We start from the raw sequence: 71,183 nt of genomic DNA on the forward strand, positions 1-71,183 counted from the left end.
CCTTGCGCTTGTCGCCATGTGCACTTAACCCGCTGCGCTACCGCCTGACTCCCCTGTTCCCAGCTGTTCTAAAATCCTCCAACGCAGGCAGGGAGAGACAGCATAATGGTTATACACAGGCTCTCATGCCAGAGGCTCCCAGGTCCCAGACCAATCCTCCACACCACCATAAGCCAGAGCTGAGCAGTGCTCTGGTAAATAGTACTAATAATAAATAAATAAAATAGTACAATGTGAAAGAAATAATAATAAAGCACCCTCAAAAATACAAATGCATCTAAGACTGTGGGAGAAATACAGCGGTTACCTGTGGGGGTGGGAAAAACAAACAAAATAAAATATTTTGATCCTACATGGCTAGTCCAGCAGGAAAAAATAATCATTAAAAAATGCAAATACACAGACTCCTGGAGGTCAAAATTCTACAGGTGACTCAAAGGGGAATCAAGGCTAAGACAAGTACTGACTTGTAGTAGAATATAAAGAAAAATGGGGGAGGGGGGCATAATGTTTTTCTTACCTGCCTCCCTTGAATGCAGATGTCTTAGTGAGGACTCAGAATTCCCAGTCCCTCACCAGACTGCTCATAGCTGCTTTCTGAGCTCATCCTGCTGACAAGCACATATCCACGGACAGTGGAAGTCCCCTGTGCTGGACTGCTGTCTGGCTACTCTGAGCGCCAGGCCACCAGGCCACAAACACATCGACGGTCAGCTGCGAACGTGCCCAGGAGCCCTGGTTCTCCATGGGCCAAGACTTGAGTCACAAAAGGGAATAACTTCCTCCATGGAAACCTGATTTTAACACTGGGACACCAAGTGTCATCTTAGAAAGCTTCCTTCAAGGAGCTGCCTGTGAAGCCGGCCCGCGGAAGCAGAGACAGGAAGGCTGAGATTAGAGCTGACTTTACAGTTCCTTTTGATGTTTCCCGCCCCAGTTCGGGGGAAACTGGCTGGCCGCTAAGAGAGCTGATCAAAGGGGCCTCTGCAGGTTCCAGTGAGCAGAGTTGGTGAGTCAGGACACTTCTGCTGGTGAATAGCAGCACTTCTTACACGGAATAAAGTTAATCTTTAAGTCAAACTCGGAAGTGGCAGTCCTTTCATAAAACACACACAGGCAAAGGAGCTTTCTATTCTGTCTTGGGTCTCTGAGGGAAAACAATTCTTAATTATCTTTGTACAGAGCCATTTGTTGATTTTAGCTCTGTGACTCATTTTAGAGCTCTGGGTCTTATCAGTATACAACTCCTGTGGATTATGATGGCCAGAGGAGGGATGAGAAGATCCTGTCACAAATCCTCACTCAATTCAGTCAGTCAGGCTACACCTTGGTCCCAGAATAGCCCCTCATCTCTACACATGAAAACATAAAAGATGCAGTTGCTTTCTTTTATGTATTTGGCAGGAGGGAAACTGAGAGGGCAAGAGATGATAGAGGGGACAGAGAAGGGTCTGGGTGGTGGTGCCCCTGGCTGAGCGGACAAGTTCCCAGTGCAAGAACCTGGGTTCAAGCCCTGTCCCACCTGCAGGGAGGGAGAGATGAAGCAGGTCTTCAGGTGTCTCCCTTTCTGTCTTCCTCTGCCCTGTCAATTCCGCTGTCTTTATCCAATAAATAAAATAAAATAGAGGGACAAAGAGACATCTGCAGAACTACTTCACTGCTAGTGAAGCTTCCCCTATAGGTGAGTGCTTGAACCCAGGTCCTTGAGCCTTATAAAATGTGTGCTCAGAAGTCAGGCGGTTGCGCAGTGGATTAAGCGCACGTGGCGCAAAGCGTTGTAAGGATCCCAGTTCACACCCCCCGGGCTCCCCACCTGCAGGGGAGTCGCTTCACAGGCGGTGAAGCAGGTCTGCAGGTGTCTGTCTTTCTCTCCCCCTCTCTGTCTTCCCCTCCTCTCTCCATTTCTCTCTGTTCTATCCAACAATGACGACATCAATAACAACAGCAATAATAACTACAACAATAAAACAAGGGCAACAAAAGGGGAAATAAACATTTAAAAATAAAATAAAATAAAATGCATGCTCAACCAAGTGCACCACCACCTGGCCCCAAAGAAACAGTGTATATAAAGAAGAAACAGAAAGAAGCAGGAAGGGCAGAGGGAAGATAGAATAATGGTTATACAGAGACTTTCCTGCCTGAGGCTCCAAGATCCCAGGTTCAATACCCTGGACCATCATAAGCCAGAGCCTAGCAGTGCTCCGGTAACAGAAATAAATAAATAAATAGATAGGAAGGAAGGAAGAAGCAGTGTAGATCAATTATAACCACTAATGTTAAGTCAAGACGATTATTGGAGTCAAAATAAAAAGCAGTTTGCTCAACAATTTGTTTGGCTTTGTATGTTAACTCTCTTTTCAATCACCAGGTTCCAGATGCCATCAGGATGCCGGCCAGGCTTCCCTGGACTGAAGACCCCCACCAATATGTCCTGGAGCTCAGCTTCCCCAGAGACCCACCCTACTAGGGAAAGAGAGAGACAGACTGGGAGTATGGACCGACCAGTCAATGCCCATGTTCAGCGGGGAAGCAATTACAGAAGCCAGACCTTCTACCTTCTGCAACCCTCAATGACCCTGGGTCCATGCTCCCAGAGGGATAGAGAATGGGAAAGCTATCAGGGGAGGGGGTGGGAGATGGAGATGGGTGGTGGGAATTGTGTGGAGTTGTACCCCTCCTACCTTATGGTTTTGTTAATTAATCCTTTCTTAAAGAAAAATAAATAAATAAATAAAAAGCAGAAACTTACTTTAAAAAAACAGTAGCAGGGAGTCGGGCGGTAGTGCAGCAGGTTAAGCACATGTGGCGCAAAGTGCAAAGACTGGTATAAGGATCCCAGTTCAAGCCCCAGCTCCCCACCTGCAGGGGAGTCGCTTCACAGGTGGTGAAGCAGGTCTGCAGGTGTCTGTCTTTCTCTCCCCCTCTGTCTTCCCCTCCTCTCTCCATTTCTCTCTGTCCTATCCAACAACAACAATACCAATAATAACTACAACAACAAAACAACAAGGACAACAAAAGGGAATAAATAAATAATAGTAGCAAAAAAATAAAAACAGAATAGAATGAAAAAACAGGGTGGTGGCACACCTGGTTGAGTGCACATGTTACAATGCACAAGGACCCGGGTTTGAGACCCTGGTCCCCACTGTAGAGAGACAGTTCTATGAGTGGTAAAGCAGTGTTGCAGGTGTCTCTCTCCCTCTATTACCCCTTTCCTTCTCAATTTCCGGCTGTCTTTATGCAATAAATAAATAAATAAAGTTAGTAAATAATAGTAATAAAAAGTAGCAGCCCCTAGGCCTCAGGTTCACAGAACTGAGACACAGAAAGAGAAACGAAACCTATTAATAATAGGTTAAGTGACAGAAACTAACAAGCAGATTTCTTGGCTTTGGAAGGCTCATTCTTTCAGGGTCTGGGGAAGCAGGAGGGTGTGTCCGGTGCTGCAGACCCCCTGGAAGATGTAACCATGTGGAGGTGGGAGCGTGATGGCAGTATAATAGGTCGAGGGACTCCCAAAATAAAGCTCATCTGGCCATCTGACAAGGCAACCACCACATGCTCTCTGAATCAACGGAGGGCTTCCGAGGAGCTTCGTGTCAGACCACGCATGCAGAATGTGTTCGCAGTCACCTGGTGAGAGTAAGCTCTGTTAGGGCCGCTGAGCTCAGACAAGTTGAGCTTTGTTAAGTCTCAGATTCCTCAGTTCCAAAATGAGAATACCATCTCCTCAGGGCTGTGTGTGCTTAACTGGACACTCACAGTGTTCCTGAAGTGCGGCGATAGTGTGTGCTGATATAAAATTAAGCATTTAATGAGGAGTCCATCTCCTCCTTTGGAAATCAATCTAACGTATTTCAATATTGGACTAAGAGGTGCCAGAAAATACGACAATTGGAAGGACTATGGATGTGAGAATTGAAAATAGGTGACGTTTCAGGTTATGAAGATTTGCTGTGCACACAGACGGGGAAAAAGTCAACAGATGTAATAATACCGGCCTTTCAGAATCATTTTGAGCAGGACAAATTTGAGACAAAAAAATCATTGGAAATAATTTCACAACAGGGGTGGAGGAGATAGCATAATGGTGATACAAATAGGCTTTCATTCCTGAGGCTCTGAGGAGGTCCCAGGTTCAATCCCCTGCACCATCATAAACCAGAGCTGAGCAGTGCACTAGTACCAATAAATAAATAAATAGTTCAAAACAAAGAACTTTGAAACAAGTGATCAGAACAAAGCACTTTAAAATGAGTGGCCCAATAAGGTAGCAAAATTTAAAGGAATATTTTAAAAGTTAAAGAACTGAGGGGCCAGGTGGTGGTGTACCTGGTTGAGTGCACACATCACAATGCACAGGGATACAGGTTCAAGCCCTTGGTCTCCACCTGCAGGGGGAAAGCTTTGTGAGTGGTGAAGCAGTATGGCAGGTGTCTGTCTCTCTCCCTTTCTAATCTCCCCCTTCTCTCAATGTCTGGCTGTCTCCAACAAATAAAGATCATTTAAGAGAGAGGAAATGAAATTGAGAATGGGGGGGAGACATGCCCGCAGCCCTGCTTCATTATTTGAGAAGCACCCCCTGCAGGTGGAGACGGGGTCTTGAACCCTTGTGCATGGCAATGGGTGCACTCAGCTGGCACCAGTCAGCTCTCACAAATTTTTTTAGCAAAACTTATGTCTCAGCAAAAGGAATACAAAAGCAAAAAAAAAATAAAAATAAATCTTAGGTCTGGAAAGAGAACAAAGTGTGAGATCCCACTTTCTTTGCTATGTATTTATTAACATGAAAAAGAACCGAGCATCACTCTGTCCTCTGTGATGCTGGGGATTGAACTCGGGACCTCATGCCTAAGCGGCCAATACTTTATCCACTAGCCACCTCCCAGGCGACCCCACTACTTCTGAAGTGAAATAGCTCATGTAAATTATTTCGGATAGTGTTTCCAAACTTGTCTCTAAGCATTAAATCCACTGAGAGATCTTTTTTAAAATGCCTAACTCCAAAGTGATTCATGTGTGTTTGAAGCTTTCCAGGTGAATCCGGGGAAGTAAGTTTGAGATGTCCTGATTCAGAGTCCTAAAGTAACTATAGTAGAATTCTACTTGCTCCATCAAAAACATAGACGAAACAAGATGTCTTCAAAGACCCAAGACCAGCAGCAAAGGAAATAAAAACAAGGGAATTCGGCGGTAGCGCAGCGGGTTAAACGCACGTGGTGTGAAACGCAAGGACCAGCATAAGGATCCTGGTTCGAGGCCCCAACTCCCCACCTGCAAGGGAGTCGCTTCAGCAGGTCTGCAGGTGTCTCTTTCTCGTCCCCTCTGTCTTCCCCATCACTCTCCATTTATCTGTCCTCTCTAACGATAACAACAACAAAAGGGGCAACAAAAAGGAAAATTAAGAGACACTCTATAGCACGTGAGATTTTTATACAACACGGTTCAGATGAAGGACTCGTAAACAAAATATATAAAGAATTCTTAGAAAACTTAGCAGCAGAGTCGGGCGGCAGCACAGCGGGTTAAGCGCACGTGGCGCAAAGCGCAAGGACCAGTGTAAGGATCCTGGTTCGAGCCGCTGGCTCCCCACCTGCAGGGGAGTCGCTTCACAGGTGGTGAAGCAGGTCTGTAGGTGTCTGTCTTTCCCTCCTCTCTCCATTTCTCTCTGTCCTATCCAACAATGATGACATCAATAATAACTACAATAAAACAACAAGGACAACAAAAGGGAATAAATAAATAAATATAAAATTTAAAAAAAAAAAAAGGAAAAAGAAAACTTAGCAGCAACAAAAAAGGGGAGAGGGGTGCAAGGGAATGGTCAACAGCTTCAGAGAAATGCAGATGAAGACGACAGGGTACTTCACACGGGTCGCACACCAGAAGGGACAGTAATAACTGGAGGGTGTGATGGGGAAAGGGACACTTCTGCTCGCTGGTGGGTGTGAAGTGGGCCAAGGCTTGTGGAAAGTCTGGAGATTCCCCAGAACACTAGAAATGAACCTACCTTATGACTCAGAAATTTCTTTCCTGGGAATTTACCCAAAGAAACTAAAATACCTCTTGGAAGAGATTTATGTGCAACTATGTTCATTTATAGCAGCACAATTTGTAATAGCCAAAACTTGGAAGCAACCCAGATGTCCAGTGACAGATGAGTGGTTTAAAAAAAAAAAAAATTGTGGTCCGGGAGGTGGCGCAGTGGTAAAGCTTTGGACTATCAAGCATGAGTGACATCTGGTTCTTTCTCCTCCTATCTTTCTCATAAATAAAAATCTAAAAAAAAAAAAAAAAAAAAAATTGCGGTCTATGAACAGAAATACTCAGTTGTTAAAAATGATGGAGTCATCTCCTTGCTGTCAACTGCGATGGGACTTGAAGACATCATGTTGAGTGAGATAAGCCAAAAAGAGAAGGCCAAGTATTGAGTGATCTCACTTACAGCCAGGACTTCACAAATAAGGACAGGGAGTGAGAACACAAAAGTAAGCTTGGGTCAGGCACGGCAGGCTGCATGAAAGGGCTCTGGGGTCAGGCACGGCAGGCTGCATGAAAGGGCTCTGGGGTCAGGCACGGCAGGTTGCATGAAAGGGCTCTGGGGTCAGGCACGGCAGGCTGCATGAAAGGGCTCTGGGGAAGGCACACAGGTGGGAAGGGCTGAAGGGACGCTGGGGGTCCTGGCGCATGGTGAAGTGGAAAGACCTCGCTTGTACAGAGTTCTGCAGAGACCTTCACGGGGAGATGAGACATCATGCCCGGGTGTCAGTGACCGCACTGGGCACCACTAACCTCCTCACCCACCCACAGGAGTGATTAATACAAACAATGAATTGGAGGCCTGGAAACTTACTGGCAATCAGGCAGAAACTAGAGGCTTTCCCTTTTTTTTTTTTTTTAACTTGATTTATTAGATAGCCAGAAATTAAGAAGGGAAGGGGAAGGGCTGGGCAGTGGTGCACCTGGTTGAGTTACAGTGCGCAGGACTCGTGTTCCGAACCCCTGGCCCCCACCCGCAGGGGGGAAAAGTTTTGTGAGTGGTGAAGCAGGGCTGCGGTGTCTCACTGTCTCTGTCCCTCTCTATCTCCCCTTCTCACTTGATTTGACTGTCCCTCTCCCCTAGGTAGATAGTTAAAAGAGAAAGAAATTCTCGTGCCTGAGGCTCCAAAGTCCCAGGTTCCTGCACCACCATAAGCCAGAGCTGAGAAGGGTTCTGGTATCGGAAAAAAACAGAAAGTAAATGAATTACTTAAAATTCCTTTTATTTCCAGTCTAGGGTGATTCTAACTGCCTGAGCAGGTAATCTTTATTTTCATTTTTATTGTAGGTGCTTATTTTGCCGTCTATATACTTGTTGTGTTCCCTTTTGACGGCATCTATCTGTGACCTTAACAAAGTCCCCATCCGAGAGGCCGCTCCAGGCCCCACACCCAGACCAGGGCATCATAGGGCACCGTGCCGCCTCCTTTTTTTTTTTTTTTTTGGTTGTTTTACCAACTTTTTTTAAAATGTTTTTTTGAATTACTTTTATTTATTGGATAGAGACAGCCAGAAATTGAGAGGGGTGAGGGGAGACAGAGGGAGAGAGACAGACAGACACCGCGCGTGAGGCCCGACCCTGGGTCCTTCTGCTCTTCCGATTTCTCTTTCACTGACAAAGTTTTAATTTAGTTCTTTCTACAACAGACTTTCAAAACGAAATTTCCAAGTTAAGAAACACACCTGGAAGAATTTTTCTATGTTCTTCAAATAAGAATAATAGTAAAGCTACGGTGTTCCCCCCAACTTAGGTAATTTAGAGACAGGCAGGGCAGGGCAGGGCAGGGCAGACTAGCACTGTGCCCACAAAGAGACTGCGGAGTGTGTCTGACATGTGACACACCTGCTCAAGCACAGAAATAACCACAGAGCGCCACCAGTGCCCTTCTGACCGCTCTTGCTTCATACAAGTCGTCAATTCCCCCAACATGCCACACCTGCCTAGCACCACTGTCCCCCCCCCCAAACTGTGACACCTTAGGAAATAAACTTCACATGGGGCCGGATTGTGGCACACCTGGTTAAGCGCACGTTACTATGCGCTAGGATGTAGGCTCCGGCCCCCCGGTCCCCGCCTGCAGGGAGAAAGCTTCACGACTGGTAAAGCAGGGCTGCAGGTGTCTCTCTTCCTCTCTGTTACTACCTTCCCTCTTGATTTCTGGCTGTCTCTATTTAATAAATAAAAAAGGGGCGGAGGGTAGATAGCATAATGGTTATGCAAACAGACTCTCATGCCTGAGGCTCCAAAGTCCCAGGTTCAATCCCCCGCACGACCATAAGCCAGAGCTCAACAGTGCTCTGGTTAAAAAATTAAAAATATAAATAAATATTTAAAATCTCCCTTTAAAAAAAGATAATAAAAAAGGGAAAGAAGTGGTTCGGGAGGTGGCACAATGGATAGGGCATTGAACTCTCGAACGTGAGGTCCCGAGTTCAATCCCCGGCAGCACATGGACCAGAGTTATGCCTGGCTCTTTCTCTCTCCTCCTATCTTTCTCACTAATAAACAAATAAAATAAAAAAAAATTAACAGAATCCCATTGCTTGACCACCTTAGAAAACACTTAAGATACTTAGTGTCATTTTTATACAATCAACACTCTATTTGAATGTATAGACCTTACCTAACTATGCCAGTAAACCAAGGTTACTTCCAAAGATAGTTAAGAAAAGATTGCTTGGGTTGTCACTTCTGAAAAGTTAAACCATGGCCAGACACTCCCAGACCCCACAGCACTATCTAGGTCTTAAAATGCACAGGCCCAATCATCAAGGACTTAACTGGTTAGCCCAACACTAAGAAACTGTCAGTTTACCATACGGGCTCAGATTTAAGGTCCTGCTCTTCTGTCTATCAAGAGTAAATAATCGAGGGCCAGGCGGTGGCGCACCTGGTTGAGCGCACACATTACAGCGCACAAGGACCCAGGCTCAAGCCCCTGGTCCCCACCTGCAGGGCGAATCTTCACAAATGGTGAAGCAGGGCTGCAGGGGTCTCTCTCCCTCTATCCTCTCTCTCTCCCCCCCCTCGCAATTTCTCTGTGCCCATCCAATAATAATTAAATTTTAAAAAGAGTAAATAATCACACACACGACTCTTCTCTGTGCTTCTCCAAAGGGCTGGTGACACCCACTTAACTCACTCTACACTTTATTCCCAACTTCCTGGGTGCTGGATGCTATACTCCTACACAGTTACAGAAATGCCTTCGATGAAATACTCTGTGCTACTGTACTTTTTTAAAGAAAATATTTTATTATGTCATGAAAAAAAAGGCAATCAACTAGATTCATATGTGCTTGGAAAAAAAATGAAAAAATGTATTCAGTTGGACATATGTGGGCATCGTGTTCCACACAGGAATGAGAAGATGCTGTCGGTTCTCTAAGTATTGCACAGTCTGAAAAAAAAAAAAAAAACAACAAAAGGGGAGGGAGGGGGAATCACATGATCTTGGGAACCATCTCACATTTTGAATAATCTACCAAGAAACGTTTTTAAAAGAAAACCTTTGTTTCTACAGTAGCTTTTGAGTTTATAGTTCTTGGAATGACTGTATTCCATTGAAGACATCTCAGTAACAGGAGGCTTCATTTTAGCAATCCCATGTGCAAATATTAATAAAAAAATACATGTATAAATCACACAATTCATCTCGTGCCTCGACCCGGCAACCAGAACATTTTTGCGACCCATTTTGCTTGGAAGAGGGTCAGGCTGTGAGCTTTGCCTGAAGCTCCATCTCGGCAGCCCGTTTGAGGGCCACGTCCACTAGGAGCTGAAACCCACTGAAATCCTGGTTGAGGTCGGGCGGAGTAGGAGGCGGAGTGTTGAAGAGGCCGCTCTGCGTGTTCGTGCCCGGTCCAGACCTACACGTGTCCTCTGGGTACCCGAGGCAGGTGTCTGTAAAACTGCTGGGTGCCGCTCGCTGGGCATCCGCGCTGTGGCCCACAGCCACACCGCCGGGCTGGCAGAGAGAGTAGGGGCCATCCTGCAGCGCGGTCACAGTGGTGTGACAGATCACTGACGGGCGGGCCAACACGGAGCCCGGGGACGGCGGCTTGGGGGACAGCGGTGTCCCCAAGGCTGGGTTTGGTCCGGCTGCGCAGGGGTGAAACGGGCTCTCGTCTAGAGGCGGCATGAAGCTCTTGCCCACTGCTGACTCCACGGAGCCGGCTTCAGAGGTCTTGGCCCCGCGACGGGAAATGGTGAACTGATTGGGATCCTTGCCGTCCTTCCTCAGCATGTCAGGGAGGAGCCTCCGGCGGGCGTTGATGAACCAGTTGCAGACCTGGAATCACCGAGCACACTGTTCAGCACCCGCACGGAAGGCGTGGAAGGGCAGTTTCAGAATGCCCCAGTCACACCGAGGGGGCTGCTTGCTGCCATAAGCTTCCCCTTCTCATACAAATTCCCTGTTGTGTCTCATCACCCTTCAGTCTTTTTCACAAGAAAAAGTCATATGAAATTCTCAGATGTCTGAAGATAACTTGAGGGAGGGAGATTTGCTTTTCATTTCTTCCCCGTTAAACTAGCGCCTACTATCCTAGTGTTAAAGTTAATCAACGACAGGAAGGCCTTTCCTGTGTAAGAAGGGCCGCTCCTCCCAGTTACTGATTTTTCCCCAGTTCAAATGACTGCGTCAACAGACAGAGCATGAATTACCTCACTCAAGTCTGTCCTTGTTTATCAAACCAGTTTCCTGGGCAAAAGGACTTAACCTCCCCGTATTATGTTGTAGAAAGACAGGCATTAAAGGAAAAGCTGCTTGACAGATGGCTGTCAAAGACTCTGTTACTCCAAATAGCCAGTCTTCCGATATTAGCACTACAACGTTTACAAGAGAAAGGAAGGGGTAGGCAGCATGACGGTTACGCAGAGAGACTTTCATGTTTGAGGCTCCAAGGTCCCAGGTTCAGTCTTCAATCCCCAGAGCCACCATGAAACAGAGCTGAGCAGCGCTCTGGCAAAAAAGAAAGAAAACCGCCCCCCCCCCCCGCGTCCTCCCAGCTTACCTGTAGTGTAGACAGGTGTGTCTGCTGGGACAGCGACGCTTTCTCTTGCTCGGAGGGGTAGGCGTTATACCGGTGTTCATACAGCCAGTCTCGGAGAATCTGGACGGACTCCTTGGGGAGGTTGCCCCTTCGCCTTCTCTTGCCTGAGGCGGCGGCAGAAGAGGAAAGGTCCAAGGGGGCGTCCATGCTGTCATCATCCTCCGTCTCACTGCCAGAAGCCGCCACAACGCCTAGGTGAGGACAAAGGCCGACCGACCGTCAACGGCTGCTATCCTATCAGCAGAGCACCTGCGTGCGGCCAGGCACCTCTCCCGGGCCTCTTCAGCGTGACCCCACTTTCTCAACTGCTAAGAAAGAGTCCAGGAAAAGACCACTCTTTGCTGTCCTGAAACACATGTAAAATGCCCATTTGTCTAGAAACATGCTAGGGCAGGGGCAGGTAGCATAATGGTTATACAAAGAGACTCACGCCTGAGGCTCCAAAGCCCCAGGGTCGATCCCCAGCATCACCATAAGCCAGAGCTGAGCAGTGCTCTGGAAATAAATAAAATCAATGACAGGTTTTTTTGTTTGTTTGTTTGTTTGTTTTAATGAAAGAAAAGTGTGCCCATCCGTCAGCAACTGCCCTGTAAAGCTCTTAACTCTCCAATAAAATTTTTTTTTTAAAGAAAAGAAACACATGCCAGATTCCCAGCCAGCAGATGCCCTTTCTCACCCACTGCCCTGGGAGAGTTAACTTCTCACATTCCTTCTGAATGATGTTCAGCAAAGTCTAGCTGCGCAGGGCTTTAAGGCACAGAGCCGCCCAGACCAGGAGCCAGCCTTCCTCAACCAAGGCTGGGAGGTGCAGCCCCGATGGAATGCCACCACCCCCCTCCTGCAGGTCAGCGCGCCAGTGGCCTAGTGAGCCCTCAACAGTCTAGTCAGGGCCCCAAGAATCAAATGCTTATCAGGCTTTTCTGCCGATTCCATGGTCCTCTTGATTCACACTACGTTTACTCAAAAAAAAAAAAAAAAAAAAAAAATCAAGGCCTGCTTCTTAATGTATAGGTCTGGTGGCTTTTTGTTTGACAAAAATCAACCTCTGAGTTTTCAGTGTCACCATACAAAAATACCTTCCTTCTATCAGTACTTCCATCAGGTCAAAGGATGTCTTGTACCAAATAAGCTTGCAAGTTTCCCAAAAGATTAACCGCCAGTTTAAAAAAGGAGTTTAGCTCATTATAATTTGACAAAAAAAAAAAAAAAGCAACTGAATATGCACCTCCCAATGAAGCCTTTGTTTTGTAAGTATCTTAATCCTACCAAAAATTCTAAGAATTTACAAGCTACAGAGAATACTTAAATCAGAATCAAACTGAAAATTTTTTAAGATCAGACCAAGCCCTTATAGATATTTAAACATAATTTTGAACTCTGAAAACTTAAATGACTAAGGCTATTATCACTCTTCCTTTCAAAACTACAATAGACAACTGTGAACAAGCAAACAGTCTGTTCAACAGCTTAGAATTAAAAAGAAGCAATGAGTCACACATTACACCACACTGTGAGATAGCAGTACTGCTGTATTATGGAAGTTAATTCAAAGAGAATGTATTCCTAGTTTTGTTGACAGCCTTTAATTCAGCAGTTTGTGCAGACAGGAAATAAACTAGAATTGATCCTCACTGTGATAAGCCGTCCAAAGTTATTTTAAAGAAATTTCCTTAAGACCCAATTCTTTTATAAGCATGTTCACACAATGAAACTCAGAAAGCTATTCATTCAAAGTTCTGCAGATGAAATACAACACCGGTTAACTGAATCTTTACTTGGTGAAGCAGTTATAGCTTCAGACTGCAGGGGGCAGAAGGTGCTGGAGGGAGTGTCGGCTAATAAAGGCAGACTCTTCCAAACGAGAATGATCTTGCAAATTCACTTTAGCCCACAGCGGAACAAACAGTCACCAATAAACCACAAAAGAAGAATCCTGCATTTTAACTGTCAGGTATTTGATGTTTCTCTTCCCGGAAAATTTTATTAAACTGCTTTCCCAAAAAAAAAAAAAAAAAAAAAAAAAGAGCAAGTTTAAAACTGAAACAACTTTCACTGTGGAGACAACAAACTTTTTAAAAAATGAAGTAGTTGGAATTTGGGGTGAGGCTATCCATACTGTCCACGCTTCACTTGGTGACCATTTCTTGATTTGTTTATTCCAACAGACCTTCTACAACAGAAAACTTAAAGTTATGTAGACAAGGTCCCGTTTTTCTGTTTGTCTGAAAAGTCATTCTTCTCAAGACGACTTATTATCCCCCTCTCTTTTTTAATCTAGAAAAGTGTGAGAATTTGTTCACTGAACAGTGAATTCCTGACTGTAAGTTGACAACAGCAGAGTTAGAAACAAAAAAAAAAAAAAAAAAGGAAGGGGAAAAAGAGAGAGAGAGAGAGAGAGAAACACAGACAAAACCCGGAAGCCTGCCCTTTGATCTGCTTGCTTTGACAAGAAGCCTGATTGCTCAGCACACACAGCACGGCTGGGGTGAAGGCAGCTGCGGGCGGGCGGGAAGCCGGGCACCGGCCCCGGGCGGCCGGCCGATGCCCCCGCACCGCCTCTGGCCGCAGTCGGGGCCGCAGCAGGGCAAACTCTCCCTCCGGACGGCGGCTCGACTCGGAGAAACAAAGTGGCTGTCCCACGTCCCTCACCTCCTACTGTAACCCGGCTCTCTGAGAAGTCTCCGGGTCACGGCCGGTTTCCAAAGGCTCCGCCGGACTCTGCGGCCGGGGGCGGGCGGGAGGCGGGCATGGAGCTCCCCACCGCAGCCACTTACAAGGCGATGGAGCCGCCGCCCTGCGGGCCCCCGGCTCAGCAGCCACCCCGCCCACCCCCGCCCCTCTTCGGCTTAGGAGCTGGGGAGGTGGAGAAGGCATGGGAGGGAGGCCCCAGAAAGCTGGTCAGACTTTAAACAACCCCCCCCCTCCCTCCCCAAGAGGCTGGAAAAAGGTCTCGGGAAAGAGCTGAAAAGCCCGCGAGGGGCAGGGGCAGGAGTCACACTGCCACCCCCACCCCACCCCCCAGCACGGATTCCTACAGCCCAACCTCGGCCACAACAGGAGCCGAGATCGCTCTGGGGGGTTTTCTTACAGGATCATCATTCAACGTTTAAAGAAGAAGAAGAAGAAAGAAGAAGAAAACAGTCCAAAGCTTGTCTGGCAAGCCCGGAGACGTTGTGACCATCCATCCGCAGAAAGCAAACCCAGCCCGGCCACCGCAGGGTGCGCCCGAGGAAGGAGCTTTTTGTTTTCAAGAAACTTTGGATGTCCCAGACTTTTCTGAAAGAGACAAAGGTCCACCTCCCCACACACTCGAGAGAGACAGACAGACAGACACACACACACACACACACACACACACACACACACACACACTTTCCTGGGACCTGGCCCGCCCCCAGGAGCTCCGCATTGGGTGGAGAAGGAGTGGGACCCAGGGGCGGGGGGAGCCCAGGAGAAGAAGGGGCTTTTGTTCTTGGCCCCTACAACCGCGCCAGCCCAGGGCTGCAGGAGATTCGGGCTTTGGGCTGCAGACACAGCATAATGGTTCTGCAAACCACTTTTCTGCCTGAGGCCCCCTGGGACTCCCGGTTCAATCCCCAGCACCACTACCAGCCAGAGTTGAGCAGGGAATAGTTAACAGTAATGACGGTGGTAGTAATAATGACGACGATAATAATAATAATAATAATAATAATGAGTAGGAGGAGGAAGTGAAGGAAGCCGTAAGGCAGACAGCATAACAATTGTACAAAAGACTTTCCTGCCTGGGGCTCTGAAGTCCTAGGTTCAATCCCCAGCATCACCATCTAGCCAGAGCTCAACAGGGGCCTGGGGGGGGGGGGGTATGATAATAAATAAGTAATAAAACTGCAAAAAGACTCTTCTGCCTGAGGCTGAGGCCCCAGGTTCAATCCCCAGCACCACCATCAGCCTATCTCCTTCGTTAAGTAAAAAAAAAGTTTCGAGTTTCAAGAAGCGTTCTAAGGGGGCCTTCCCAGCCCCCGCCAGACACACACACAAGATTTGCCAGGAAAACCTAAAAAGGGAAAGAAAATCTCTGTAGTCTCCGCTTCCCCAGAAGAAAAAAAAAAAAAAGAAAAACAGAAAAAGTTCCCCTCCAACACGTGACCTTTCATTGTTTCCAAGAGTCGGAGCGGGGCGGCCGAGGGGACGGCGTACCGGGGATGCGGCCCGGGCCCGGGGAGGCCTGGGGGGGGAGGGGGGACCAACGTCCCAGCGGCTCCCGCCCCGCCCCCACCCGCCCAGCTGCCGCGGGGGCTCCAGCCCGAGGCGGGCGGGCCTAGCAGCGAGGACGCGGCCCGGCGGCGCCCCAAGCTGGGCACAGGCCCCCCCCCCGGCTTCCGGGACGCCCCGCGTGCTGTGCCAGGGGGTTCCACCACCTCCGACGAATGCCCCGGGCTGACGTCTGCAGACTCCGGCTGGCTGTCAGTCACAACAACCAAACGGGCCGAGTGGGAACGCACATGTCACCGGTGCAGCGCAAGGACCCGGGTTCGAGTCCTCCTCCACCCCCCCTCCCCCGCACCCCAGTCCCTACCTGCGGGGGGGAAAGGACGACTTTGCGAGCGGTGAGCCAGGTCTGCAGGTGTCTCTGCCTCTCTTCCTTTCCCTCTCGATTTCTGTCTATCCAATAAATAAATCCCCCCCCCGAAAAAAAAAGAAAGAAAAAGAAAAAGAAAGGGGGGCGGATTGTTTTTAAATCAAGAGAAAGAGGAGCCCCAGTGACTCGTGGCCGAGGGGGGCCCCTCCCCGAGCGAGGGGGCTGCGATGTGACGGTTGGAACTGGAAAAATGCAGTTGGAGCCCGGGCCGCCGCGCGCCTGCCCCCCACCCCCCGCGACCCTCCCCCAGATCCCGGCAGGAAAAGCCCCGGGGCCCGCGGCCGGCTGGGGGGCACCTGGGAAGGGGGCTTAACCACCTTCCGGGACCCGGAGCCGCCCGGCTCCTCCTTTCCTGGAGTCCTGCGGGCTGGAAGCCAGGCGGACGGCGAGTTGTGAAGTTGTGTGTCTGTCCCCGCTTCCAGAAGGCTTGTTGGAAACCATGACACAGTCACCGCGCATTGACAGGCGGCCCCCAGAGCCATCGTGGGAAAACTTGAACTGCTCAGTGACAAGACTTTGTAAAGGAAAAAAAGTCTTGTCTCTCTCTCTCTCTCTTTTTTTTTTTTTTTTAACAAACTCCCGGCCTGGGAAAAAAAAGTCTTGTCACTGAGCAGTTAGCGACACCCAGGGGAAAAAAATCGGAGGGCAAACTGCGAAACACCCCATCCCCAAAAGACGAGACCTGCCCGGGCCCAGTAGGGAGGAAAAGTGTTGGAAAGAGGAGGAGGGGGCGGACAGACCGCAACTTTCAGACAAAGGGGCCGCACCTCTGCGGCTCCCAGCAGCCCGGGGCTCCGCGGCAGAAGTGGGGGGTCCCGGCCGCCCCGCCACGGCCCGACGCGGCGCACACAGCCCACCCGGCCCGCGAGGGGCGCGCGGCCACGCGGCCGAGACAATGCGACTTGGGGCCGCACGGCCAGGGCGGCGCGTCTCCTGACAACGTGCCAGCAGCGTGCGGGGCCCGCGCCCCCCGCACCCGCAGCTCCCGCGCGGCGTCTCCCAGGGGGCCACAGCAACCGCCGTTTCAGCCGCAGCTGCAACAAAGGGAACCGCGAGGCTCCGACCTGGGTCGGGGGGGTGGGCGACCCAGGGGAGGAAAAGTCCACCAGGTCCCTCCCGGCGCCCGGGGGGCGAGCACGTCCCGGCTTTGGGGGGGGGGGCCCAGACCCCCGGCCCGGTAACTTACCTCGCTTGCCCTTCATGCCGCTGCTCCCCTTCCTGCCGTCCGCAGTGTTGGGGGGCCGGGGGGCCACGGCTGCCGCGCTCGGCCCACACTCACTCCTGGAGTCGCGGCCACCAACGGCTCTCCGGGCCGCCAGGCGCCCGCTCCCGGGGGGGGGGGGGGGGACGCGGGGACACCGGGGCCGCCCCCAGCCGGGCTCTCCTGGCTCGCCCGAGTCTCCCCTCGGCCCGGCCCTTTGTTTCCCGCTCCGGCTGGGTGCACCTCGGCGCTGTCAGTGTGCTGGCTCGGAGGGAAGGTACAGAGGTCCTGCCTCCGCCCCCAGCCGCCCGCCCCGTCCCCCGCCCCTCCCCGCCCGCGCCCCGGGCCGCTGTCACCTCCCTCCCGAGGCCCGCGGGGGACACACACGCCCCTGGCTCGTGGGCCACGCCGCCAGCCCGCAGCCCACCGCCCACAGCCGGGCTGGCCGGGGTGCGCTTGGCAAGGGCGCTACTGAAGATGAAGGTACAAGGTCGCCCTCTCTCCCTTTTATTTTTTGCTTCCGGGAAATGATTTCCACCTCTCACTTTCTTTTTTAAAAATTTATATACTTAATTTGATAGGACAGCGAGAAACTGAGGAGCAGGACAGAGGGGGAAGAGAGAGAGACACTTCTTCAGTTTGTGAAGCTTTCCCCCTGCAGGTGGGGACCGGGGGCTTGAACCTGGGTCCTTGTGCCTGGCAACATGTGCACTTAACCATGTGCACCACTGGCCTGCCTGCCTTTCTCCCTTTTCTTCCTCCTTTCCTTGCTCCATTCATTCTCTCTCTCTCTCTCTCCCTCTCCCTCTCTCTCCTTTTTGACAGCTGCCCCAGGCTTCCACGAGCTCGAGAACGACAGCCACCAGTGACTGAAGGGGAGGGGCGGGGCCCCCGGCAAGGCGTTGGGGACCAGAAGTAACTTCTTCCCGAAAGCAGGGCTGCCAGGGACGCGGGGGCGCAGCCTCCGGGTGCCACCGCGGGAGAGGGGCGCAGGGTGGCAGGGCGCCCCCCCCCCCACTGTCTGCGCCCCGGGCCCCAGCTGCGAGGGCCCGGCGGGATGGCGAGGCGGTTTCGAAATCTCCCAGTTGGCGGCCGACGCCGGTCCTGCTCACATGCTCCGGGTCTCCGCCGGGGACCGCCCGGGCCGCGCCCGCCCCGCACCCCCCGGCCCCGGCCGCCTGGGTGGGCATGGGACGCCCCCTCCGGGCCGCACGTGTGTGGGTCCACAGCCTACTCCGGGAATTTAAAATTTCCGCGTGGGGACCCCCTAGTCCGCATCCGGTTTCTCCAACTGAAACTAGTCATTAGGTAAACACGTGTTCGTGTGGATTTGTTTTGGTTAAGAGTTGGGGAGACTCCCAACAGTCCTGCTGGACTTCGCCCTCCTTAAAAGATCAACTGCGGGCTGATAAAAACGCGCGCCCTCCCTCTGTCCCTCTGTGTCCGTCCGACCCCTCGCGTCTGTCAGTCTGTCTGTCCCGTTGTTTTCAAGTCAACTGTCAGACTAGCCACAACAAGACTTAGTAAAACTTGGGCGGGGGCAGATAGCCTCATGGTCATGCAAAGAAACTCTCATGCCTGAGGCTCCCGAGTTCCAGTTTCAACCCCCCCCCCCGCCCCCGCACCACCATAAGCCAGAGCGGAGCAGTGCTTTGATAAAACAAAAACTTAATGAGACTGAGAAACCAACCAACCAACCAACCAACCAGCTGCGTAAACAAGCCTCGTGGCCATGTCAGCGCCACCCGTCTGCCCGGCCCGGCTCGGTGCTGCTCGGTTCTGTAAACCGCGTGGGGCGCGCTCGGCCAGAGCCGCGTGGAAATCAGGTTAAACCCGAGGAGACCCAGGCGGCCAGACGATGACTAACAAGACTTTGGAGCCTCTGTTTTCGGATCACGACGAAAATTAAAGCCAGCTTCCCACCCTCCCCTCACAGTCCCCACCCCCTCCGCCTCCATGGAGAGCCCGGGCCAGAGCTTACACAACTCGGGTGGTGTGTGTGTGTGTGTGTGTTTTTCCCATTACACGACCTAAAATGAATAAACAAGGGGAGCGGCGTCACTGTAGCAACAAGAAGGCACCAACTGTACGACTTTTTCCCCCCTTCCGTGGTTTTACCGACTGCTAGACACCTAAGAGAACACACATCTGAAACGGCGAAAACGGAAAACCAGAGCCCCCGGGGGTGGGGTGGGGTGGGGTGGGGTGGGGTGGGGTGGGGTGGGGTGGGGTGGGGTGGGGGGGAAGCCCCAGCCTGGAAGCTCCCGGGCCACTGCTGGAGCGCGGTTCCTCCTCGGGCGGGGCTGGAGGCGAAGCAGCCGCGGCTTCCGAGGGACGGAGGGACACCCGCTCTCCCCGGGGACAGCTGGTGGCAGCCGGGCCGGGGGCTCGGGGGGCTAGGGGCTCGGGGAGGCTGCGGGACTGAGCGAGGGCGCAGGGACTGAGCGGGGTGCGGGGAGGCTGCAGGACTGAGCGGGATGCGGGGAGGCTGTGGGGACTGAGCGGGGTGCGGGGAGGCTGCGGGGACTGAGCGGGGTGCGGGGAGGCTGCGGGACTGAGCGGGGTGCGGGGAGGCTGCGGGACTGAGCGGGGTGCGGGGGGGCTGCGGGACTGAGCGGGGTGCGGGGGGGCTGCGGAGACTGAGCGGGATGCGGGGGGCTGCGGGACTGAGCGGGGTGCGGGGAGGCTGCGGGACTGAGCGGGGTGCGGGGGGGCTGCGGGGATTGAGCGGGATGCGGGGAGGCTGCGGGGACTGAGCGGGATGCGGGGAGGCTGCGGGACTGAGCGGGGTGCGGGGGGGCTGCGGGGATTGAGCGGGATGCGGGGACTGAGCGGGAATTGAGCGGGATGCGGGGAGGCTGCGGGGACTGAGCGGGATGCGGGGAGGCTGCGGGGACTGAGCGGGGTGAGGGGAGGCTGCGGGGACTGAGCGGGGTGCGGGGAGGCTGCGGGGACTGAGCGGGGTGAGGGGAGGCTGCGGGGACTGAGCGGGGTGCGGGGAGGCTGCGGGGACTGAGCGGGATGCGGGGACTGAGCGGGGTGCGGGGAGGCGCTTTGTTTGCCGACTTCCCCGGCCGCCCGCTGCACACTACACGCCTTAGGGCCACTTTTGGCCCTGCCTTCTTCCCTCCTCCTCCTCTCCCTCCCTCTGCCGCTTGCAACAGCCGGAGACAAAAATGCTTCCTCCTTCCGCGTGGTTATCCCTCGCCACGCGGTGGCTCTCGCCATAAACACAAAGGTTCTCGCTTTTTCTTTGGCCTACTTGGCTAAAGTCTGCGCTCCTCAGGCAAAGAAGCGAGTTGGAAAGCAGAGTGGAGAGAGCCGAGTTAGCAGAGCCCCGCTGGGCAGCGAAGGAGGCGGCCGGGAAGCGGAGCGTCTGCACCGCCCGGGGCCAGGTGGCCTAGCGAGCCCGCGCTCCCCTCCTCGGCCCCGGGTCCCAGCGCGGTGGGCGCCGAGCCCCCGAGAGCAGCGCCCGCACCCACACGCGGGCTGCTCCCAGATTCCTACAGCTTTGAGTCGTGGGTGCCTTCTGGGAAGACAGTGTCTGCAGTCTGCAAAACACAGGCGGGGGCGGGGGCAACCCCAGAAAAAGTGGGCTGGAAACCCTCAGGGCGATTTGTTTTTGCTTTTTGTTTTTCTCAAAGTAGAAAAGCAACTTTTAGTTCTGACTCTCTCCGTTCCTGAACATCCCAGGCAGAACCTCTCCGGAAAAGTGATTCAATGATTTTTTTTTTTTTTTAAGATTCTAGTGCTAAGTAAGTAAATTCTATTTTAAGAAACTATTATTGATTGTACTAGTTGAGAGATCGGAAATTGAACTCAGTGGAGTGGGGAGGAGTGTTCTGATCACCCAGTGCTACATATATATATTTTTTCACATGTGCTGCATATTATTTGCTTAACTTATATGAACGTTAAGTCAGGGAAATGCTGGAGTGGAAGTGCGAAGGCGGCTGGTGTTCTCCGGTCTCTCCCTGACCTCCAGCCATGCTCAGTCTCCGTATCAGTGACTTGTCTGCCTGCAGCTGCCTCAAAGGAGAGAAACAGATGTGTAAGTTCCTTCACACAGCCTGCAACCACTTCACAAGGCACATAGCTCAAATGAAGAGTTTATCAATACACGTAGTAATTTATTATTTTTTTCATACCAGGTCCACCTAGTGACTGGCGAAAGTTATTTCGTCCATTTATCCATCCAATGATCAAACAAATCAGGTAGCGTCCAAGGAGGAAGACTGAGGACTCAGCAGTTCTCGGGTCTCTTCTGGAGGGAGATATCTTTGTAAAATCGGCAGGCCTGGAGAGCTCCACGCACTACACAAGGGTTCTGTCATCTTTACTTCTCAGACGTGGGGGCAAGAGCTGAGGAAGGAGAGCCGGCCATTATCTCTTAAGGGACTTCAAGCTTGGCTGCGGCCAACGACCAACGTGTGATTGTATTTTATGAAACCCATCAGGATCGTTCTCCTCTTGGTTAAGCAATAAAGCGACAGAAGCCACAGCTTTGTCCAATCACTTCTCTCTCGGCCCCACTCCTCCTCTCCAGTCTTCCTCATCATTCTTTACCTCGAGGGAGGGAGGATGAGCAGAAAGCTTTGTACCTGTACTGAACTTCCCAGCTTATGAAACTTCATCATCGAATAGTCAAACTGGTAAGGTAGCTTTCATTTATTTATTTTTAGTCAAAATAATTAAAATAACATTCAAATATCAGTGCCAAGGGATATAGAACCAAGTACTGGACATAAATTGTCTGGCTCATGGCACCGTGGATAAGGCATTGGACTCTCGTGCATGAGGTCCTGAGTTCAATCCCCGGCAACACATGTACCAGGGATGTCTGATTCTTTCATTCTTCCTGAATAAATAAAATCTTTTAAAAAAAAAAAAAAGTAATAAAATGTCTGGCTCTAAATCCAACTCTTCTGTCTTTCTGTGGAGATCTGATGGGTACGGAAGCAGCGCAAGACTGAGACTGACATACAAGTACAAAATGCAACACCGGGGCTTCCAGAACACTCTAAACTTACCACTTTTTCAAAAACTGCACCTACAGTTTTTTTTGTTTGTTTTAACCAGAGCACTGCTCAGCTCTGGCTTGTCGTTGTGCTGGGGACTGAACCTGGGACCTTTGGTGCCTCTGGCCAGAAAGTCATTTTGCATAACCATTATGCTACCTCCCTAGGCTGCCTATAGTTCTACAAGTAGCCTCTCTTCCAACCTTCCTGCTTTTTGTGCTCTTATCCCCTACCTCTTTTTTTCAAGAGAAAGAAACAGACTTCTAAATAATACAGCTCAAAAGTAACCAAAGAACGAGACCTGAGGCCACGTGGAGGGCGGGGGGGGGGGGGGGTGTCACCTTTATTTCAGGTCAACGGGTCACAGGCAGATTCCAACCAGACCCGCACAGGCTTGTGCCACAGCGCCCAGCTTTTAACAGGTTCCAACTGGGCGCAGCACACGCTGATTGGTCACAAGCAGAGTCCATCCAGGTAAAGGTGAGAGCGGGCTGGCGGCCATCAGAGCCCGCCACGTGGAAACTGGAATGCGGAAGTGGGGCCAGCAGCAGCCTGTGGAGTCTTCATTTCACCAGGAAGCAAGAAGTATACAAAGGAGAAGAAACGGCTTCCTGGCTGCCCTTCACTCTCCACATGCACACATGTGAAGAGCTTTCCCTGGTGCCCGAGAGGCTCCTCTGCCATTTGCTGCCTGTCTGTGTCTCACCCAATTTTGATCTGAATACCGATCTGACCTTGGATGCTGCACCACCTCGCTCAAGCCATTCTGGCATTTGAGGCGGAATCATTTTTTGTCGTGGGAGCCATCCTGGTCATTGTAGGATGGTAGCATCCCTGCCTGCTACCCAGTACTTGCAGTCTCACCCTCCCCCCAAGTTGTGACAAACAAAAAGTCTCCAGATGTTGCCAGATGTCCTCCAGCAGATCAGCACAGCTATTTCAGTCCTCCACTTCATCCACAGCTTCTCTGACTCTCCCCTGGCTCGAACTCCCCACGGCCATGGACGCTTCCCATTCAGTTTTCATGCTCTTAGCATAGGGCCTGCCACACCATAGGGGCCCACCTGGTCAGCACTCACTGAAGTCATGCACCAAAATTAGATGGTAACCAGTACGGATGCTTTAACAATCAGTGGTAAGATCATTGATAGTAAAGCCCCTGTCACAGCATGTGTCAGACTCCTGGAGGCGCTCTGATGGCTCTCTTGTAAAAATCAATATTTTTAAAGGATAATCAATAATAAGACAGTCTTTTATTACACATAGATTGCCAATAATTTACTGATTTTTTTTTTTTATTCCCCAAAACACTCGTTTGCATTAAGCACCTAAGACAGCTAAGGGAGTGTAATGTAATTTAGGGAGAGTTCACCAATCTGACCCACCACTTTGACCCCTGGTCAGTAATCCAAATAGCAATGATATTCTGGATTATTAATATAATTATTATTCTGTCTCTCCATTTACATAAGGAGATTTTCTTAGTGATGAGTATTTTAATACTTTCTCATTTGTAAGTAAGCATAAAAAGACCAAAAGTGGGAGTCGGGCGGTAGTGCAACGGGTTAAGTGCACGTGGTGCAAAGCACAAAGATCAACATAAGAATCCCGGTTCGAGCCCCTTGGCTCTCCACCTGCAGGGGAGTCACTTCACAAGCAGTGAAGCAGGTCTGCTGGTATCTGTCTTTCTTTCCTCCTCTCTGTCTTTCCTGCCTCTCTCCATTTGTTTCTGTCCTACCCAACAACAATATCAACAACAACAGTATCAATAACAACAACAATAATAACTACAATAAAACAACAAGGGCAACGCAACAGGGAATAAATAAATAAATAAATATTTTTAAAAAGACCAAAGCATACAACTGACAATGCAGCACACTATCCAAATGAGCAATCTTGCCAACCTACTTATTTCCCTTTTTCTATCTTTTTTTTTATTATCTATTTTTATTTGGTAGAGACAGCCAGAAATTGAGAGGAAAGGGGGGGACAGAGTGGGAGAAAGACAGAGAGATACCTGCAGCCCTGCTTTACCACTCACAAAGCGTTCTCACTACAGGTGGGGACTGGGGGCTCGAACGTGGGTCCTTGAGCAGTGTAATAACCAAGTGCGCCACCACCCGGCCCCTAATGCCCTTTTTCTAGCAAAGAGCTAGTTGTTCACCTGTTTGCATTTATCACATTATCAGTATGTCTTTCCAGAAGTATAGCAGACTCATTTACCATAACAACAAAATGATGAAATATATGGGAAGATATCTTACAAGAAATATCTGCAAGTTTATGAAGAAGACTCGAAACCCCACTGAGAGGCACTGAAGACTTAAGTGAAATGAAAGGTGCCACTTGTTCTGTCTATAGCCTTCGACAGTGGACAGTGAGCACAAAGGTGCTTGTGTACCTCAAGTCAGTCTTTAGATTTAAAGTACTTTCTATTAAAATACCAATACCATTTTTTTTTCTTTAATCACCACTAAGTGCGCTGGTATTTTTTTAAGAATCAGATCAAACTGAACACATTTGAGCTGCCTGGGAGGAGGCCCCACAGCCGCTGAAATGCCTGAGCTGCTGGCATAGAGACTAGGGCTGGGTCCCTGGCATCACACAGGCCAGCCTCTGCTTCTCTCTTGCTCTCATGAAGGAAGAAATGTCTTTTTAAAAGATTAAATCAGTGGTCCAGGAGATGGCACAGTGGATAAAGCTTTCGACTCTCAAGCATGAGGTCCCAAGTTCAATGCCCGGCAGCACATGTACCAGAGTGATGTCTGGTTCTTTCTCTCCCTATATATCATTCTTGATAAATAAAATATTTAGTAAAATTAAAGACAAATAAATACATTTAGAAATCACCATTAAAGGGTGGGGGAGATAGCATAATGGTTATGAAAAGAGACTCATGCTTGAGGCTCCAAAGTCCCAGGTTTGGTCCTCCACACCACCATAAGTCAGAGCTGAACAGTGCTCTGGTGTTTCTCTCTGTCTGCATCTCTCTCAAAAATAAAAAAATAAATAAAATATTTTTTAAACTCACCACTGAACACAAAGCAGAACTTGGACTGGAGTTGTACTGCACCAAAGTCAAGGACTCCAGTGGGGTGGGGGGAGTGTTCTGGTCCTGGAACATGATGTCGGAAGAGGATCTAGGTGGGAGCTGATTTGTTATGTGGAAAACTGAGAAATGTTACACATGCACCAACTATTGTATTTTACTCTTGACTGTAAACCATGAATCCCCCAATAGAAAAAAATCATCACTATACAACAAAATTAAGCATGCTATCCTGTTGCTGAGGACTTATTCTGATACAGTCTCCGCCCCCAGGTTTTTCTATGCCCCGCTAAATCCTAGAGTGCCCCCTTTCAACCAATCCTGGTCCTACACGTCACCCCTGGTTGTCGCCCAATAAAAAGCCCCCTCACCCCTCCCCTCTCTCCAGCTCTGGAACTCTTGTACTGGGGAACCCTCTGAAACTCTGACACACACTGGAACTCTCTCTTACTCTGTAACCCTGAAACTCTCGAACTCAGGAACTCTGTCACTCTGGAACTCTCGGACTCAGGAACTCAGGAACTCTGGCACTCTCGAACTCAGGAACCCTCTCCCGGGGTTCCTTGGGGCGGGGCCAAGCAGGCCCGCGAAATTAACAGGACTGATCCAATTCTCTTGGCGGGGGGGGGGGGGGGGAGGGCTAGGACAAACCAATGTAAAGCATACGACAATTCCCCCTTTTCTTTTTAACTAAATGACTATAGTATCAAGGGTGTGGGGTGAACAGAAACATATATAACAAAAACCAGCATGTTGCCAAGGGAAGGCCTGAGGGGGCCATATCTGAAAAAAAAAACATTTCTTGCCTCTGGGGGGCCATTTGTTGTTAAAATTTTCAGAGGCTCTTGCTGGGCGGGTAGCTTCACAGCGGGTAGGAGACAACGGCTGGGCAGGGAAGCTGTATTTCTTTATTCAGGAACCACGATTCATAAACTAAGACAAACTAATCACCAAACAGAACTCTGCTGTCTCTTTGTGGCGGCACAAGCACTCTTTCTTTTACTCTGTCACTCTGGAACTCTCGGACTCAGGAACTCAGGAACTCTGTCACTCTCGAACTCAGGAACCCTCTCCCGGGGTTCCTTGGGGCGGGGCCAAGCGGGCCCGCGAAATTAGCAGGCCTGATCCAATTCTCTTGGTGGGGGGAGGGCTAGAACAAACCAATGTAAAGCATACAACAGTATCCAGTGGTGAAATTCTGGAAGAAGAGAATTATAGGGGAGTGGGGGCATTACAAGCAGAAGCCCTCCTCTCTTTTAAAGCACAGGTACAAGTTGACACAGAACAGTACTGAGGGGAGTTGGAGAAGGCAGGTGGCCAGCCGCACCTGGACTGGGCCCAGAGGCCTGCAGGGTCTCTCTGTCTTCAGTTCCTTCTGCGTTCCTCCTTTCTCATGCAGACCTGACTCTCTAGCCTGTACTTAGCTTCTCTCTCTCTCTCTTTAAGATTTTATTTATTTATTAATAAGAAAGATAAGAGAGAGAGAAAGAAACAGACATCACTCTGGTACATGTGCTGCTGGGGATTGAACTTAACACCTCATGCCTGAGAGTCTAGTGCCTTAGCCACTGCGCCACCTCCTAGACCACAGTTTTTCTCTTTTTTACAGTACACAAGGACCCAGGTTCTAGCCCCTGTCCCCTCCCGCAGTGGAAAGATTCAGGCGTCATCTCTGAGGCCCCATGCTTGCACAAGGAACGCTCTGCTCCCTCCCTCCATTTTTCCTTATTTATTTATTTATTTTCTCTTTTGTTGCCCTTGTTTTTCATTGTTGTAGTTATCATTGTTGTTATTGATGTCGTTGTTGTTGAATAGGACAGAGAGAAATGGAGAGAGGAGGGGAAGAGAGAGAGAGAGAGAAAGATAGACACCTGCAGACCTGCTTCACCGCCTGTGAATGGACTCCCCTGCAGGTGGGGAGATGCACTTTGCACCTTGTGCCACGTGCGCTTAACCTACTGCGGTACTGCCCGACTCCCTATTTTTTCCTTTTTTAATTATAACAGAAATAGAGCAAGAAAGAGAGAAAGGTAGAGGAGGGGCCGGGTGGTGGTGACCGTGTACCTGGTTGAGCACACATGTTACAATGTACAAGGACTCGGGTTTGATCATCTCTCTCTGGCCTACCCAACAATGACGACATCAATAACAACAACAATAATAACTACAGAGATTGCGTTGCGTTCCACATGAATAAAGACTGAACTGCTTATCACTCAGAAAAAAATAATAATAACTACAACAATAAAACAAGGGCAACAAAAGGGAATAAATAAATATTTTTTAAATTCTTTTATATTTATTTATTTATTTTCCCTTTCGTTGCCCTTTTTTAATTGTTGTTGTAGTTATCATTGTTATTGATGTCGTCATTGTTGGACAGGACAGAGAGAAATGGAGAGAGGAAGGGAAGGCAGAGAGGGGGAGAGAAAGACAGACACCTGCAGACCTGCTTCACCGCCTGTGAAGCGACTCCCCTGCAGGTGGGGAGCTGGGGCTGGAACCGGGATCCTTAAGCCGGTCCTTGTGCTTTGCGACATATGCGCTTCACCCGCTGCGCTACCGCCCGACTTCCTGGGTCTTTTTTGTTTTTTAATCTTTATTTATAGTATAGAGACAGCTAGAAACTGAGAGGGAAGGAGTGATAGAGAGGGAGGGAGACAGAGAGACACCCACAGCCCTGCTTCACCACGTGCAAAGCTTTCCCCTTGCAGGTGGGGACCAGGGGCTCAAACCTGGGTCCTTGTGCATTGTGACGTGTGCTCTCAACCGGGTGCACTACCACCCGGCCCGATTTGGTTCATTTTCACACAAACACAAACATACTCCCTCCTTTCCCCCACCCCAAGAATAAGAACATGTCATAAAATCCTGATGTTTCGATGAGTATTTCCTCAGGTCAAGGGCATGGTTCTCACAGTACAAAATCAGCAAACTAACACGGATATAATGTTACCTAATACATGGGCCAGTATTCTATTTTTCTGGCTGTCAAATCATGTCTTTCTTTAGTGTCCTTTAATCTGGAACAGTTTGTCCTTGTTATTCATGACCCTGACATTTAAAAATATTTACTTTATTTATTTATTCATTTTTATGAGAGAGAGTGAGAAAGAAAGAAAGAAAGAAAGAAAGAAAGAAAGAAAGGAAGAAAGAAAGAAAGAAAGAAAGGAAGAAAGAAAGAAAGAAAGAAAGAAAGAGGTATGGAGACCAGAGCACTGTTCAGCTCTGACTTGCAGCAGTGCCCCGGGATTGAACCTGGGATTCTGGTACTTCACATTCTCTCCATAACTCCTGCCCTTGGCATTTTTGAAGAGGAAAGGCCTGCTGTTTTTTAGAATGTCTCTCATATTGTTTCATGTCTACTCATAGTTGGGCTCCCTGGCACCACTATAAACAGGAGCGGAGAAGGGTTTTATTTATAAAAGAAAGAATGCCTGACACTCTGAGGTCCCAGGTTCTACCCCCAGCATCACCATAAGCCAGAACTGAGCAGTGCTCTGGTCTTTCTCTCTGTATCTCTTGCTCATTAAAATAAAATAAACAAAATACTTAAAAAGAAGGAAAGGAAAAGAAAGGAGGAGAAAAAAAAGAAACATTTAAAATAAGGAAGATGGCTTATTGTTCTTAACTTTTTTCACTCACTAGTATATAATCCATTGTGATTTAGAGTTTGACTCAAATATCATCATAGAAATTACCACTGGGGGGGGAATAGATAGCATAATGGTCATGTAAATAAAGAGCCTCATGCCTGAGGCTGCAAAATCAAATTCAGTCCCTGCAGCACCATAAGCTAGAGTAGAGCAGTGCTCCGGCAAAAAAAAAAAAAAAAAAAAAAGTAATTACTGGAAAACTCTAACATCAATTCTTCTTTGTTACACTACATAGAAGACTTTCCCTTCTTCACTTGCAGTGTGTGTGTGTGTGTGTGTGTGTGTGTGTGTGTGTGTGTGTGTGTTACTACGAAGGTCTGTTGCAGTATGTGTGTGTGTGTGTGTGAGAGAGAGAGAGAGAGAGTGTTACTACGAAGACCTGTTGCAGTGTGTGTGTGTGTGTGTGTGTGTGTGTGTGTGTGTGAGTGTGTGTTACTACGAAGTCCTGTTGCAGTGTATGTGTGTGTGTGTGTGTGTGTGTGTGTGTCACCACCAAGTCCTGTTCTATTCCGAGAGCTGCAGCCACAGTCCTCACTTGGTGGTATGCAGGAGGCTTCGCATCTGGCCAGCAGGGCTCCTCACAAGCCTCCCTTATCCTTCTGACCTGTGTTCGCGTTCACTCATGGCCTGCTTATCTTCCGGTAGTAAGCTCCTTCAATCTTATTTTTTATGAGAGCACTGCGCAGCTCTGTTTAGGATGTGACAGGTGTTATTAAACGCAGGCCCTCGGAGCCTCAGGCACAGAAGCACACTGCATCAACAGCTGCACTGTCTCTCCGGCCTCCAGGATTGCTACTCAGCAATAAATCTTGCCGCCTCCACACCCTCCTTGTGGCAAAGGTGTTTTGAAGATGTAATTACTTATTCGTGAGAGATACCAGAGCATCATTCTGGCAAGAGATGTCTCTATACAGACCTGGTGGAGTTCAGAGGCCTAAAGAACACTGAGGAATGCAGGGCCAGGTGGTGGTGCACCTGGTTAAGCGCACATGTTATAGTGTGCGGGAACCCAGGTTCAAGTCTCCAGTCCCCACCTGCAGGGGGAAAGGTTTAGGAGTGGTGAAGCAGGGCTGCAGGTGTCTCTGTCTCCCCCACTCCTCTCAGTTTCTCTCTGTCTCTATCTGGTAACAAATATATTTTTCCATTTAATAAATTTTTTTTAAAAAGCAAGTAATTAAAAAAAATACAGATGAATGACATAGTGGGGGTTGTACTGTTAAATGGGAATCTGGGGAATGTTATGCAGGAAAAAAAATAAATAACAAAAATAATAAAAATTAAAAAATACAAAGGACGTGGTGCGGGAGGTGGCGCAGTGGATAAGGCTTTGGAATCTCAAGCATGAGGTCTTGAGTTCAATCCCCAGCAGCACATGTACCAGTGTGATGTCTGGTTCTCTCACCTATCATTTCTCATGAATAAATAAAACTTAAAAAAAATACACAGGACTGGGCCACCACTTCATTTAATTTCACTAATAGAGCCAGGAAAGTCATAAGAATCATTAAAAAAGAAAGCGCTAGAAAGGAGTCGGGCTGTAGCACAGCGGGTTAAGCGCAGGTGGCGCAAAGCGCAAGGACCGGCATAAGGATCCTGGTTCGAGCCCCCAGCTCCCCACCTGCAGGGGAGTTGCTTCACAGGCGGTGAAGCAGGTCTGCAGGTGTCTGTCTTTCTCTCCCCCTCTCTGTCTTCCCCTCCTCTCTCCATTTCTCTCTGTCCTATCCAACAATGATGACATCAATAACAACAATAATAACTACTACAATAAAACAACAAGGGCAACAAAAGGGAATAAATAAGTAAATACATTTTTTTTAAAAAAAGAAAGAAAGAAAGAAAGAAAGAAAGAAAGAAAGAAAGAAAGAAAGAAAGAGAGAAAGAAGAGAAAATCCAGGCAAGCAGGTTTAGCAATGCCGCTGAGTCTGGGTTTCGAGATGAGGCTACAGTATGCATTATCTAGCTGTCTGGAGTAGGAGTGTGTCCTGAGCAGCACAGGGACCCTGCCATGGTGGTGTGGCACATTCTCGATCAGGCTTAGAGTAGCTTTTGAATTAGTGTAGTTGAAAGACTCAGGCTGTTTAGGTCAGAGTTGGGAATTACTGTCATCTTTTCTTTAAAATTTTTATTTATGTATGGAATCTGTTATCTTACAACCTTGTTAATCATTAAGTCACTAATAAAAAAATTTAAATGGGGGAAGTCGGGCGGTAGTACAGCAGGTTAAGTGCATGTGGTGCAAAGCAAAAGAACCAGCTGAAGGATCCCGGTTCAAGCCCCCCCGGCTCTCCACCTGCAGGGGAGTTGCTTCACAGGCTGTGAAGCAGGTCTGCAGGTGTCTGTCTTTCTCTCCCCCTCTCTGTCTTCCCTTCCCCTCTCCATTTCTCTCTGTCCTGTCCAACAACAACAATAACAATAACTACAACAATAAAAAGGTAAACAAAAGGGAATAAACAAATATTTTAAAAATATAAATGAATAAATAAAAATGAAAAATGTTTATTTACTTGCATGACCTGGGCACATGGGATGCAAGGAGTTGAACTCAAGAACTCGAGCTTGAGAATCCAGCTCCTCACCTACTGAGCCACCTCTGGGCTGCAGATAGTTGTTTTATTGCAGTTTGACTGCAACACCAGACACTGATGTCCGCTAATGTTATGAGACTTCAGGAACGGCTGAGACAAGAATTGTTACTTAGGACAACCTCACCCATGTGTCCTGGAGCCTCCCCTCCCCAGAGCCCTGCCCCACTAGGGACAGAGAGACACAGGCTGGGGGTGTGGATCCACCAGCCAACACCCACGTCCAGCGGAGAAGCAATGACAGAAGCCAGAACTCCACCTTCTGCTCCCCATAAAGAATTTTGGGTCCATACTCCCAGAGGGGGAGAAATTATTGGGGGAAGATGACCAGAGGGCTCTGAACTCCAACCCCATCAGTACCCAGAGAGAGAAGAGAAAAAAAAAAATTCAGAAATAGTAATAGGTGTAGGTGTGACTTGGAAATAAAAAGATGGAACCATAGAAAAAAATGGCCAAATATATACAAATATAACAGATAGTTGTAGAAAAAAGAGTTGACCCATATCTGCAACCTTAAGAGAACTGCTGGAGGGACTCGGGCTGTAGCGCAGCGGGTTAAGCGCATGTGGCACGAAGTGCAAGGACTGGCATAAGGATCCCAGTTCAAGCCCCCGGCTCCCCACCAGCAGGGGAGTCGATTCACAGGTGGTGAAGCAGGTCTGCAGGTGTCTGTCTTTCTCTCCCCCCTCTCTGTCTTCCCCTCCTCTCTCCATTTCTCTCTGTCCTATCCAAGAATGCCGACAATAATAACTACAACAATAAAACAACAAGGGCAACAAAAAGGAATAAAAAAATATTTTTTTTTTAAAAAGAGAACTTGGGGAATGTTATGCAGGTACAAACTATTGTATTTACTGTTGAATGTAAAACATTAATTCCCCAATAAAGAAATAATTAAAAAAAAAACATAAAAAAAAGAGAGAACTGCTGGAGCTTCCAATGCAGGGACTGGGGATCCAGAACTCTGGGGGTAGGAACTGGGCAGAGCTGTACCCCTGTTATCTTGTAATTTTGTAGATCAATATTAAATCACTAATAAAATTAAAAGGTAAAGATCCAGTATTATAAAAACATGACAGTTTTAACAAAATTCCAGTTAAATCTCAATTCAATTTCTTGGTTTCCAAGAAATATCACCAGACCCAGAATCTGTGGCTGAGCTCTTGGACTGAAAAAGATACAAAGGGTGGGGTAGACGGCATAATGGTTATGTAATTTTAAAAAATTATAATGCAGCTCAAAAGTAACCAAAGAACGAGACCTGAGGCCATGTGGAGGGTAGGGAGTCACGTTTATTTTATGTCAACGGGTCACAGGCAGATTCCAACCAGACCCGCACAGGCTTGTGCCACAGCGCCCAGCTTTTAACAGGTTCCAACTGGGCGCGGCACACGCTGATTGGTCACAAGCAGAGTCCATCCAGGTAAAGGTGAGAGCGGGCTGGCGGCTATCAGAGCCCGCCACCGGGATGCTGGAATGTAGAAGTGGGCGTCCACCAAGAGCCTAGAGGTTTTTCATTTCAGTTATGCAAACAGACTCTCATGCTTGAGGCTACAAATTCTCGGGTTCAATTCCCCGAACCACCATAAGCCAGAGACTGAAGTCGGGATCTCATGCTTGATAGTCTAACTACACCGTCTCCTGGATCAATAATTATCTCACCGTTAGACTGATACTAGCTTCCACGTGCCTTCAAGGTTTGTGAGACTTTTAGTAAGAAATTAAGTACAGGAGCCAGGTGGAGACGCACCTGGTTAATAGCACATATCACAGGGCACAAGGACCCAGGTTCAAGCCGCCGGTCCCCACCCGCAGGGGGAAAGCGTCACAAGTGAAGCAGGGTTGCAGCTGTCTGTCTGTCTCTCTCTCCCCCTCCTTTTCCAATTTCTCTCTGTCCAATAATAAATAAATAATATTTTTTAAAAAGAAAAGAAACTGTGGTCTGGGAAATGGCACAATGGATAAAGCACTGGATTCTCAAGCATGAGGTCCTGAGTTCAATCCCCGGCAGCACATGTACCAGAGTGATATCTGGTTCTTTCTCTCTCTCCCCCTATCTTTCTCATTAATAAATAAATAAAATCTTTAAAAAAAAAAAACGAAAAGAAACTAAATACTTAGAACTTGGAAGCAACCCAGATGTCCAATAACAACAGATGGCTGACTAAAAAAAAAAAAAAAAAAGTTGGTACATATACAAGATGGAATACTACTCAGCTGTTCAAAATTATGAAGTTGTCTCCTTTGCACCCTCTTGGGTGAAACTTGAAGACCTCATGTTGAGTGAGATAAGTCAAAATGAGAAGGACGGATATCAACTCACGGATATGATCTCACTTAGTAGCTGGACTTCACAAAGCAGGGATGGGGAGGGAGAGCACAGAGTGAAACATGGACTAGACACGGTGTATTGCACCAAAGCAAAGGACTCTGGGGAGGGAGGGAAAGTCCTTAAACTTTCTGTGAGGATTAAGTAAGCATATAACAAACATGTAAAGTCTTTAAAAGGCTGCATGGGTGATGGTACAGTACAACAAATATTAACTTTTGCCATATCTCTGGAGGCAACTGTAGTTTTGAGAAGACTTTTCTATTTAAATTCAGAAAATTATATTTATTTATTTTCATTCTATTGGATAAAGACAGAGAGAAACTATGGTCCGGGTAGTGGCACAATGGATAAGGCACTAGATGCTTAAGCATGAGGTCCTTAGTTCAAACCCCAGCAGCACATATATCAGAGTGATGACTGGTTCTTTATCAACTGAGCCACCTCCCAGACCACTGTGATGACTGGTTCTTTCTCTCTCTCTCCTATCATTTCTCATGAATAAATAAATAAAATCTTTAAAAAAAAAAAAAAGACAGTAAAACTGAGAGGGGAAAGAGAGGGAGAGGGAGAAGGAGAGAGAGAGAGAGAGAGAGAGACCTGCAGCACTGTTTCACCAATCATGAAGATTCCCCCTGCAGGTGGGAACCTGAAGATTGAACTCAGGTCCTTGACACATGATAACATGTGTACTCTACCAGGTATGCCACTGCCAGACCCTTAGAAAATTATAACTAAATTGTGAAACCCTAACTTATAATAAATATAACTAAAATCTTAGTTTGATGATGGTACTTTAGGCTTTGCCAGAACAGTGCTTACTAAACCCATAATCATTCCTTTCTCTCACTCTATAATCATGATTGTACTTTTATAAAACACACACACATACATATAATAATTATCTTAAAATTTTTAAACAGAACACTGCTCAGTTCTGGCTTATGGTTATGTGGGGGGCTGAACCTGAGACTTAGGGGTCTCAAGCATAAAAGTATTTTGCATAACTGTTATCTTATCTCTTCCCAGTTAAACATAATCACTTTTATTTATTTACTTTGATAAGAAGTGTTGGTTCTTTTTTTTTTTTTTTTGCAAAGCCCCTGTAAATTTTATTGTTTCTTTTCTTTTTTAAAATTTATTTTTGGGAATCGGGCGGTAGCGCAGTGGGTTAAGCGCACATGGCGCAAAGCACAAGGACCGGCGTAAGGATCCCGGTTCGAGCCCCCGGCTCCCCACCTGCAGGGGAGTCGCTTCACGGGCGGTGAAGCAGGTCTGCAGGTGTCTGTCTTTCTCTCCCCCTCTCTGTCTTCCCCTCCTCTCTCCATGTCTCTCTGTCCTATCCAACAATGACAACAACAGCAATAATAACTACAACAATAAAAAACAACAAGGGCAACAAAAGGGAAAATAAATAAATATTTTTTTAAAATTTTAATTTTAGTTTTAGTTTTTTAATTTTCTTTCACCACTCCCATCTGGTTCTGTGTCCTCACCCCCACCCCCATAGACAACCACTGTAGTTCTCCCACAGTCTTGAAGATAGGCAGCTTTTCCCACATTTTTGTATTCAATTCCCTATAATCCTCATCTGAGTGAAACCACTCTGTAGTTGTCCTTCTCCTCCTTACTTGCTGCTCTGAGCATCATCCCCAGTTCCACCTACTTTATCCTAAAGGATAAAGGATAATCATTTTTCTTACAAAATATCTTAGTTTTTACCCACTCTCCTCACTTGTTTCCCATAATTCTTTTTTTTATATTTATTTTATTTATTGATTCCCTTTTGTTGCCCTTGTTGTTTTATTGTTGTAGTTATTATTGTTGTCGTCATTGTTGGATAGGACAGAGAGAAATGGAGAGAGGAGGGGAAGACAGAGAGAGGGAGAGAAAGACAGACACCTGCAGACCTGCTTCACTGCCTGTGAAGCGACTCCCCTGCAGGTGGGGAGCCGGGGGCTCGAACCGGGATCCTTATGCCGGTCCTTGCGCTTTGCGCCACCTGCGCTTAACCCGCTGTGCTACAGCCCGACTCCCCCATATTTCTTTTTTTTAAAGATTTTTAAATATTTATTTATTTCCTTTTGTTGCCTTTGTTTTTTTTTTTTATTGTTGTCGTTGTTGGATAAGACAGAGAGAAATGGAGAGAGGAGGGGAAGACAGAGAGGGGGAGAGAAAGACAGACACCTGCAGACCTGCTTCACCGCCTGTGAAGTGACTCCCCTGCAGGTGGGGAGCCGGGGGCTCGAACCGGGATTCTTACACAGGTCCTTGTGCACAGCACCCTGTGCTTAACTGGCTGCGCTACTGCCCGACTCTCCGTGTTTCCCATATTTCATGCTATAATCCCCCCCTGCAATACTGTGGCCTGTGGCTTCCTGGAGGACAACAAAGAAAGGGGAGAACTGTTTTGTGGACAATGCCTTCACTGGACATGCTCAGCTCCTCTGTGTGTGTCTGTTTTCCGTTGCCTTGTCGACTCACTCCCAGCTTGTGGTCTGTCTTCTCACTTGATATTCTTCCTTGGTTCCAGCTAGCCCAGGCTTTCCTACTTTGTGTAGATGGGATTTATTCCTTCCTTAGCCACAAAAACCTACCTTCATGCCCTCCAACTGTACGTGGGTGCGTCAGTGTCAGCAGTGAAGGCACTGTGTCTCTGAGCCAGCCCACATGCTTAAGCAATTCCAGGCACGAGCATTTGCTCCTGGCCAGCTGTCACTGTCAAAGAAAAAGATGCGAAAGAAGCGGTCCCTCAGCCAAGTGATCCCGGTCTCTCTGGGTCGAGGAACCGGGGAAGGCTGGCGGGTAGTTTCAGGTTGAACCTGTCTGGTTTCTTCACATTCGCCTCTTCTGTTCTGAAGTTTCAAAGTTTCCCTGGCAGACTTCAAGGTGAATGAGGTAACTGTCTCACTTCCTGGGAACAGGGCCTGCTTTGTAATCCAAGTAGCCAACATTCTAACAAGACAGACATGCGTTCTCAAAAGGACAGACAGACTCTCAGTGCATCATCCTTTGTGCCAAAGTGCCTGGTAAGCTCCGGAATCACAAAGCGACTACCTTGAGTCCTGAAGAAGGGACTTGGCTCGCCCGGTCGTGTTACAGGGATGAAGAAGCTAAAGCATGTTTCTGTTCCGGCATCACAGGTCTCCTGCCCTGGAACCCTCTCCCCACGCCTGCTGCAGAGGAGCAAGTGTGTCCTTACCTGTTTCTAAAACTCCTCTTTGCTGTCATGCAGGACAACAGTCACATTCTCCTTTCCCTGTCTTTAGTTTTAACTTTGTAGTTCCTTTACTCATTTAAAAATACATATTATGGGAGTCGGGCGGTTGTGCTGCGGGTTAAGCACAGGTGACGCAAAGCGCAAAGACTGGAGTAATGATCCCGGTTGGAGCCCCCAGCTCCCCACCTGCAGGGGCATCACTTCACAAGCTCCATTTCTCTCTGTCCTATCCAACAACAACAACAATAATAACTACAGCAATAAAACAACAAGGACAGCAAAAGGAAATAAATAAATATTTTAAAAATTGTAAAAAAAAACAAAACAAAACATATTATGTGATCCGGGAGGTGGTGCAGTAGATAAAGCACTGGATTCTCAAGCATGAGGCCCCGAGTTCAATCCCTGGCAGCACATGTACCAGAGTGATGTCTGGTTCTTTCTTTCTCCTCCTATCTTTCTCATGAATAAATAAATCATAAACAACCAAAAAAAAATACATATTATGGGGCTGGGGAATAGCTTACTAATAGAGCATGCTCCTTTCTTTCTAATTTTTAAACTCTCTTTAGTTATTGGATAGAGACAGAGGGAAATTGAGAGGGGGAAGGGGATATATATATAGAGAGAGAGAGGCAGAGAGAGAGAGAGACACTGCAGCCCTGCTTCACCACTCACAAAGCTTTCCCCCTGTGGGTGGGGACTGGGGGCTCGAACCCGGGTCCTTGCTCATTGTAACATGTGTGCTCAACCAGGTGTGCCACCACCCAGTGCCTAGCACACTCCTTTTTTAAAAGCTGTTTTTATTTGTGAGATAGGGAAATTTTCTCTTTTTTTTAAAATTAGTAATTTAATATTGATCAAGAAGGTTGTGGAATCACAGGGGTACAAATTCACACAGTTCCCACCATCAGAGTTCCGTGTCCCATCCCCTCCACTGGAAGCTTCCCTGTTCTTTATCCCTCTGAGAACATGGACCCAAGCTCTTTATGGGGAGCAGAAGGTGGGAGTTCTGGCTTCTGTCATTGCTTCTCCGCTGGACATGGGTGTTGGCAGGTGGATCCAGACCCCCAGCCTGTGTCTGTCTGTCCCTAGTGGGGCAGGGCTCTGGGGAGGGGAGGCTCCAGGACACATGGTGAGGGCGTCTGCCCAGGGAGGTCAGGGTGGAATCATGATAGCATCTGTAACTTGGTGGCAGTGATTTGTTGGGTTCCCAGAGTAGTTCTGATCCAGTCTTGCTGTGGTCCCAGGTGATCTCCTTTGATAGTCTTAGTTGATGGGCGGAAAATTTTCATAGAAAAGAGAAGGAAGTGGGAATACCACACCCAGTACATGTGGTGAACTAGGTACGAACCCAGCAGGCTGCCACCGGAGCGAAGTCCCCTCAGCTGCACAGAGTACACCCCTGGGCACGGCCCTGGGTTCAATACCAGGATCACACGGGAGCAACAAGGACAGCGCTGGAGGAGTTCTGTGCATGGTGGACCAGCTCTGGGGTATCTCCCCCTCTGCCCTTCTCCCTCCATTTCTTTCTCTCTCTAGAAGGAAAGAGCAGTGGCCAGGAACGTGGCACAGTGGATAAAGCAGTGGACTCTCAAACAGGAGACCCTGAGTTCAATCCCTGGCTCCACATGTACCAGAGTGATGTCTGGTTGTTTCTCTCTCTCTCCTATCTTTCTCATGAATAAGGAGAGAAAGAGAGAAAGAAAGAAACAAAGAAAGAAAGAGAGAGAGAAAGAAGGAAAGAAAGGAGGAAAGAAAGAGTAGGAGGGAGAAGAGAAAGAGGAGAAGAAAGAGAAAATAAGGGAGGGAGGGAGGGAGGAAGGAAGGAAGGAAGGGGGAGGAAGGACGAAGGGAGGGAGGGAGGGAGGGAGGGAGGGAGGGAGGGAGGGAGGAAGGGTAAGGAAGGAGGGAGGAAGAATTGGCCATAAACGGTAGATGGTATTGCAGTATCATGTATGCACAAGGAGCTGAATTCATTCTCCAATGCAATTTTTTAAATATATTTTTATTTATTTATTTATACGATCGGATAGAGACAGGGAGAAATTGAAAGGGGAGGAGGAGCTAGAGAAGGAAAGAAAGAGATACTTGGGGAGTTGTCCCTGTTTTTCAAATTATTGCTGTAGTTATTATTGTTGTTGCTATTGATGTCATCGTTAGATAGGACAGAGAGACATGGAGAGAGGAGGGGAAGACTGAGAGGGGCAGAGAAAGACAGACACCTGCAGACCTGCTTCACCGCCTGGGAAGCGACTCCCCTGCAGGTGGGGAGCCGGGGTTCGAACTGGGATCCTTGTGCTGGTCCTTGTGCTTTGCACCACCTGCGCTTAACCCGCTGCGCTACTGACTCCCAGGCATGAAGATTTTTTGCATAACCATTATGCTGCCTCCTCAGCCTTACATAGTATCTTAACAAACCATAATTTTGTAGAAAACTGACAAAGGGAAAGCACTTTAGCTTACAGATCTGACAAATTCTGGGCACACAAGCATATGGGAACCTTAGGAAGGTAAGGCCTAGTCATTCACGTTGCCCTACAGAATTCTCTAGTGTGATCTCCAGGTTAATGAAGATCTAGAGCTGTGCCTTTGTTGATATTCCTGGATCTTCACTAATCTGGGACATATATATAAATATATGTAATTTTTTAAGATTTTATTTATTTTTTTATTTATGAGAAATGATAGGAGAGAGACAGAATCAGACATCACTCTGGTACATGTGCTGCCGGGGATTGAACTCAACACCTCATGCTTGAGAGTCCAATGCCTTATCCACTGCACCACCTCCCAGACCACTATAATTTATTTAATGAAAGAGATACAGAAAAAAAAAAAAAAATACAGAGAGACCAGAGCATTGCTCAGCTCTGGTTTGTAGTGGTGTTGGGGATTGAACCTGGGGCCTCAGAGCCTCAGACTTTTACAGAAAGACCATACTGTCTCCCCAACCACTAACTTTTTTTGTTTTTTTTCACCAGAGTGCTGCTCAGCTCTGGCTTAGGGTGGTGGAACGAGCCTGGGGACTGAACCTGGGACTTTGGAGCCTCAGGCATGAGTCTCTTTGCAGAACCATTATGCTGTCTTCCCCCACCTCACCCCCAAGTTTTTTAGATAGAGACTCAAGAGAAGACAAGACAGCACAGCACAGCAGTCCTCCCAGAGTGGGGGCTGTGCTCACACCTGGGCCATGCGCAAGGCTAAACAGCCACCCTCCCGGTCAGCTATATTTCCTGACGTTGGTGATTAACATCTGTTCTTGACAGAGAGGGAGGGAGTGGGGGACCAAGTGAGGGTGCATCTGCTTAAGCACACACATCACAGTGCATAAGGACTCAGGTTCAAGCCCCTGGTCCCCACCTGCAGAGGGGAAGTTTCACGAGTGGTAAAGCAGGGCTGCAGGTGTCTGTCTGTCTCTCTCCCTCCTCTCTCAATTTCTCTCTGTCCTATCCAATAATAAATAAATATTTATAAAAAAAAAAAATAAAGGAGGGCAAAGGGAACACTTTCATACATTTATGGCTTAAGTTTTGGCAAATAAAGGGAAGGTGGAGAGTTCTCTTTCATCTGCTTATTGTCAAAATACTTCCCATACCTGCAAGCAAATGTGGAATCATTGCAAGTCTGAGCCTCCTTTTCTCCATAGCCGAGACTGACTCTCCCAGGCTACGAAGCAAAAGCAGGTTGTGGCGAGCGAGGTTTACAGTGTGGATGATGTAACAAGCCCTCTCCTTCTCCGGATGCCGCATTTCATTACATTCTTTTGGCTTTGACTGGACCCAAATAGACTCTGCACATATCTAAGTACTGATAAGGACGCTGACTGGACAGAACTGGCGAGTGGAGACACTGCAACGGAGTCTTCCCTGAGTTATCTCCTCCTGACCAGACTAAATGCTCTGTGCCTGATGGTGTTTCTCTGACACTTTCTGCATGTGGACTGTCTGCTGATGTGTGTTCCTCAACTGTACATGCTCACGGTCCCCTCTTGTAAATACATATGCTTGAGTTTCTCTAGAAAACTCTTCTTAAAAAAATTTTCCCCTTTATTGGGGAAAATAATTCATGTTTTACATTCAATAGTAAATACAATCCTGTGTTCATACATAACATTTCCCAGTTTTCCACATAACAATACAATCCCCACTAGGTCCTCGGTCATCCTTTTCCAGGACCTGAACTCTCCCCCCTACCCACCCAGAGTCTTTGACTTTGGTGCAATATACCAACTCCAGTCCAAGTTCTGCTTAGTGTTTCTCTTCTGGTCTTGTTTCTCAACTTCAGTCTGTGAGTGAAATCATCCCATCTTTATCCTTATCTTTCTGACTTATTTCACTTAAAGTGATTCCTTCAAGCTCCATCCAAGATGGAAAATTCCTCAAGATAGTGGAGTCCATATACAACAAAGCCACAGCCAACATCATACTCAATGGTGAAAAACTGGAAGCATTTCCCCTCAGATCAGGTACTAGACAGGGCTGCCCACTATCACCATTACTACTCAACACAATGTTGGACGTTCTTGCCACAGCAATCAGGCAGGAGCAAGGAATTAAAGAGATACAGATTGGAAGAGAAGAAGTCAAACTCTCCCTAGAAATTTCGTAACTAGGGTAGGGGAGACAGCATAATTGTTCAAAGCTGCTCTCATATCTGAGGTTTTGAAGTCCCAGGTTCAATCTCCTGCACCACCAGTGCTCTGGTTTAAAAACAAACAAACAAACAAAATACCTTAATTGAAGGTAGACTGTGGAGTAAAATGCAAATTACAGGGGCTGGTGGTGACTCACCCAGTAGAACACAGAGATGACTCAGCGCTAGGTCCCAGGGCCCATCTGGTGGTGGTGGGGGGAGAGACGGGGGCAGGCGCTTCATGAGTCATAGAGCAGTGCTGCAGGTCTCTCTCTTTTTAATATTTTATTTATTTATTAATGAGAGAGGAGGAGAGAGAAAGAATCAGGCACCACTCTGGTACATTTGCTGCCGGGGATTGAACTCAGGACCTCATGCTTGAGAGTTCAACGCTTTATCCACTTTGTTTTGGCCACCTCCTGGACCACTGGGTGTCTCTCTGTGTTCTGTACCTCTCCAACCCACCTCCATTTCTCTGTATAAAGAAAAAGCAGAGGGCAGAGGTAGACAGCATAATGGTTATGCAAACAGACTCCCATGCCTGAGGCTTCAAAGTCCCAGGTTCAATCCCCTTCTTCTAGCGTTTGCCCTTCTTCTGTAGCCAACAGCGTCAGGTTGAGCCTGATGTCAAGTTTCGAGACCTCCTTTGAATCTGGAGAGGTGGCAGTCGTTGACTATGTGGGTCATAGTCTGTCTGGAGCCGCAGGGGCAGTTCGGGTCGTCTCTGGCTCCCCAGCGATGGAACATAGTGGCGCACCGGCCATGGCCTGTTCCATAAGCGATTGAGGAGGGCCCGATCATAACGTGCTAGGTCAAAGCCGGGTTGACGCTCGCAGGGGTCTGTGATGAGGTGTTTGTTCTTTACCTCAGCTGACTGCCAGCTCTGTTTCCAAGAGACTGGAACAGAGAAGTTCAGTGTAGGCATAGGGGACCAGATTGGGTGACGAGACGTCAAGCGTTGGACAGGGTGGGCGAAGATATCCGCGTAGATTGGCAGGTCCGGTCGAGCGTAGACGTGGGAAATGAACTTAGATGATGCCGCATCCTGACGAATATCTGGCGGGACGATGTTGCTAAGAACTGGCAGCCATGGAACCGGGGTGGAACGGATGGTTCCAGAAATGATCCTCATGGAGGAATATAATTTGGAATCGACCAAGTGGACATGGGGGCTGCTGAACCATCCTGGGGCACAGTATTCTGCAGTGGAATAGCATAATGCCAGAGAGGATGATCGCAGTGTGGAAGCGCTCACGCCCCATGAGGAGCTGGCCAGTCTTGCAGTGATGTGATTCCTCGCGCCCACCTTTGCTGCAGTTTTTATGAGATGTTCGTGAAATGACAGGGTGCGATCGAGAGTAACGCCAAGATAGACTGGCTGGGATTCGAGCCGGATTCTCGTATCAGATTTTACAGTAATCAGATATCAGAGACTTCCTCTCTAAGCCACACCCACACTTGTTGCCACACCCACTCCCCTTGCCTTTTCCTTCCCCAATAGCATGGGAAACCTGTGCCTGGGGAACATGTGTTCTGGTGTGGTGCAGCAATATCTGTGTTCCCCCAGTACATCCTGTTCATTTCCTGACCTCAACAGGACAGACAGAAATTGACAGTTGGGTGGAGGGCAGATAACATAATGGTTATGCAAACAGACTTTCATGCCTGAGGCTCCAAAGTCCCAGGTTCAATCCACCACACCACTCTCTGTTGGAGTCAGGCGGTAGCCAGCGGGTTAAGCGCAGGTGGCGCAAAGCTCAAGAACCGGCGTTAGGATCCCAGTTCAAGTCCCCGGATCCCCACCTGCAGGGGAGTCGCTTCCCAAGCGGTGAAGCAGGTCTATTAAGTGTCCATTCTTTCTCTTCCCCTCTCTATCTTCCCCTCCTCTCTCCATTTCTCTCTGTCCTATCCAATGACGATGACATCATCAACTACAACAATAAAACAAGGGCAACAAAAGATGTCCCACTGCCCAGCCTCTATTTTTAAAATTTATTTATTTTAAAATTTATTTATTATCCCTTTTGTTGCCCTTGTTTTCCATTGCTCAATTAGTTATTATTATTGTTGTTATTGATGTCATTGTTAGACAGGACAGAGAGAAATGGAGAGAGGAGGGGAAGACAGAGAGGAGAGAAAGATACACACCTGCAGACCAGCTTCACGTGCTTGTGAAGCGACTCCCCTGCAGGTGGGGAGCCGGGGGCTCGAACTGGGATCCTTACGCCCGTCCTTGGCCACATGCGCTTAACCTGATGCGCTACCACCCGACTCCCTTAAAATTTATTTTTAATTAATTCATTTTTTATTTATCAGTTGATAGGCCAGAGAGACGCTGAGAGTGGAAGGGGAGAAAGAGGAAGAGACCTACAGCATTGCTTCACCGCCTGTGAAGCTTCTATGCAAATGGGGGCTCGGGCCCCAATCTCGGTCCTTACCCACAGGAACGTGGGCTCGACCAGGCGCACACTGCCCAGTCCCTGTTTCTCAGCTTATGTTTTCTTCTTGTCAGTCTAAACCTTTCTTTCTACTCAGTTATTCCTGTGATTTTAGCATGACATACTAAGCAGAACGACATGTTGCATTACCCTTCTCTGTCTGTCAGGCTAATGCCACTAATACCATCATCCTCTTCTAAGGGGACCTCTGCCTTAGAGAACCACTGTTCGGTTTAGGTAGTTCATCCCCCCACACACACACCTCTGCCCCACAGTCTGGACCTCTCACATAAGCAGTTTCACTTCCCTGTGCCTTTTCACTCGGACAAAGAGAGGGAAAAAGAGTCACCATAGCACAGGCGGCTTTGTCCGGTGCCATGGCTTCTCCCGTGTGGTGCTAGAGTTTGAACCTTTCTCAGACTCACGGCAAAGGTGTGCCCTCCCTGGGAGTCCGTGCATAGTATCACACAGGTGCTCCACAGCTGACGGGACACGGGCCTGGAGGGGAGCATTATGTGAGCAGTCAGTGTGCCTCCTTGATGTAAGGCTTATTTAAGAAGGTAGCGCATAACGCAGAAACACAAGCTCTTACCCGCCTGGAAGTTACCCTTTTGGAGGAGGCATTTACATTTACACATTTACAAGGGCAATCTCCATTTGTTAAAGGTGTTTCCAAAGTCCCAGGAAGTGAGAGGGTGCTCCCTGGAGAGGTTGGGCCGCGCATCTGCATAACAAACATGCCCTCCTTAACTGGATGGCCTCCCCAGAGGGGCTATCCACCCACCATATCTTCCTGGTCTTTGAAACCTTGTATGCAGGAGGGACACATGTTATCACACTTCTGTTTACTTCTCCTGTTTTGGGGTGGGGGTAGATAGAGACTCTCATTCCTGAGGCTCCTTAGTCCCAGATTCAATCCTCTGCACTTTAAGTCACAGCTGAGCAGAGCTCTGGTGAAAAAAACCCTTTTTTTCCTGTTTATTTGTATCTATTATTGTCAATTACTGCTGAGAAAGTGCTGAGGAGGGAATAACAGTTAAGGATTAAACACTCATCTTTAAGAAGCAACTCCAGGGATCAGATGGTTGAGCTCACAGGTTACAATGTGCAAGGGCCCAGGTTCAGGACCCTAGTCCTGGACTTGGGGGGGAGGAGTTTTACAAGTGGTGAAGCAGTGCTGCGAGTATCTTCTCTCTCCCCCATTTCTTCTCCATTTTTCTTTAGCTCTATCAAGTAAATAAATAAATGAGGAAAGGGATCAGGAAGGAGGTGAGAATGACTGGAGAGATTTATCCCCTCTCCCACACTGGTCTTCTAGAATAAAGTAATACATTTCTGTTTCCCTTGCCAGTTGTGTGTAATGTTGATTTTTCTGGGAAATATACTTTTTATTCATTCTTTTCAACTTCTTTCCTTATTTATTTTATTTTTAAAATTTATTTATTTTTGCCTCCAGGGTTATCGCTGGAGCTCGGTGCCTGCATTACAAATCCACTTCTCCTGGAGGCTACTTTTTTCCTTTTTTTAAAAAATATTTATTTATTCCCTTTTGTTGCCCTTGTTGTTTTATTGCTGTAACTATTACTGTTGTTGTTGGATAGGACAGAGAAATGGAGAGGGGAGGAGAAAACAGAGTGGGGAGAGAAAGATAGACACCCGCAGACCTGTTTCACCGCCTGTGAAGTGACCCACCTACCCCGCAGGTGGGGAGCCAAGGGTTTGAACCAGGATCCTTACGCAGGTCCTTGTGCTTTGCACCACCTGCGCTTTACCTGCTGTACTACCGCCCAACTCCCTACGTTTTCCCTTTTGTTGCCCTTGTTGTTTATCGTTGTTGTTGTTATTATTGTTGTTATTGATGTCATTGTTGTTGGATAGGACAGAGAGAAATGGAGAGAGGAGGGGAAGACAGAGAGGGAGAAAGACACCTACAGACCTGCTTCACCGCCTGTGAAGTGACTCCCCTGCAGGTGGGGATCTGGGGGGCTCGAACCCAGATGCTTATGCAGGTCCTTGTGTTTTGCACCATGTGCACTTAATTTGCTGTGCTACCGTCCAACCCCCTTTTTCCTTTTTCCTTTTTATTTTTTTAAATTAGATAGGACAGAAAGAAATTGAGAGGACAGGGAGATAAAGAGGTAGAGAGGAGCAGGGATAAATAACATAGTGGTTATGCAAAGAGACTCACAAGCCTGAGGCTCTCAGGTTCAATCCCCTGCGTGTGCCACCAGAGCTGAGTGGTGCTCTCGTAAAAAAAAAAAAAAAAGGAAAGAAAAAGGGAAAGAGAGAGGGAGAGAGAAAGAGAGGCACCTGCAGCCCTGCCTCAAGTACTCATGAAGCTGCCTCTCTGCAAGTGGGGATCCGGGTCTGGAACCCAGGTCCTTGCCTGTGGTAATAGGTGAGATCAAAGGGGTGTGGCATCGCCTAGACCCACTTATATGACGTGGAATGGAGATCAGCATGAATGGAGAAAGTAGATAACTGCTGGAGTTTAGGTTCCTAAAACAGTCTGCTTTAATCACCCACGTTCTTACTCATGACCTAATACAATGCCTGGCAAGTCTCAAGTACGCAAGAAATGTGTTTTGCTTTCAGTAAATAGCTTCAAAGCAAGCTTTTTCTTTGACTCTTTAGTCCCGCTTGCTACCTGCTTGATTTAGCATTTTTTCCAGTGGAACTGCTTTGTCTTCCTTACCTGACTGTAACTTCCTGTGTCTGCTCTAGGCGGAACCCTGCAGGGATCACTTCACTGGAAGACTGGGGCTGATAAGGCCGCAGTCCTGGCCCCTATCATGCATTCTCACTTTCTCACTTGGCTTCCTATTGCACAAGCTAACCAGACAAAAGTTCTTTCCTAAAAGTAACTTTCCACCATAATTCTTCTCCCTGAGATCTCTTGAGACATAGCAAGAACTAAAGAATTGAAAACACGAGCTGATGCTTGCTCCCAAAGGCTTTCATAGGACGCAAGTCCCAGAACTACAGGCTAGAGCCACAGTCCTACCAGCACAGATGAGTCATGGCACAGAGCTGAAAGGGAGTGCTCCCACATTTCCATAGCAAAGAGGGTGAGGTGTGGTAGACATCTGTTGCTTTTGCCTTCCCTACACAACTCTTCTCTTTACACTGGGGAATCACTCTCCACAGACCCCACAGTGTTCCCCTGGGAGGAGGAATATCATCTATTCCCACCCAATCCCAACACCTCAGCCATTTAACACAATACATTGGGCACTGACCCAGGTGAGTTCACTATTTTTTCCAAGAGATTTGCCATGTATTACAAGGTTGCGCTGAGGATTGGGTTATCTGCTACTCATAATGAATATATGTATTTCCTTTTCAGAAGAGAATTAGGCCACATTTAAAAAGCAGACAAACACTACCTGAGCGGAAGAGTGGGAAATATAATCTTGATGACATCATTTAAACATCTGATTGTACCTGTGACTAAAGTCTTGTCTGGCTGGCTGGTTACAAGAATAGAAAATGAGTCTTAATGTCTCCACCCTCACCCCCCCCACACACACACTGTACTTTCAATGAAGGCCAGGCCAATAGTTGGTAAAGAAGATTTTTTTAAATATTTATTTATTCTCTTTTGTTGACGTTATTTTTATTGTTGTAATTATTATTGTTATTGTTACTGATGTCACAGTTGTTGGATAGGACAGAGAGAAATGGAGAGAGGAGGGGAAGACAGAGAGGGGGAGAGAAAGACAGACACCTGCAGACCTGCTTCACCACTTACGAAGCAATGTCCCTGCAAGTGAGGAGCCTGGGGCTCGAACTAGGATCCTTATGCCAGTCTTTGAGCTTTGCGCCACGTGCGCTTAACCCGCTGTGCTACCGCCCCACTCCCAGTTAAAAAGATCTCAAAGGGGAGTTGGGTGGTGGCACAGGGGGTTAAGCACATGTGGTACAAAGCACAAGGACCGGCGATAGGATCCCAGTTTGAGCCCCCGGCTCCCCACCTGCAGGGGAGTCGCTTCACAAGTGGTGAAGCAGGTCTGCAGGTGTCTGTCTTTCTCGCTCCATCTCTATCTTCTCCTTCCCTCTCCATTTCTCTCTGTCCTATCCAACAACAACATCAGTAACAACAATGATAAACAAGGGCAACAAAAGAGGGGAAAATCACATTAAAAAAGAAGAAGAAGAAGAAGGAGGAGGAGGAGGAGGAGAAGGAGGAGGAGGAGAAGGAGAAGGAGAAGGAGAAGGAGAAGAAGGAGAAGAAGATCTTAAAGAATGTTGGGGCCAGGTGGCAGTGCATCTTGTTGAGCCCACAGGGCACAAGGATCCAGCCAGGTTCGAGTCCCTGACCCCACCTGCAGGGGGAAAGCTTTTTGAGTGCTGAAGCAGGGCTGCAGGTGTCTCTCTGTCTCTCTCCTTCTCTATTTCCCTCTTCCCTCTCGATTTCTGGCTGTCTCTATCTAATAAATAAAGATTTTTTTAATTTTGTAATTTTTTATTATCTTTATTTTATTTACTGGATAGAGACAGCCAGAAATAAAGAGGGAGGGGGAGGGGGTGATGGAGAAGAAAAAGATGATGAGAAAGAGAGACCCCTGCAGCCCTGCTTCACCACTTGCAAAGCTTTCCTCCTGCAGGTGGGGGCTGGGGGCTTGAACCTGGGTCCTTGTGCACTGTAACATGTGCGCTCAACCAGGTGTGCCACCACCTGGCCCCAATTAAAAATTTTTTAAAAAAGAAAAAGAAAGAACAAAGTAATGGTGAAAAATACAGCACCCTGGGATGGAGTGGCTGAGAGTAGGTGGCAGGAGCAGAGAGAAAGCAGGTGAGGGAGGGGACAGGCCTCTAGGGACCTTCTCTTCACATCTTCTCCAGTAGCAGTAAATATATCCTGTTAATCGCAGGATTGGATCACCACAACAACGGGACTCACTGCTTCCAAACAACGGGATCATGACTTCTGAGAGAAATGTATATTTATTGGGATTTTACACAAAATATAATAATAACTGGGCACTTATAGACTGAGATAAAAACTGTAAAGTCACGGGCAGGCTGTGGCTGAGCACACGTGCCCCAGGGCACACAGACCCAGGTTCCAGCGCTGGGTCTTCCCCTGCGTGGGGAGAAGCTTCAGAACCATAAAGCAGGACCACAGGCATCTCTCTGTCTCCCTGTCGCCCCTCCCTTCTCAAATTCTGTCTCTATCCAGAATAAAAAAGTAAAATACATTAATATATGTTAAAATATATATTAATAATATATATGTATATTAACCAGAGCACTGCTCAGCTCTGGTTTATGGTGGTGCGGGGGGATTGGACCTGGGACCTTGGAGCCTCAGGCATGAGTCTCTCTGCATAACCATTATGCTATCTACCCCCACCCCATTAAAAATATATATATAATTTAATATATATATTTTTATTCTTTCTTTATTTATTGGATAGAAACAGCCATATATCGAGAGGAATAGGGGGATAGAGAGGGAGAGAGACACCTGCAGCCCTGCTCACCACTTGTGAAGCTTTCCCTGTACAGGTGGGGACTGGGGGCTTGAACCCAGATTCTTGCTCATTGTAACATGTGCACTCAACCAGGTACATCACCACCTGGTTCCTATTTAAAAGATATTTTTTTAAAATGATAAAGCCTTGAAAATATTCTCAAATATACCGACAAAAAGCAAAACCATGACAGTTTTTATTTATTTATTTATTTATTTATTTATTTAGTGTGTGTGTGTGTGTGTCAGAAAAAACATCCCAGACTCATTCTAGCCCAGGTCCCACTGAGAAGGAAACCATAGGCAGTCGAGTGGCAGAAGAACTCTGGGAAAGCAAAGGAGCACAGCCCACAGCAATTGAAGATGTCACAAAGATGCCAGAGGAGAGCAGGAACAAAACAAAGGAGGAATGAATGCACAGCCTGAGCTGTCAGATGAGAGACGCCCCCCCAGAGTCAACAAGTACAACACGCTGGAAAGGGACTGACATTATGTCAGCTTCACACCTAGCCTTTGAGAACTGGCAGTTTCCACTTCCTTCCCCTTGGAACCCAGACGGGAAGGCTTGGCGCTGGTATCTTAGCCAACCGGCTCAGCTCGGCCTCCAGCCTATGGGCAGCGGCCGCCACTAGCCAGGAGAATGAGCCAAGAACACAGCCTGGGGGAGCCATGGCCACACTGAGGCCGCTGATTGTCACAGCTGAGTGCAGGAGACTAAGTAATCATTGGAGATGACTCAGTAATATGCAACTGTTTAAAATTCTGGAAGTAGAGAGAATACTATAAACAGATATCAAGAGCTGGGGGTCCAGGCAGTGGTGCACCAGGTTGAACACACTTATTATCATGCTAAAGGACCCAGGTTCAAGCCCTTTGTCTCCACCTGTAGGGGAAAATCTCCACAAGTGGTCTCTCGCACTCTCTCTCTCTCTCTCAGCATCTAGGGGGCCAGGTGGTAGCGCAGCAGGTTAGGCAAATGTGGCATGAAGCACAAGGACCGGCGTAAGGATCCTGGTTCGAGCCCCTGGCTCCCCACCTGCAGGGGAGTCGCTTCACAGGCAGTGAAGCAGGTCTGCAGGTGTCTGTCTTATGAATAGATGGACATGAAACAAGACATCTGGTACTCTTAAATTCATCTTAGTTGAATAATGCTCAGTGACTAGAAATAAAGTTTTGTTCTATTTAACTCTTAAAACTAGAGTAAATTAGAACAATTTGACTTTTTAAGTTTTAATCAAGCCTCTTTTTTTTTAAAGTAAATAAGTAGCTTTTTCCTAGGGGAATTTTTTCCCCTTAAGCATGGTAGTAATCTATGCCAGTTGAAAGTTCTATTTTCAAAAAATTAAACCAAAGTTATTACATAGGTTAGATGCTCCACAAACCTGTTTTTGGTTGAATGAAATCTCCTTTGCCTAACCCCTCCTCTGTCTCCCCCTCTCTGTCTTCCCCTCCTCTCTCCATTTCTCTCTGTCCTATCTAATTTAGCAACAGGAATAACAAGGGCAACAAAATGGGAAAAAAATGGCCTCCAGGAGCAATGGATTTGTAGTGCAGGCACTGAACCCCGGCAATAACCCTGGAGGCAAAAAATAAATTATACACACACACACACACACACACACACACAACACTATATTTCTTTATTGGACAGAGATATCTGGAAATCAAGAAAGAAGAGAAATGATAGGGAGAGAGACAGAGAGACACCTGCATCCCTGCTTTACTACTTGTGAAGCTTTCCCCCTATAGGTGGGGACCAGGGGCTTGAACATGGGTCCTTGTGCATTATAATGTGTGTGCTTAACCAGGTGTGCCACCACCAACATTTTCTTTCTTCCTTCCTCTCCCTCTCCCTCTCCCTCTCCCTCTCCCTCTTCCTCTCCCTCTCTCTCTTTCTCTCTCTCTCTTCCCTCTTTCTTTCTCTCTACCAGAGCCCTGATCAGCTCTGGTTTATGGTGATATGGGGGATTGAACCTGGGACCTGGTAGCCTCAGGCATGAGAGTCTGTTTGCATAACCCAGTCCAACATTTTTTTTTTTTTTTACCAGAGCACTGCTCAGCTCTGGCCTATGGTGGTGTGGGGACATTGAACCTGGGACTTTGAAGCCTCAGGCTTGAGAGTCTCTTTGCATAACCATTATGCTATCTACTCCTGTCCTCCAACATTTTCTACTGAGAATGAAAGCAAGGCTCTGGGAGGAACACAGCCAGCGAAGCAGTGAAAAGCAGAAGTCGCCCATATAGAGAACCCTTACACCAACCTCACTTACCTCAGAAAGGCTCAGACTATGAAGGTCCTGTGCTCATAAGCCAAGACCAAGAAATGAGGTTTGAAATCAGTGTTTCAAGAGATAAACAGAGGGCTGGGAGATAGCGCCATGGTTGTACATCAGTCTTTCATGTTGAAAGCCCTCGATTCTCAGTAGCAGATGCCAGATCTGGTCTCTCACAATAAAAAAATAGTTGGGTTGATGACATGCACCATTATAAGCCAGAGCTGAGCAGTGCTCTGGTTACCAAAAAAAAACAGTTGACTTTTTAAAATTTTATTTATTTTATAAAAACGAAAGTGACAGGGGTCGGGTGGTAGCGCAGTAGGCTAAGTGCACGTGCCCCCTGGCTCCACACCTGCAGGGGAGTCGCTTCACAGGTGGTGAAGCAGGTCTGCAGGTGTCTGTCTTTCTCCCCCCCCCCCCGTCTTCTCCTCCTCTCTCCATTTCTCTCTGTCCTATCCAACAACAAGGACATAAATAACATGATAATAATAACCACAACAATAGTAAAAAACAACCAGGGTAACAACAAGAAAAGTGACATATAGCTATGGAAAGAAGCAGAGATTGGTTTGTAGCTCATACAGCCAAGCAGACAGGCCACCATGCATAAGGACCCTGGCTCAAGCCCCTGCAGCCCAGGAGAGCACCTGCACGGTACCTGCACGGTACCTGGGGCAGAGAGACTCCCTGGGGCATCCCTCCTCCTCTGCTCTCTCTTTCCTGTCCTCTTAGCCTTGCCACTTGTGTCTCTTAAGCAGTTTATTACTTTCTAGAAGAGGGCAAAAATGATCCTGACCCACTTTTTACTTTTCCTGCCCCAAGTTCTTTTTAGTGGGAGTAATATCCAGATCACTGAGTCTTAATACCCAGCATTGGCATTGTTAATGGTTTGCAGTCTTCTTCTAGCGTTCGCCCTTCTTCCGTAGCCAGTCAACAGGTCAGGTTGAAAGCTGTCAGGAGCTGCTTGTTGCTGGCTTTGAAAGTGACTGGGATCCATGTGGATTCAGTCGGCTAGGAAGGATGGTCAGTTTCCCCAATGAATGGGTACTCACGGGATGCACCACGAGAAGGTCGATCCAATGCATCAATGGTTTGCAGTAAACACAATTGTTGGTCATGTGTCAAACTTCTCAGTTTTCTGCAAAACACTCTCCTCCCAGCTTAGGTCCTTCTCCACCATCAGGCAACAGGACCTGAAAGCTGCCCCTGCCCTGTACCGCCCCTCTCCCCAACCCTGCCACTCTGGTGCAAGACACCAAAGCCAGTCCAAATTCTACTTTGTGTTTTCCCTTCTGTTCTCAATTTCTGTCCATGAGTGAGATCACCCCATACTCCTCCTCCTTTTTCTGACTAATGTCACCTTACATGATGAGTGGCTGAGAAAGCTGTGGTCTGTATACACAATGAACTACTACTCAACTATTAAGAATGATGTAGTTGGAGGGAGTCGCAAGGACCCTCGTAAAGATCCTGGTTCGAGCCCCCGGCTCTCCACCTGCAGGGGAGTCACTTCACAGGCGGGGAAGCAGGTCTGCAGGTGTCTGTCTTTCTTTCCCCCTCTCTGTCTTCCCCTCCTCTCTCCATTTGTCTGTGTCCTATCCAACAACTACAACAATTAAACAAGGGCAACAAAAGAGAATAAATAAATAAATATTTTTAAAAAAGAATATCATTTTAAAAAAAGAATGATGAAGTTAGACGTGAGGGGGATCCGGCTGCAACATCTGTCACGCCACTGATCACCAGGGTTGACTCTGCTGACCCAGCTGGCTGGGCGGGTGTCCCCTTCCTCCCTCACTGCTCCATGTTCCTCCCTCCCGAAGCCTCGCATTGAATAGAGGCGTACTCGAGGGTATCTGAGTGACTGCGCTCCCCTGATAGAACCTCCAAACAAGCTCTCAAGAATGATGAAGTCACCAGTCAAAAACACACAGCGCACAAGGACCAAGGTTCAAGCCCCTGGTCCCCACCTGCAGAGGGAAAGCTTCACGAGTGGTGAAATAGGGCTGCAGGTGTCTCTGTCTCTCTCCCTCTCTCTCGCTCCATCCTCTCTCAATTTCTCTCTGTCTCCATCCAATAGTAAAGCAATAAAAATACTTAAAAAATAAAAGACCATACTTGCACCTTGGACGTCCCCAATTATTACAGTTACAATTTACCGAAACTAGGTAACTCCGAAGCACCAGCCATGTGTGTTGTTCTACCTACCAGTACCTTAAACTTTGTCTTTGCATTTCACACACCAGAATTTACTTCTAGGGATGGGGACAGGGACTAGTGCTTTCAGCTTCATGTTGTCCCAATTAATTGGAAATTTCTTTTTTCATATATTTATTAATTTTCCCTTCTGTTGCCCTTGTTTTTTTTATTGTTGTTGTATTTATTATTGTTGTTGTTACTGGTGTCGTTGTTGTTAGGACAGAGAGAAATGGAGAGAGGAAGGGAAGACAGAGGGGAAGAGAAAGACAGACACCTGCAGACCTGCTTCACCACCTGTGAAGCGACTCCCCTGCAGATGGGGAGCTGAGGGCTCGAACCTGGATCCTTATTTTGGTACTTGCGCTTTGCACCACATGCGCTTAATCCACTGCGTTACTGCCCGACTCCCATAATTGGAAAATTCTACCTATTTATTTTTAGATGACTAATTATTGATGAGAAGACCAGGTCTAAAATAGGAGTTGATGGGACTCTGGGGAGTAGTAGTGGTTATGCAAATAAACTTTCACACCTGAGTTCCCAGGTTCGATCCCTAGCACCACCATAAGCCAGTTGAGAAGTGCTCTGATGAAAAAAATAATAATACTTTTTTTTTTCCTCCATGGTCATTGCTGGGGCTCAGTGCGTGCACCATGAATCCACCGCTCCTGGAGGCCATTTTCCCCCCTTTTGTTGCCCTTGTTGTTGTAGCCTCGTTGTGGTTATTATTATTGCCATTGTTGATGTCGTTCGTTGTTGGATAGGACAGAGAGAAATGGAGAGAGGAGGAGGGGAAGACAGAGATAGGAAGAGAAAGACAGACACCTGCAGACCTGCTTCACCGCCTGTGAAGCGACTCCCCTGCAGGTGGGGAGCCGGGGGCTCGAACCAGGATCCTTACGCCGGTCCCTGCGCTTTGTGCCACATGCGCTTAACCCACTGCACCACCGACCAACCCCCAATAATACATTTTTTAAAAAGTTTATTTATTAATGACAAAGGAGGAGAGAAAGAACCAGACATCACTCTGGTACATGTGCTGTGAGGGATTGAACTCGGGACTTCATGCTTGAGAGTCCAATGTTTTATCACTGCGCCACCTCCTGGACCACTAATAAATACATTTTTAAAAATATGAGTTGAGGGAGTATGGTGGTAGCGCAGTGGGTTAAGCGCAGGTGGCGCGAAGCGCAAGGACCAGAGAAAGGATCCCAGTTTGAGCCCCGGCTCCCCACCTGCAGGGGAGTCACTTCACAGGCGGTGAAGCAGGTCTGCAGGTGTCTGTCTTTCTCTCCCCCTCTCTGTTTTCCCCTCCTCTCTCCATTTCTCTCTGTCCTAGCCAACAATGACATCAATAACAACAACAATAATAACTACAACAACAATAAAAAATAAGGGCAACAAAAAGGAAAATAAAATATTAAAAAAAAACATGAGTTGATGAAGAGATCTCATATTTTATCTCAATTCAAAGCTCATAGTAAATCCTTTGATTTCCACGTCATCTTTTAATCAAATCTTGTGTGTAGTGTCTTTATAAGTGAGTGCCCCTAGCAGAGACTTCATAGTATAATCTACAGTCAGTACCGTCAGTTATCAATACTGGGAGTGACTTTGTCTAATCCAGACCCAAAGAGTAAGGATTTCTGGAGTGTGATCTGACAATCTGTGCTTTTACCAGTTTAATCCATTGTACACTAGAGTCAGAGAAGTTGTGCAGCTAGTGTCCGGTATAAACAGCTCGGTGTCCTGCAGTCTCCTGGAGAAGATCAAAGGGGGGGGGGGGGATGAGGGCTAGGAGGCTAGGAACTGTTCTGAAAGGCTTCCAACCAGCAAGGGGAGTGGTGAGGATTATTCATAACCCTTTGGTGCCAAGAAAGCTGGAACTTCTAAAGCTGTGAGCTAATGTTTCTTGCATTAATGATTCAGCAGGCAGGAAATCCCTCTACCCACAGGGCCTGTGCTACATGGAATCTTGGCATGTCTTAAATAAAGCAAAGTTGGTGTGTGTGTGTGTGTGTGTAGGTTACTTTAGGCATCCAATGTCCTACTTTGTTGTTTGAAAGTGAGCAGAATAGGGAGTCAGGCGGTAGCATAGCGGGTTAAGCTCAGGTGGCGCAAAGCACAAGGTCCAGCATAAGGATCCTGGTTGGAGCCTCCCCCTCCCAGCCTGCAGGGGAGTCACTTCACAGGCGGTGAAGCAGATCTGCAGGTGTCTGTCTTTCTCTCCCCCTCTGTTTTCCCCTCCTCTCTCCATTTCTCTCTGTCCTAAGAACAGTGCATGGCATTACTTCATGACAGTCGTTTTCTAAGATCGTAACGAGAGAGGCAGAGAGAGAGAGAGAGGGAGAGAACTAGGCCACATATGATGCTAGGGATCACCTTGAGGCCTCATGCTTTTCATTCTGTTTGTTGGCTTCTTTGTTTTTCGTCACCAGAGTCCTGCTCAGCTCTGGCATGTGGTAGTGCTGGGGACTGAACCTGAGACCTTTGGTGCCTCGGACGTGAAAGTCTTTTTTGCACAACCATTATGCTAGCTCTCCAGTCCTCATGCTTTTAAGTAAGCAGCAGGTTAAGCGCACGTGGCATAAAGTGCAAAAACCTGCCTAAGGCTCCCCACCTGCAGGGGAGTCGCTTCACAGGCGGTGAAGCAGGTCTGCAGGTGTCTGTCTTTCTCTCCCCCTCTGTCTTCCCCTCCTCTCTCCATTTCTCTCTGTCCTATCCAACAACAACAACAACAATAATAACTACAACAATAAAACAACAAGGGCAACAAAAGTAAATAAATAAATAAATAAAACATTAAAAAAAAGGAAGTGAGCAGAATAATCATACTTTTTTTTGCTTCTTCAAAATGAATGAGTACTTCCTAATTTTTCCTAATGGCAGGAATGTTGTCATGGTTTGAAAGTGTATGGTGAGGAGATGGCTGTGAACAAAAACTGTGGCAAAAGATCCTTCCTTACCAGCAAGAAGAGAAGCTATAAGTGTCCTGATCTGCAGTGGTCTCATAAGGCCCACAGCCCCTTTGCATCCCAGGTGTAGCCTGGATTCCCTCTACACTGGAGCATCAACTGGGTCTGGACACCCACATGTTTTAACTTTCTGTTTTGAATTAACTTTTCGACTCGTGAAAAGTTGCAAACTATTCTAGTGAATTCCTGTGTACTTTCAATCAGGCTTCCCCAAAGGTAACATCTTACATAATAGGTCATCTTACCACAATTTCTGTAATACTGATAACCACGCTGCAGACTTGCCCAGTTTTGTGTGGTGAGCAAGGCAGAGTGGCTCAGAAGCCAGGGGGGCGGGGGGTGGCGCCCCTGGTTAAGCTCACACATTACAGTGAGCAAGGACCCGGGTTCAAGCCCCTGGTCCCCACCTGCAGGGGAAAAGCATCACAAGTGGTGAAGCAGGGCTGCGGGTGTCTCTCTCTTCTCCTTCTCTCGCAGTCAACTTCTGGCTGTCTCTATCCCATAAATAAAGATAATTAAAAAAAATAAATGGCTCAGAAGCCCACTCACAAGGCACCTGCGATTCATGAGACGCACATTCCACATGTATCTCGGAATACTAGTTGGGGTCAGACTCTGATATTTCATAGGAGCAGCCTTAGGGCCTCTACACTGCGTGGCATTACTTCATGACAGTCACTTTCTAAGATCTCTAAATGTATTAAGGAGAGAGGGAGAGGGAGAGGGAGAGGGAGAGACAGAGAGAGAGGGAGAGGACTAGGCCACATATGATGCTAGGGATCACCCTGAGGCCTCATGCTTTTCATTCTGTTTGTTGGCTTCTTTGTTTTTCGTCACCAGAGTCCTGCTCAGCTCTGGCTTGTGGTAGTGCCGGGGACTGAACCTGAGACCTTTGGTGCCTCGGACGTGAAAGTCTTTTTTGCACAACCATTATGCTAGCTCTCCAGTCCTCATGCTTTTAAGTACATAACTCTAGCCACTGGGCCACCTCCTGGACCTCTGTATGAAACTAATTTCCTTATGCCAAATTTTGGCCTCCTATACTTAATAAATATATTTCATTAATTTTCTATGTTATTTTAAATTATAAGTTCTTTAAACAGAGCTCACTATATTTAGCCTTTGCACTTAATCTAGGAAGTTAGAGTTTGTATGTAACATATATTTTAAAATTTTTATCATCTTTATTTACTGGATAGAGAGAGGTAGAAATTGAGAGGAGGGGGAGATAGAGAAAGAGAGAGACACCTGCAGCCCTGCTTCACCACTCACAAAGCTTTCCCCCTGCAGGTGGGGACCAGGGGCTTGAACCCAGTCCTTGTGCATTGTAACATGTGCGCTCAACCAGGTGTGCCACCACACAGCCCTGTTACTTTTTTTAAAATTATCTTCATAATCTCTCCACTTTTCTCCTCTCTTCTTCTTCCTTTCCTCCCCCTCCTCCTTCCTCCTCCTAGATAGAGGCAGAAAGGGAGGGAGAGGAGAGAAGAGAAGAGAGGAAGGGAGGGGAGGGGAGGGGAGAAGAGGAGAGGAGCCGGGAGGCGGGTTAGGTGTACATGGTGCAAAGTGGAAGGACCAGCTGAGGATCAAGGTTTGAGCCCCCAGCTCGGGGGGGGGGGGGGGGGGCTGTGGGGTCGTTTGATTTTTTTCTGCATTAGTCAACTGAAAAAAAAAAGTTCTGTAGGAGCAATGGATTTGTAGTGCCAGCACTGAGCCCCAGTGATAACACGAGGGGCCATGAAGTGGCGCACCTGGTTAAGCGCACACACATTACAGTGAGCAAGGACCCAGGTTCAAGCCCCTAGTCCCCACCTGCAGGGGGAAAGCTTCACAAGTGGTGAAGCAGGGCTGCAGGTGTCTCTCTGTCTCTCTCTGTCTGTCTCCCTGTCCCTCTCTCAATTTCTCTTTGTCTCTATCCAATAATAAATAAAATAAAAATATTTTAAAAAGTAAATACAAAATAATAAATTCCTTAAAAGAAAACTTTTTCTTTTAAGGAGAGAGAGAGAGACAGAGACCACAATACTGAAACTCCCTTCATTGTGGTTGGGACTGGACTTGAGCCTGGGTCACACACATGAGCAAGTAGCTCATTATTCAAGGGAGCTGTTTCAGCAGCCCTGCTTCTTTTTTTCTGCTCTTCATGTATTTTGTTGTTGTTTTTAAAGTTTTTATTTTATTTATATTTTAATTAGTTAATTCATTTTTAACTTATTTTCCCTTTTGTTGCCCTTGTAGTTTTTATTATTGTTGTAGTTGTTATTGTTGTTGATGTCATTGTTGTTGGATAGGACAGAGAGAAATGGAGAGAGGAGGGGAAGACAGAGAGGGGGAGAGAAAGACAGACACCTGCAGACCTGCTTCACCGTCTGTGAAGCGACTCCCCTGCAGGTGGGGAGCCGGGGGCTCGAACTGGGATCCTTACGTCAATCCTTGCGCCTCGCACCACATGCCGCACTGCCACCTGACTCCCCAGCTCTGGTTTATGATAGTCTACACAGAGGACTGAACCCGGGACCTTCAGGCCTCATGCATTACAGTCTATTTGCATAATCACTATACTACCCCCCCTTCTGTCTTTAAAACAGAATTTTCCCATATTCTCCTGCCTAATTGGGATAGTTTCAGATTAAGTTATATACTTTTCTTTAGAGTTTTTTTTTTTTCTCACTTTATTCTCTCCAAACAACAATCATTTTAATTGTGTCTGCTTTTGTTTTGTTTAAAGCAGAAAGGAGACTTTGATTGGGGGAAGAGGAGAAGGAAAAGGAATTGAGCCCAGTTCTCAGTGGCGTCCTAGCTCCTTCCCGCTGGAGCTCGGCAGGACAGGCCCAGGCGTCCTGTTACTTGAGGGAGAAAGGTCAGAGGTTACATACTGGCAGATCCCGGAGTAACTAAAATTCCAACGGACTCCTAGCTCTTTCTGTCATGCTATGCTGAGCACAGATGTCAACTATTACAGGCACATTGTTAAATGCCTTTGGGGTCACAGACAAATTCTCCAAACTCCCTTCTAGATTCTTTGTTTAATTTTGCAGTCCTGAACCCCTCTTTCCCTCCACCCCGGGCCACTTGGGATTTGAATGATCCCTAGCACCCTCTGACACCTAACACCAGCCTACTGTAAATTGCCAGTCTCTCTCCAGACCTCTGTGGAGGAAAGGTCATTCAGGCCCTGTTTTCCCAGTGAGAAATGGAACTGCTGGTAGGCAGTTTTTTTTTTTTCAGCGTGGACACAGGTGAAAACTTGCCCTTCTGCCTGAGAGGACTGTGTTCCTTCTGTTCACTGAGGTAAACCGGGTCACATGGAGCCCGGAACCAGGCTGTCCTCATGGGTTCCTTGGGAATGGAATAAGACTGAGGCTGAGCCCAGGGACAGAGCCCTGCAGATCTGGATAGAGAAGGGTCATTGCCAAATGTCAAAGATCACCAAAAGGGATAGGGACCAGTTAGATAAGGTACATTTTTTTCAAAAATTTGTTTATTTGATAGGACAGAGAAAAATTGAAAGGGAGAGAGAGAGAGAGAGAGAGAGAGAGAGAGAGAGGGAGAGGACTTGCTTCACTGCTTATGAAGTTCTTCTCCTGCGTGGGGACCAGGTGCCTATAGCCAGACCCTGTGCATAACAGCACGTGCATTTAGGCAGGTGTGCGGCCACCCGGCCCCAGATAAGGTATACGCTGAGGGGCAGAGGCGAGAGAGGGTGGGAGAGAGGTTCTGGGCAGAGAGAGAAGGCTGTGGGCGCTAGGGAGAGGTGAGGTCTTGCAGGTAAAGTTTAAAACACTCAGTTATATCTCAAATGCATATAAACCACTGACCCTTATTATTTCCTGGTAACCAGAGCACTGTTCAGCTCTGGTTTATGGTGGTGCAGGGATTGAATTTGGGGCTTCATAGCCTCAGGCGTGAGGGTCTGTTTGGAAAACCATTCTGCTATCTACCCCCATCTCCCGCCTCCCGCTGACCCTTGTTTGGCTTCACCATGTCTCATGCAGTAAGTGGTACATACTTATGTTCAGTTATTTTGCTGTCTGTCTCAAATGCAGCCGTATATTGGTGATTTATTTGCAGAATGTGTCACACAGAAACCCAACAGACAAAAGGAGTCGGGAAAGGGCTTTTCTCCACTAGCCCTCTCCCCACGACCCCTTTCCCCACAGCCAAGTGTGAAAACTTACTGAATAAATACACAACTTTTCCTGTTTGGAGTCAGGTCATTGTCTTGAGGTATTCTGCAAATCCTTTGGGAAGGCCTTGCTTGGCATGTCCTTTGTCAGAGCTAGTGTTGTTGACCAGCTTTGGAGGTGGCCAAGGAGGTTCTGTGACAATGGACAGAACCCCAGTGCTGTGCTATCTCTCCCTTTCTCTTTCTAAACGACAAAGTGACTTGGAGCAGTTCAACCATACACATACTAGACCTCAGGCGCGCGCGCGCGCGCATACACACACACACACACACACACACACACACACACACACACTTCTTTAATGAGAGTTTTGCAATATAGAGAATATTTGTGACAGTAAACGAAATTTTAGCCTGCCTTGACCATGCTCAACCTGGGTGTGAGGCCAGCCCTCACTGCATCCCCTTACCCATACCCTGTCTCTATCTCTCTATCTGGAAAAAGTAATCAGTGGTGGTAAAACCCTGGGAGTAAGGTAAAATAAAAGGAAATAATGAAAATTTGTTCTGGTAGTACCAGAAAAGACAAAAAAGGAAAAGGGTGAATGCAACTGGAAAAAAAGAGCCATGTGTACAGTAAATGAACACAAATGACAACCTTTAGGCTTCTCGCTCAGGCAGAATGGTTTTCAGCCCAAGAGAGGCACAAAGAGAGCGTCTAACTGCTTAAAAGGAGAGCAGAGCTGTTGGCTGAGATCAATGACACCCCAGAGTCCTGAAAGAACTTGCAGATGTGATCACAGAACTATCTGCAGGGTGTGGGGGAGGGGGGACTGGAAAAGACCAGAATTGGGCAAATGACTTCCAGACTTTCAAACACAATAGGGAAGGAAGGTTGCTTAGGGATCTCTGCGTTTGCTAGTTTGTTTTAAAGATTTATTTACTCATAATGAGAGAGAGAGAGAGATAAAAGAGAGGGAGAGAGAGAAGCACCGTCCGGCATACACAATGTCAGGAATGGAACTTGGGAATTCATGGTTGTCTGTACTGTGCTTTTAGTCACTGCACCGGAAGTTCCCCAGGTCATGCATGCACTGGTCAAGTCTAATGCTGATCTTCAGCAAAACTCTGAAATGTATGACAAATGAGGCTTTGTGCATATTGATTAAGGAAAAGACTTGACTGCTAAGTACTCTTAGGAGTTCCCTGAAATCTAAGCTCATGCAACCAGCCTTGATCCTAGTTTTTGTAACATATGGCTGGAGGATGGTAAAATATCTACTGAGAATCTTTTTTTTTTTTAAGCAAGACATTTGCCAGAAGTGTCTCCTGACACCCTTGCGGATAAAGAAAGATGGACTGGTGATGTAGGATCCTCTGTATCTCACGAGTCACAAGAAACTTCAGTTACAGGGGTGCAAAGGAAATACACAGATTATAACAGGAACATTCACTAATCAACTGTAAAAAAGTCAAGGACCAGGAGGAGGGTAGATAGCATAATGGTTATGCAAATAGACTCTCATGCCTGAGGTTCCAAAGTCCCAGGTTCAATCCCCCTGCACCACCATAAACCAGAGCTGAACAATGCTCTGGTTAAAAAATTTAAATAAATAAATAATTTTTAAAAAGACAAGGACTCTTATTTATTTATTTGCCTCCAGGATTATTGCTGGGGCTCAGTGCCTGCACCACGAATCCACTGCTTCTGGAGGCCATTTTCCCCCCTTTTGTTGCCCTTCTTGCTGTAGCCTTGTTGTGGTTATTATTGTTGTTGTTGATGTCGTTCGTTGTTGGGTAGGACAGAGAGAAATGGAGAGAGGAGGGGAAGACAGAGAGGGGGAGAGAAAGACAGACACTTGCAGACCTGCTTTACCGCCTGTGAAGTGACCCCCTTGCAGAAGGAGAGCTGGGGGCTCGAACTAGGATCCTTATACTGGTCCTTGTGCTTGGTGCCATGTGCACTTAACCCGCTGTGCTACCACCTGGCCCCCCACAGGACATACTTTATAGTGTTTGCTGGAAATAAAGTGTCTACGTGAAGTGTTCTTCCTTGCTGGATGGCCCTCCGCCTAGTCCTCTGACTAGGGTAAGCTTTGGCAGTTTTGTTTTAAGCTACTGGCATTTCTGGGTTGCTAGGATTTTCAGACCTCTGCCGTGGCTATCTGAGGCAAAAACAGACTCAGCTTAGTGTTTTCTTTGAATCTTTGTGTCTCTAAATAGTTGGTTTTCTTTTTCACTTGTTGGGTTTTTTTTTAATAGATATATTAAAATTATTTTTATTTATTGGACAGAGAGAAATCGAGAAGGTAGGGGGAGGGAGAGAGGGACACCTGCAGCCCTGCTTTCACAAAGCTTCTCCCCTGCAGGTGGGTACTGGGGGACCTGTAACATGGGCTCGGAACCACATGTGCCACCACCAGCCCCACTTCTCAGGTCTTCAGACATCCAATGTTTGGGTCCTGCTTGGTGGGAAATCAGGTAATTGTGCATCTCTCCATATTCTTGAAGGAAATATCTCTCTCCTATAGTTTTCACAAGTGTTCTCTAAATGTCTATGCATTTGGGTGGGGAGATAGCACAGTGTGATGCAAAACACCTTTCATAGCTTTGAAAAAACAAAAACCCAGGGGAGTCGGGCGGTAGTGCAGCGGGTTAAGCGCATATGATGCAAAGCACAAGGACAAGAATAAGGATCCTGGTTCCAGCCCCCGGCTCCCCACCTGCAGGGGAGTCGCTTCACAGGTGGTGAAGCAGGTCTGCAAGTGTCTGTCTTTCTCTCCTCCTCTCTATCTTCCCCTACTCTCTCCATTTCTCTCTGTCCTGTTTAATAACAACAACAACAACAATAACTACAACAATAAAACAATAAGGGCAACAAAAAGGAATAAATATATATATAAAAAACAAACCAAAAACCCAAGGCTGTGACAAATGTGCTTCCAGCTACTTTTTAAAGGATTTAGATGACAAGCAATATCTACAACTGGTTATTATAAAGAGAAGTTCATTCTAGACTGCTGGGCAGGTGTAGTGGCTCTGCCTGTGGACTCTGAGACAGACAGACAGACAGGGCTTCAGGATCAAAGCCTGTCCTCCCCAGAAGCTGGTGGTTCACTGCTGGGGCGGGGGAGTGGTGGCATACCTGGTTGCGCGCACATGTTACAGTGCGCAAGGACCCAGTTTAGGTCCCCACCTGCAGGGGAGAAAGCTTTGCGAGTGATGAAGCAGGGCTGCAAGTGTCTTTCTCCCTCTCTTCCTCTCTATTCCCCCTTCCCTTTCAATTTCTGGCTGTCTCTATCCAATAAATAAATAAAGATAATAAAATTTTTTAAAAAGAGAGAAAAACTTATAGCGCAAGGGAAAAGTATGAAACATTTAGGCTGTTTAAGTGTTCTTGTGGCAGTAGTCAAAGTTTTGTGTGATAACTTGTTATTTATTTGTTTCCCCTTTTGTCGCCCTTGCTGCTTTATTGTTGTAGTTATTGTTGTTGTTATTGATTTCATCATTGTTGGATAGGACAGAGAGAAATGGAGAGAGGAGGGGAAGACAGAGGGGGAGAGAGAGACAGACACCTGCAGACCTGCTTCACCACCTGGGAAGCGACTCCCCTGCAGGTGGGGAGCCAGGGGCTCGAACCTGGATCCTTACTCCAGTCCTTGCTGTTTGCATCACATGCCCTTAACAACCGCCCGACTCCCATAGCTTTTTTTTTTTCTTTATTGGGGGATTAATGGTTTACAGTGGACAGTAAAATACAATAGTTTGTTACATGCATAACTTTCCCCAGTTTTCCACATAACAATTCAACCCCCACGAGGTCCTCCTCTGCCATCCTGTTCCAGGACCTGAACCCTCCCCCCACCCCAGAGTCTTTGACTTTTGTGCAGGACACCCACTCCAGTCCAGGTTCTGCTTTGTATTTTCCTTTCTGATCTTGCTTTTAACTTCTGTCTATGAGTGAAATCATTCCATATTCATCCTTCTCTTTCTGGCTTAATTCACTTAACATGATTCCTTCAAGCTCCATCCAAGATGGGGTGAAGAAGATGAACTCACCATTTTTTATAGCTGAGTAGTATTCCATTGTGTATATATACCACAACTTGCTCAGCCACTCATGTTGTTGGACACCTGGGTTGCTTCCAGGTTTTGGCTATTACAGATTGTGCTGCTATGAACATAGGTGTACACAGATCTTTTTGGATGGGTGTGTTGGGTTCCTTGGGATGTGTGATAACTTTGAAAGTACTAAATGTTTTTCAGTCTGAGACTGTATTTCAGGTATGCCCCAACTTATTGACTTTAAAGTCATCACTCATTATTATTGAGGCTCATTTTTGCTTTTGGTAAACAGATGTGTTCCTATAAAGTATGTTCACAGAAGTCTCGTAAGTCAGATGTAAAACAAACACAGTTGATATCAAACAAATATATTTCTTCCTGAAGTGAAATCAAGATAGTGTGTTTGTTACACTGTGTTCTTCTTGGAAGAGCAGCAGAAATCTATTAGTATGAACCCTACAGGGTTGGAGAGAAACCTTCAATGAGTTACCCTGAGACCAAACTGCAAATTCCGCAAAGCATGATTTGCCTTTCGTTGTCCCCTGGCTGTTCGAAGACTTGCACTAATGCTCTTTGAGTCTCAGAACACAGTGTGACCAGTGAAGGGCACCTGGTGCTTTCATGTCTCTCTGTTAACTTGCAGAAATCGTTCCCATTAGAGAAGATCTTCTGAAACGAAGTGAGAGAAACTGAAACTCATGCAGATGATGAGTATGTTTTGTTCCATGGCTTAAGTAAACCTGGCTAATTGTTAAGCTTCCAAAGTTAACAAGTTAGAACAAATTGACAGGCTGATAAGTGCAAAACACTTAAGAGACAAAAAGAACTTCTCTGTTGGGTCAAATGCAAGGAATACACAAAGACTGATGATTTTATAAGATTTTATTCTGAACTTAAAATCTACTCTTTATTCTATTTTATGTAGAATTGTTCACAAAGATCAGTATGGCAGGGAGGAACCACACCTTAGAGCACACACACATGTATATGCACTAAAATGCACGTAGCTGACTGCACAGGGAGCTCTTTGGGAAACTCAGAAAGTTTGTTTTGTCTTTACAGAGCACTGCTCGCCTCTGGTTTATGGTGGTGTGAGGGACTGAATCTGGGACTTCAGAGCATCAAGCATGAGAGTCTCTTTGCCTAACTATTATGCTATTTACCACAAGAAACTGTTTCTAAGAGTAATTTAGCAGAGTGTATCAAAATTAAAAATGCATTTGACAGGGTGATAGCATAATGGTTATGCAAAGAGACTTTTAAGTCTGAAGCTCTGAAGTCCCAAGTTCAATCCCCTATACCATCTTAAGCCAAAGTTGAGCAGTACTCTGGTAAAAAAAAAAAAAAGCATTTACCATTTGATTAATTCTACTCCTTGAAATTTAGCTTATGGAATATATTTGTAAAAGTATATGTGTGTGTATGAGTAGAGGGATGTCCATTACAGCATTAACTATAATGACAAAATTATGGAAATAGATGAAACATTTATTAATACCAAGTGATTAAATAATGAAATAGAATGCACCTATTAAAGAGAATGAGGTAGATTTATATGTTTCATGTGAAAGATCGCCAACATATGTTATTAAATACGTCAAAATTTAAAAAATATTTATTTATTTCCTTTTGTTGCCCTTGTTGTTTTATTGTTGTAGACATTATTACTGTTGTTGTTGTTGGATAGGACAGAGAGAAATGGAGAGAGGAGGGGAAGACAGAGAGGAGGAGAGAAAGACAGACACCTGCAGACCTGCTTCACCGCCTGTGAAGCGACTCCCCTGCAGGTGGAGAGCCGGGGGCTCGAACCAGGATCCTTATTCTGAGCCTTGCACTTTGCATCATGTGTGCTTAACCCTCTGCACTACCGCCCAACTCCCAATAAGTCAAATTTTTAAAATCAAATTAACAGTATTTCGTATGTTGTTGTTTGTGTACATGTTGTATTAAGGACTCTGCACATAATACTGATATTTGCATCACTACTTCTTGGAGGACACGCCATCCTGGGCACTGATCACATTCGAGGAAGGAGACTAAAGGTTACTAGAGGGCATTTCTTTTCTCTCTCTTCCCCCTTTCCCACCACTGGTGAGAGACAGAAGTAGGGCTGCAGCAGCTACCTTGTAACCTTACAGTAAATTCCTAAAAGTAAGTCAGACACAACATATAATAAACAGTTTTAATTATAGTTATTATTAATAGAAAATACTATTGCCACGACCTAGCTAGACTGAGACAGAGCTCTATAGGACGCGCTGTCACAGGGTAAACAACCACACCTGGCTCAGCACCTGGGTTTCTCTGCGGCTTGGGGTGCAGTCCGTGGGCTCCTCAAGTGCCTACCAGACACACTCTGGGAGCTGTCAGCACTGGGAGTTGCAGTGAGAGCACCGGGACAAATTACTGCACGTCAAAGCTTCGCTTCTTCTTCTTCTAGCGTTTGCCAAAGCTTCACTAATTAAAAAAGAAAGACTTTATAGGGGTGTAAATCACACTAATAATGAGTCCAAGTTGTAAGTCTTTACACACACTGATCCCCTGTAACCAAGAACAAGTACCCAGTACGTCCTCTGGAAACTTCTTCTATCCACAGGCCCTCGAAAATAAGCATTGTTCTGAGCTCTAAGAAAAAGACTCGTTCTAGGGTCTTCTCACCACTAAAAAAAAAAAAAAAAAAAGTCCTGACGATATGGAATGGTGGGTTGGAGAAGGGGCCAAAAACATTTAAATCTATTTCGTTTTTAAACCTCTTATTGTTTAACTTATCTTCCTCATTCACTATGTTCTTGTAAAAAAAAATGTGTGAAAGCTCTTCCGTGTGACCCATCTTTAGAGGAGCCCTGCTTTACTTTGCCTTTTTATAGTGTGTGTGTGCTTGAGCTTTTGACACACCCTAGAGATCAAAGAAAATGACACGGAAGGAGGACAAGAATGATGGAGAGAAACTGACTCTTTTTCAGTCAAGTTCTATTTTTCATACCTGCTGTATCTCTCACTACTTTAAGTCAGGATGATATACAGTCATCAGAATTTCTGCATGACAACTGAGAGCATACTGTAGACACATTGTTTTTCGTATTGATTCTTTTTAAAAAATTATCTTTATTTGGGAGTCAGGCTGTAGCACAGCGGGTTAAGCGCAGGTGGCGCAAAGCACAAGGACCGGCATAAGGATCCCGGTTCGAACCCCGGCTCCCCACCTGCAGGGGAGTCGCTTCACAGGCGGTGAAACAGGTCTGCAGGTGTCTATCTTTCTCTCCTCCTCTCTCCATTTCTCTCTGTCCTATGCAACAACGACAACAACAATAATAACTACCACAATAAAACAACAAGGGCAACAAAAGGGAATAAATAAAATAAATATAAAAAAATTATCTTTATTTATTGGATAAAGACAGAGAAATCAAGAGGGAAGGGGGTGATAGAGATGGAGAGAGACAGAGAGACACCTGCAGCACTGCTTCACCACTCGCAAAGCTGCCCCTTGCAGGTGGGGACCAGGGGCTGGAACCCCAGTCCCTGCGGCGTATTGTAACATGTGCCTCAACCAGGTGCGCCACCACCTGGCTCCTTCTTATTGATTATTAAGAATAAATGTAGTGGGGAGTCGGGCTGTAGCACAGCGGGTTAAGCGCACATGCCACCGAGCACAAGGACTGACTCAAGGATCCTGGTTGGAGCCCCCGGCTCCCCACCTGTAGGGGGGTCACTTCACAAGCAGTGAAGCAGGTCTGCAGGTGTCTGTCTTTCTCTTCCTATCTCTGTCTTCTGCTCCTTTCTCCGTTTCTCTCTGTCCTATCCAGCAACAACAGCATCAACAACAATAATAATAACCACAACAATGATAAAAACAAGGGCAATGAAAAAGGAAAATAAAGAAATAAAATATATTTGAAAAAGAATAAACGTAGTAATATTGTAGGGTTTGGGTACAAAGACTTTAGGGAGAAAAGGGATCTTGAATGAAATTGGTTAATATATATATATATATATTAATTTTTAAATGTATTTATTTTCCCTTTTTGTTGCCTTTTTATTGTTGTTGTCATTATTGTTGTTGTTAATGATGTCGTCGTTGTTAGAAAGGACAGAGAGAAATGGAGAGAGGAGGGGAAGACAGAGAGGGGGAGAGACAGACAGACACCTGCAGACCTGCTTCACCACCTGTGAAGCGACTCTCCTGCAGGTGGTGAGCCAGGGGCTCGAACCGGGATCTTTATGCCGGTCCTTGTGCTTTGAGCCAAGTGCACTTAACCCGCTGTGCTACCGCCTGACTTTCGGTTAATATATTTTTAATCTCTTTAGTGGGGGATTAATGGTTTAGTCATCAGTAAAATACAATAGTTTGTACACACATAACATTTCCTGGTTTTCCACATAACAATTTAACCCCCACCAGGTCCTCCTCCGCCTTCATGTTCCAGGACCCGAACCCCCCCACCCCAAGTCTTTTACTTTGTTGCAATACACCAACTCCAGTCCAAGTTCTGCTTTGTGTTTTACCTTCTATTCTTATTTTTAAGCTTTTGTCTATGAGTGAGATCCTCCCATATTCATCCTTCTGTGTCTGGCTGATCTCACTTAACATGATTCCTTCAAGCTCCATCCAAGATGAAGTGAAGAAGGTGAGTTCACCGTTTTTAATAGCTGAGTAGTATTCCATTATGTATACAGACCACAACTTGCTCAGCCACTCATCTGTTGTTGGACACCTGGGTTGCTTCCAGGTTTTGGCTATTACACATTTTGCTGCCAAGAACATATGTGCACACAGATCTTTTTGGATGGATGTGTTGGGTTCCTTAGGATCTATCCCCAGGAGAGGAATTGCAGGGTCACAGGCTAGGTCCATTTCTAGCCTTCTGAGAGTTCTCCAGACTGTTCTCCTCAGGGGCTGGACCCACCAGCAGTGCAATAAAGTGGAACTGGTTGATTTTTTTTTTTTTTTGCTTTCAGGGTTATTGCTGGAGCTCTGTGTCTGCACTATGTATCCACTGCTCCTGGAGGCTGTTTTTCCCATTTTGTTGCCCTTGTGTGGTTGTTATTGTTGTTATTGCTGTTGTTGTTGTTGGATAGGACAGAGAAAAATGGAGAGAGGAGGGGAAGACAGAGAGGGGGAGAGAAAGATAGACACCTGCAGACGTGCTTCACAGCCTTTGAAGTGACTCCCTAGCAGGTGGGGAGCTGGGGGCTCGAACCAAGATCCTTAAGCTGGCCTTTGTGCTTTGTGCCTTGTGCCATATGTTTCTAAGCCACTGGGCTACCACCCAGACCCCGAACTTGTTGATTTTTATTCACTGTAATGAGACAAAGAGAGAGACCAGAGTACTATTCAGCTGTGGCCCTTGGTAGTGTACAGACAGTTGAAACTGACGTGAGAGTCCCGTTGCTACACACCAACCACACAGTGGCCTGGATATGTGTCAGTGGTGGTAGAGTGCAGGACTTGCATGTGTGAGACTCCCAGGTTTAATTGCTGGCACTGCACACACAGACTGTGGTCATCTCTCTTTCTCTCTCACTAGAAAATATATAAATCTTTTCTCTTTTTATCCACTTACTGGGGAGTTAATGGCTTACAGTAATTTTTTAAAAGAATAACACTAATCAGATACAAATTTCAAATGTAACAAGTGGTAAAGATCAAAGTGGCTATCAATCTGGTGTTAAACTATATACTCAACCAGGCCTGGGGAGGCAGCATAAGGGTTCTGCAAAAGACTCATGCCTGAAGCTCTAAGTTCCCAGGTTCAATCCCTAGCCCCACAATAAGCCAGAGCTGAGCAGTGCCCTGGTCTCTCTCTCTCTCCCTCCCTCTCACCCTCTCTTTGTATCTCTCATTAAAGTAAATAAAACATTAAAAAAAAAAAAACTTGAGGACCAGGCACTAGTGCACCAGGTTGAATGCCCAAATTACAGCGCACAAGGGCCCAGGTTCAAGTCCCTGTTCCCCACCTGCAGAGGGAAAGCTTCACAAGTGGTGAAGCAGGGCTGCAGGTGTCTCTCTCTGTCTCTCTTCCTATCTCCTGCTCCCCTCTCAACTTCTGCCTCCATCCAATAATAAATAAGTATTTAAAAAATTAAAATAAATAATCATCAGAATTAAGTCCAAAATGCTAATTTATAATGATTTGAAACCACTGCCTTCTCTACCCTACCTCATTTACAAATTGCACATCTGTTTTAACAGTGTTTAACAATAAAGGCAGACTTG

The 71,183-nt window shown here is 47.0% G+C and overlaps 1 protein-coding gene and 1 long non-coding RNA gene across 3 annotated transcripts; one reads left to right on the forward strand and one right to left on the reverse strand.

Annotated features, from left to right (window-relative positions):
• Positions 1-7,248: 7,248 nt before the first annotated feature.
• TGIF1 (TGFB induced factor homeobox 1) lies at positions 7,249-17,179 on the reverse strand. Of its 2 annotated transcripts, none has more exons than XM_007519868.3 (3): positions 16,905-17,179; positions 11,059-11,288; positions 7,249-10,334 (listed from the first exon to the last, which is right to left on the reverse strand). In XM_007519868.3, the coding sequence occupies exons 1-3, from the start codon at positions 16,918-16,920 to the stop codon at positions 9,756-9,758; spliced, it is 825 nt and encodes a 274-aa protein (XP_007519930.1). In that variant the 5' UTR covers positions 16,921-17,179; the 3' UTR covers positions 7,249-9,755. The 2 variants fall into 2 exon arrangements, with proteins under 2 accessions (XP_007519930.1, XP_060056741.1); XM_060200758.1 differs by lacking the exon at positions 16,905-17,179 and adding an exon at positions 15,227-15,571.
• Positions 17,180-19,983: 2,804 nt separating this feature from the next.
• Positions 19,984-22,208, forward strand: LOC132540954 (uncharacterized). Its single transcript, XR_009552170.1, has 2 exons — positions 19,984-20,970; positions 21,071-22,208. It is a non-coding gene; the product is annotated as an uncharacterized LOC132540954 (long non-coding RNA).
• The last annotated feature ends 48,975 nt before the right edge of the window (positions 22,209-71,183 follow it).

The sequence above is a fragment of the Erinaceus europaeus genome, chromosome 10, assembly GCF_950295315.1.
Source record: "Erinaceus europaeus chromosome 10, mEriEur2.1, whole genome shotgun sequence".
Taxonomy (NCBI): Eukaryota; Metazoa; Chordata; class Mammalia; order Eulipotyphla; family Erinaceidae; genus Erinaceus; species Erinaceus europaeus.

Coding starts and splice junctions, on each gene's coding strand:
- TGIF1 (XM_007519868.3), bottom strand. Junction 10,335..11,058: donor CACACCTGTCTACACTACAG/GTAAGCTGGGAG, acceptor CGGTGATTCCAG/GTCTGCAACTGGTTCATCAA.